At 41.1% G+C, this 60,948-nt stretch overlaps 1 protein-coding gene and 1 long non-coding RNA gene across 6 annotated transcripts; one reads left to right on the forward strand and one right to left on the reverse strand.

Annotated features, from left to right (window-relative positions):
* Positions 1 to 10,137: 10,137 nt before the first annotated feature.
* On the reverse strand, positions 10,138 to 60,216 carry LOC119914928 (LIM homeobox transcription factor 1-beta-like). 4 transcript variants are annotated; one of them, XM_038734474.1, is made up of 8 exons: positions 59,819 to 60,216; positions 58,294 to 58,480; positions 32,569 to 32,801; positions 31,090 to 31,265; positions 29,845 to 29,922; positions 26,921 to 26,987; positions 23,045 to 23,209; positions 10,138 to 11,084 (listed from the first exon to the last, which is right to left on the reverse strand). In XM_038734474.1, exons 1-8 carry the CDS (start codon positions 59,883 to 59,885, stop codon positions 10,927 to 10,929), a joined length of 1,131 nt encoding a protein of 376 aa, XP_038590402.1. In that variant the 5' UTR covers positions 59,886 to 60,216; the 3' UTR covers positions 10,138 to 10,926. The 4 variants fall into 4 exon arrangements, with proteins under 4 accessions (XP_038590402.1, XP_038590401.1, XP_038590400.1 ...); XM_038734473.1 differs by lacking the exon at positions 59,819 to 60,216 and having other exon boundaries at positions 23,066 to 23,209; positions 58,294 to 59,086; XM_038734472.1 differs by lacking the exon at positions 59,819 to 60,216 and having other exon boundaries at positions 58,294 to 59,086.
* Positions 13,539 to 19,585, forward strand: LOC119914929. Of its 2 annotated transcripts, none has more exons than XR_005446876.1 (3): positions 13,539 to 13,792; positions 16,315 to 16,445; positions 16,560 to 19,585. It is a non-coding gene; the product is annotated as an uncharacterized LOC119914929 (long non-coding RNA). The 2 variants fall into 2 exon arrangements; XR_005446877.1 differs by having other exon boundaries at positions 13,539 to 13,785.
* Positions 60,217 to 60,948: the final 732 nt, after the last annotated feature.

Consider the following 60,948-nt stretch of genomic DNA (forward strand, 5'->3'; position numbering starts at 1 on the left):
ATGACCAAAAATCTGGACTTTTTAGGGGGAATGGAGCGATGACTTTGGCATCACTTAATATATCTGATTTAATTATAATTAATAAATTATCAACAAACAGGCAAGCTACGATCTTCCTTTAAATTTTGGATTACCTAACCCTCCTATTTTTTCAAAAAGAGTTTACACCCCAAGTGTTTGCAGGTGAAATTAGACCTGTGTTTGAAGCACTGAGAAAACACTATCATCCAGTAAAATATTTCACCTGCTAGGTACATGATGATTCATCTAGCGCGTGTATTTTTTATATTTTATCTACCATAGACCACATTTACTTACTATGTACAAATTGTTTTTAGTTTAAAATAGGTACAATTTATCTCCTACTTTATTGCTTATGATTAACAAAACAGACAAGTAGGCTAAATTGTGAGGCTAATGATAAAACAATAATAGGTTGTTGGAGCAAATATCATTATCAATATCAATATCATAGCAAACATCTATTGTGTTAGGGGTCAAAATTGACAGCATTTATGATGAAAGGAGAAAAGTACATTCACTTTCCAAAAACAACACTTTATTTTGGTCATTCACACAACAAGGCTTATGAACAAGTGTCAACTCCTGCACCATGTGTGTGTGTGTGTGTGTGTGTGTGCGCGCGTGTGCGTGTGTGTGTGCGTGAAGACTTAGGTAAGATTAGGTTTAGGTTAAGGTTAGATTTTGAAGGTCAACGTTGTCATTTGGTGTGCAGGCCTACTGATCCAGTGTTCTCTACACAACCTCATCCCATTAATGCATGTTATTAACACAACTTCTCCCCTTTCTGGTAGTCTTGTGCTTTCTCGTCTCTCTCCTCTCTCCTCCTATCACTTCCTGCAGGTGTTTCTGGCTCTGGAGCTGTGGAGTCTGGATCTGTGGCTGCAGGTCACCTGCTGCCCCCGTGTTCCTGCTCGACACCCTCTGCTACAATTATTGTTACAAGTCCTATCGTTATTAACATTACAATTATTATCTATATTATCATAAACAGTACTATAAATATCTGTACCATTATTCATTCAGTCTACAGCAACATCACCTTTACTGTCTGTACCTCTGTGTGTATATTGTTTAGGCTTCCTCCCTCCCTCTCTCTCTCTTGTTCTCTCTCTCTCTCTCTCTTACCCCCATCGAGGCAGATGGCCGCCCACCCTGAGCCATGGTTCTGCTCGAGGTTTCTGCCTCTTAAAAGGAAGTTTTTCCTTGCCTCTGTCGCCTAGTGCTTGCTCTTGGTGGGAACTGTTGGGCTTCTGTAAATAACATCACAGGGTACGGCCTAGACCTGCTCTTTTATGAAAAGCGCTGTGAGATAACTGTTATCAGGCCAGAACTGAGGTTGTTGTATAAATAAAACTGAATTGAATTGAATTGTGTTTTATGATCATTTAAAAAAATATATGGGCTATGGTTTACGTTGCAATAAATTCTCTCTCTCTCTCTCTCTCTCTCTCTCTCTCTCTCTCTCTCTCTCTCTCTCTCTATATATATATATATATATATATATATATATATATATATATATATAAAAGCTCCTGGATAGTTGGTTAATGCCACTGGCTTTGGTTCAGGTGATCATGGGTACGATTCCTGGTCAGTGCGGGGGTATCCAGGTGGAACCTTAGGCAAGGTCCTTAATGCTACCAGGCATGAGTGAAACTGCAAATACAAGAGACATACCAGCTCGGACGTCACCCAGGTCAACAAGGTCTGCGTCAGGTGCTAGGGAACCAGGGCAACCTGATGACAAACTGGAACAAGACATTCATGGACTAGAACAGAAAATATGGATCTGATGCAATGCTACTATACAAGCAATCCCAGTGAGGGTTTATATGCAGAGACTATGGGATATATGGATGCTTCGAAACCAAACATCATCAACACTGACAAAGAAACAACTCCTAGCTCAGTGTTCTAACATCCGCAAACTGCAGCTCCTATCACAACTAGAGCTTGATGAGGTACAACAAATATGCTACGGCAAGGGGGAGATGTCATCATCATCCCCACAATCAGAGAATCACTCAACATATGGGCGACTGGCCTACGATTGAAGATCATAACTAAGCTGGACCCCCAAGTACACCTACCAAGATTGCCAAGGCTAAGTGACAAAGTACCCTCTGAAAGTCTGCTAGAAGATGTGAATGCAGCACTACATACTATCCCTACTAAAGCCAAAACCGAGACCAATGAGCTGATGTACGCCACAGCAACAGTGATCCTAGAGATGCTTGGCTATAACACCACAAGCCACAAAGGGCATTACCCCCCATGGAGGATCAAGGCAATACGAAGAGAAGTTAGTCAGCTCTCAGAGCAACAGAAAGGCTACCTAAGAAATACCGGAGACTCTGGAAACTGCCAAACAAAGACTTACCGCTCTGGCCACCCGCCTAAAGAGATATACAGTGAGGGGGAAGCAGAAGCCAGAAGAATAAACCGGATGTTCTCCAGTGAACCATCTAAAGTGTACTCTCAGTGGCAGGGTAATAACACAAGATCAGATCCACCCAGGGCTGAGACTAAACAGTACTGGAAGAACATATGGGAGAAAGAGGCATCCCACAACACCAATGCTCAGTGGCTAGTGGATCTAAGAACAGATCACAGCAATCTGCCAAAACAAGATCCGGTAACCATTACAACGGCAGACATCCAAGAAAGAGTGGCAGGTAAGAGCTGGACAGCACCAGGCCCTGACATGATCCACACCTACTGGCTGAAGAAACTAACTGCACTCCATGAACGCCTGGCAGCACAAATGAACCAACTGCTGATGGATGGGACCCATCCAGAATGGTTAACCCAAGGACAGACAGTCCTGATCATGAAGGACCCCCAGAAGGGAACAATCCCATCTAACTACCGGCCAATAACCTGCCTCTGTACAACATGGAAGCTCCTGTCAGGCATCATAGCGGCTAAGATGAGTAGGCACGTAGGCACGAAACAGTAGAGAGAGAGAGAGAGAGGGAGAGGGAGAGAGAGTTGTGCGGTATATGCATTGTACAGCACCAGAAACAGTAATGAATGTAATGTAACATTTGTCATAAATCAGAGTAATGACTCAGAGAGAAAACTAAGTGAGAGGAAACCAAGAGAGAGTCTCCTGTGAAAAATGTAAGGGTTAGCAAGGATGAGCTAACAGGAGCTTACCTCTGTGGCTCCTTATTTACTTCTGTATGACAGCGTGCTGCGTGTGACGTTGTTTTGTTCTTCTGCATATGCCAGTCACTTGCAGGCTGTGGACAGTTGACACTGGTAGTCTGATATGAGCCACATTTAAACAATAATGTTAGCTGTCAATCAAAAATATCGGATCTGGTAAAAGAAAAATCTGAATTGAGAATTAAGGCCTGCAATGTGAACGTAGCTTTTATGGTGTGACTACAAGGGTAGCAGTGAGGGTAGTCATTTTGGAATACTGCTCGTATGCTCCCAATTCCAAATAACGGGATGGTTCCGTGTTCTGCCATTTTTCGTGAAGGTATATCCTCACAGAGCTGCTCAAGCTGTCAAGTTATATAATACAGGATTGATATAGAAATCTAAAAATGTTTAGAGAAATATTTGAAATATATGTTACTTATTATTATTATTATAATTATTATTATTAGGTATCTGATGAAAGCCCACTGAGTGCTGTGGGTATGTTTTGTCACCTTGGCCTGGGAAATACTTTATAAACTTTATTAATGTATTCCAGTAACATCAAGGCCAAATGTTGTTGGGTGGCAGGTTTCATCGTGCAGAAAGCCATTGACATCTGTTTCACTCTGTATCTTCCACCTGACTGAACCCGAACCATGAGCTGTCTTTGTGTGCTGCCGTGTATGTGCATCACTTTTTTATGATGAATTGTTTGGCAAAGAGGCGGCTGTTTGTCTTTCACCCAGCAGCTTGACAGGCCAGAACAAATGGAGTTATTCCACTTATGTTCACTCACAGCTCATACAAAGAGGAGGAAGGGATTTGTTGCATGGTGGGTAAATATTGTTGCCGTCTGTCAGTCATGAAACCAAGTCAAGAGGTAGGTGAACTACATGTACTGTTAAGTGACCCAGATATAGCATGTGCATCTGGCAGGTATAAGCTCTAAAATGGAAATCACACTGCAGGGAATATTGGATTCAAATCTGAGGTGTGACTGTTTGCAGAACCTGTCTGGGCTGTGTAGCTGATTGATCTTTCTAGTGTGTACCTGTAGGTGTGTGTTCCATTTGTTTAAGGATGAAATATGTGTGGTTGTTCCCACCTTGAAATTATGTTTATTGTCACATACACAGTGCAATGTCAAGTGAAATCCAGGGAAAGGGAAGAAGTCAAGTTAGTAACATGCATTAATGGAATGAGGTTGCATACAGAGAGAGAGAGAAAGAAGAGAGAGGAGCTCAGTGCATCATGGGAAATCCCCCGGCAGTCTAGGCCTATAGCAGCATAACTAAGGGATGGTTCAGGACTCACCTGAGCCAGCCCTAACTAGAAGCTTTATCAAAGAGGAAAGTCTTAAGCCTACTCTTAAATGTGGAGATGGTGTCTGCCTCCTGAACCCAAACTGGAACCTGGTTCCACAGGAGAGGAGCTTGATAGCTGAACGCTCTGGCTCCTAGTCTACTTTTGGAGACTCTAGGAACCACAAGTAACCCTGCATTCTAGGAGCGCAGTGCTCTGGTGGGGTAGTAAGGTACTATGAGCTCTTTAAGATAAGATGGTGCCTGACCTGACGAGATTTGTAGGTGAGAAGAAGTATTTTAAATTCTCTGCATCTAACCTTTAACTAAGGATATTAGAAACAGCGGGCAGCCACTGTGCAGCGCTCCGGGACCAACATAAATTCTAAGCCAGTCAGGGTCTTGGTCAGGGGCACGGACAGGAAAATTAACCTAACATGTTTTTGATGGTGGGGGAAACCGGAGCATATGGAAAAAACCCACACAAACACAGGGAGAATATGCAAACTCCACACAGAATAATAATTATAATAATACATTTTATTTGTAGCACACTTTATATTTGAACAAATCCTAAAATGCTACAGATTAAAAACAGTAAAGTGCTAAAAATAAAACATATAGAGTGTAAGAATAAAAACAATAGGACAAAGAAAAGTGTACAAATCAACCAAAAGCTCTGCTAATAAGGTGGGTCTTAAGGCCGTGTTTAAAAGTATCCACAGTCTGTGTTGTCCTCAGGTGGCATTTTTATATATAGCCATAGCCATTCACATTCTATAATCACCTGTCTATATTGTAGTTTTTATTGCTAGTGGCAGAATAAGCCATTTCCACGCTGGATTCAAACTGCCTACCATAGAGGGGTTGACAGGAAACGATGCAGGATGTGATCTTGTGTTACTGTAATTTAATCTAATTGATATCAGCCTGACTGTTTACTGCTCACTCTCATACAGCTGTATCAGAGCTGGATTTAGTTACTGCTAATGTTAACCCAAACCAAAATGTCCTACTGCTGCTGCTTCTCATTAACAGTGTTGGATTTTTTGTAAAGCAGTCCCCGGAAACACATTGTATGTGTCACTGAGGTTAGCTCTGACCGCGGTCATTCATCAAAAATGTGTCTGGCCACACACCTTCGGCTCCTCAGCTAAATAACCTACTCCTTAACTGTGTTTTGCTGTGGTGTGGAAAACTACTCACAGTATGTGCAGCATAAAATCATATTGAGGTTGCAATTGTTACTGTCTGACTTCTTTATTTAAACAACCTGAGTTTGTTTAGTTTCACTGTAAATAGATACACATTTGCTTTTCAGTTGTATTTCTGAGCCGTTGAATGAATGTTTGCTCTAGTAATAAACCACAATTGCTCCTACCACCAGTAACCACAAGTGTCGCCAAATCGACCGGCACTTTAAATACGTTGTTTTTGTCTTGCCTGAAACATCAATTACATATGGAGAAACATTACACAAACTACCTCCACAGAGGTACTGTTATAAATAGCAAAACATTGTCAAATGAGTTATAAAAGTTATGAAAGGCTTTAAATGTTCACGGATAAGCAGTTTATTTCAACCTGGTGTTTTCACACATAGGTGGCTATTATGATTCAATAGCCGAGTCTCAATTTGCGTTCTTCTGTAATTTGGTTGCATAAGTGCATTCGCACTGACAATTATTGCAAAATGCTGTGCACTGCGAGTACCTGGATGGTACCTTTGAAATGTTCAAAATTTGAGTGTGGAACGCTGGACACTTCACACCTTAAGAATCCAACAACCACCATCTTGGCTGCGAAGCAGAAGGGGAGGGGCAACCAAACTTGTAAAAATAGACAAAGATAGACAAAGAAGCTGCAGTGGTTGTTCTGGCAAACACAGCATGTTTTTGTGTTTTTTCCTCACTAAGTACCACTATACTATATGTGTGTATTTATATATGTCAGATTTTCCCCAGTAGAGAAGACCCAAATACAGATCTAAGTAAAAAGAGATTGAGCGGGGGAAGTCAGGAGTTAGAGGAAGAGGCTCCCTTCCAGATCCAGGATAGGGGGAAATCCGAGGTTGTTGCTGGCGGACTGGGAGCGGGGGAATGACCAGGCTGTGGGCGGAACTGAGAGCTTTCTGGCTGGTGGTTTGCTGAGGCTTGATGGAGGTCTTCTGAGACAGAGAGACAACAGGTTAGACCGATGCAAAAAACAATTCAAAAGACAAAGACAGATTCCGAGGTTGGTTGGGGCTGACACGACATACGCGTGAATACCCAACGATCCAGCGGGGACGGGATGTTTGAGCCTCCTACTTCAGCCGTGGCTGATTATGGAACAAAGGTCAGGTGCGCTGATGAGGATGGGTCAGGTGTGAGCAGAGCCCGCAGCAGACACGCCCCCTGCTCCCAGACTGGAGAGAGAGAGAGCCAAGCAGAGACATACAAACAAAAACACAACAAGCTCACAACACGCACTCCAGACAAACATTCACAGCCGGGGCCTCGTGACAGTACCCCTTCCCCGACGGCCGCCACCTGGCGGCTCACCTGGCCTCCCCGGGTGCCTCTGATGGAACCCCCTCACCAGAGCAGGGTCCAGTATCTGACGCAGAGGAATCCAGCACCTCTCCTCCGGCTACCCCTCCCAATCCACTAGGAACTGGAAACTCCGGCCACGATGTTGAGAGTCCAAAATCCTCCGTACAGTGAAGGCCAGTGCATTGTCGATAATCTGAGGGGGGCGGCAACGGAGAGCTAATGAAGACAGGTTTGATACAGGAAACATGGAAGGATAGATGAATCCTGAGGGAACGTGGAAGCTTAAGGTGAACGGTGACGGGGTTAATGATCTTCTCAACAGGGAAGGGGCCAATGAACCTGGGTGACACTTTCCTTGAATCAGTCTTCAGGGGCAGATGCTTAGTGGAGAGCCATACCTTGTCGCCCATGGAGTATTTCGGGGCTGGAGTGCGCCGACGGTTGGCCTGATCTTGATAGCGGCCTTAACCTCCGAAGCACGGATGCACGGGCTCGGTGCCATGTCCGGTGGCAGCGTCGGATGTGGGCTTGGTTGTTGTGGGTTGAGCGTATTCGACCCAGTGGATTTGGGAGGCTCAGGAGGATGGATTGGAGGAGACCAGGCAGCGAAGAGTCTTTTCCAACCAGGAATTGGAAAAGACTCTTCGCTGCCTGGTCTCCTCCTGGTTGGCACGCCTGGCCGTTGGACTGGGGTGGAAACCGGAGGTCAGGCTCACCGTGGCAAGAGCTGAGGTGAACTGGGGTCCACGATCAGAGACAATATCACAAGGCAAGCCATGGATCTCCTTAGCCAGGACCTCAGCAGTAGCCTTAGCAGAAGGAAGTCCAGGTATGGGCAGAAAACGAGCAAACTTACTGAATCGAGGAACTGGGAGGGGAAGAAGCAGTCCAGTGCTGGGTTGATTAGATCCCTTATTCTGGGCGAACAAATGACTTGGCCTCCATCGTGGGCCACCAGAAACGCCTGCGGAGAAATGCTAGGGTGCGAGTGACTCCGGGATGGCAAGTTAACTTGGAGGAATGTGCCCATGTTGTGTGAGAGTGGAACAAATAAGGTGTCAGGTGGGCTATTACCGGGACCTGGGTCGTTACAGAGAGCCTCTCTCACCTCCTTCTCGATGCTCCAAGTGATAGCTCCGACGATGCAGGAGTTGGGCAGGATAGTGTCCGGAGCTGGGGTCACGTTCTCCTCCTCGAAGGCTCTGGATAGGGCGTCGGGTTTTATGTTTCAAGAGCCGGGTCTGTAAGTCCAAGAGAAGTTGAAATGTCCAAAAAACAGAGCCCACCTGGCCTGATTTGAGTTCAGTCGTCTGGCGGATCTGATGTACTTCAGGTTTTTGTGATCAGTCCAGACGACAAAAGGATGCTCGGCCCAGCATATCCCTTAAGACGTCATTTATGAGAAACTGAAACACGGCCAGGGCATTTGTCAAACCGAAGGGTATCAGTAGGTAATCGAAATGACCCAAGGAAGTGTTAAACGCCGTTTTCCATTCGTCCCCCTGTCCAATTCTGACTAGATGGTAGGCGCTACGAAGGTCAAGTTTAGCGAAAATGGTCGCCCCCTGCAGGGAATCAAATGCTTCAGACAAGGTAAGGGGTACTTATTTTTAATGGTGATATTGTTGAGACCCCGGTAGTCAATGCATGGGCGCAGACTCTTATCCTTCTTTTCTACAAAAAAGAAGCCTGCCCCTTGGGGAGAGGAGGAAGGCCTAATGATTCCAGTGTCCAAAGAGTCTACTGCCTGGTAGGGGGGCGCCTGGCAGCAGATCAATGGCGCAATCATAGGAACGGTGGGGGCGGCAAGGTCAGGGCTTGTTGTTTACTAAACACATCCCAGAGGTCATGGTACACAGGGGGAACATGAGCCAAGTCAGGAGTAGGAGCTGAGGAGCTGGGTACAGGGACCAACTGAGGTGAGGCTGATCTAAGACACTCCGAATGACAGGTGGGGATCCAACTGGTGATTTTGGCCGTGGACCAATCGATACAGGGGTTGTGTTTAACTAACCAGGGGTGTCCAAGAATTAACGGAGTGAGTGGGGAGTCAATGATGAATAGACTAATCTGCTCATGATGGTTACTGGAGAGCTGGAGCTGCAGTGGGGAGGTTCTGGAAGTGACTCGGGCCAGAAGTCTGCCATCTAAAGCATTAACCACTAGAGGGTCTTGCAGGGGAATGGTGGCAACTGTTTGGCTATATTTCTGTCCAAAAAACTCTCATCTGCTCCTGAATCAACAAAGGCTTGCAAAATATTGTAGCTGTTAGCCATGCAGTCTGGTAGCTTTCTTGTATTCTGTGTATTTGTTTCTGTGTCATTTGAGGTTCATGAGGTGTTTTTTTATCCACAATAACAGCATGGCTCTAGGTATGGCAATGTCCGATGGTTGGTCAGTCAATAACTTTGGTCCAGACTGAAAATTCTTGGCAAATAGTGAAGTGTGTGCATAAGTTGTTTCCCTGCCATATATGGTCTCCAAAGGATGAATCCTACTGTCTTTGGTAATCTCCCGACTTGTCATGTAGCAGGGAGTTTTTGGTTTTTAGTAAAAGGTTTCAACAATTATTGGATGGATTGCCATAAAATTTGATACTAATATTCATCATCCCTACATGATTCAATGACTGTGGCGATCCCCTGACTTTCCAATCTAGCACCACCATCGGGACAAAATTTGATACAGACCTTCAAGATGCCCTCAGGACAAACTGTAATAACTTTGGTGATCCTCTTACTTTTCATTTAATATTGTCCTATCAAAAGTTAAATTTATCCAACTGTACTGTAGTTTGATTGATGACCAAAGACCTGCAAAACTGACATCCCCATCCATTAGCCTCAGCATTGTGATTAGTGCTAATTAAAAAAAATGTAAGCATGCTCACATACGCATATATAAGCTTGTTATGTCTAAGCAGGTACATGTTAACATCTTATATATAATGTGCCTTAGCACAGCCTCACAGAGCTGCCAGTGTGACTTATCAGTCTTGTTGTTCACAGCTTGTTGATGTTGTTTTTACCCATATCGGAATTTTCCTGCCAATGTTTGTTGACAGTCATGTTACTCAACAAAAGATGACGAGAATTCCAGGGAATGCATTTTTTTATTTGGAGTAACACTTCTGATAAGTTAGCAAATATAAAATGCACTCTTAATAATGTCCAGATGATCTCACTGGAAAAAAATAAATAGCGATGAGCGATGATAATTTACAAACTCAACAACACAAATACTATGATAAATAGCAGAATACAATAATTAATTATTGTTTTTTAACTTTACAATGGGATCATATTGTCTTTTTTAAATATAAATTTTTGATTTATTGTATACCAGCATGTTGGTAATAAATAAATAAATTGCGGTCCATCCTAACATGCAAAACTGGATTGGTTCTGAAGAACAGTTTTTACATATACATTATATACATTCAGCAACAGTTATCATTTAGTTGGCATTAACCAGAAAAGATTGGTAGTTGGCTCTACTAAACTATATTTGCTTATTGTCCCATTAAAAATAACATAGCCTTATTAATACCTATTAAAAACTATTAAACTAAGTTACATACTAAGCCACATGTTGACTAATGTTTCTGTGACACTGATGTGGACTACATTTTCAAATCTCTGACTCGAACTTCAGTCCAACTTTTCATAGCAATAATAAACACTACCATTGTGATATCTGTACAAATACTGACAGCTACAAATGAACCCAGTTGAAAAGTCAAATGTACTGCGATAGCGGGGGGCATGTGGAGGCATGTGAAGTTTAACCTTTCCTTTGGCTGCTGGAGGTCAGTCAGGTATATTTGGTGGATTCTATCCTGTTTGTATGCTCACTGTTTATGGCCTGGGAGGTGGTCTGGTGGGTGGGGTAATACCAACAATGATGGCGGGGTCTCAGGAGGCAAAGTAGGAGCTCTGCATTGAGTACAGGCGGTCAATGGGGTTCCCCACATGAACTTGCAAGGAGCCTACATCTGGAGTGGCCATGAAGCAGTCATTTAGACTTGTCAGAGAGGTGTCACTGTCAATGTCATAGAAGATGGAGTCAGTACCTGGGAAGAGCAGAGAAGATAGAGAAGTCAAACACAACTACAGTGTTGGATATGAACGCGCTTCACTGCTCTATCATTTTACAACACAGGATTGTAAAACAAGATGAAGTTGTAATTCCATTTTACTCACAAAAACAAACATAAAAAAAATTAATATACAGTTAATGGGTGGATAAATATTTCATAGAAATAAAACCATAGAATAAAACTAATAAAACTAATACATGGTGGAGTAATTTAAAGTGTCTCACAGTCTAGGGGAAGAAGCTGCTCTACAGTCTGGTGGTACAACAGCAGATACTTGTCTATCTCTTCCCAGAAGCAGAGCCCTCCGGTCCTGGGCCGTGCACATCCCATGCCAGTTAGGGATTTTTCCAGTCACGATGAGCAGTAGGTTGTTGTCTTTGCTGCACTCTGCAAGACTGTTGATTTCCTCCCGATATGAAGTCTCATCATTGTTTGAAATCCATCCAATGATAGTGGTGTCGTCAGCAGACTTCACAACAGAGGTTCTCTCCATATCCAGGTGACTAGAGTAGAGGAGGTGTAACCACCACTCCAAACTGTCTGGGGTCTGTGAGAAAGTCAAATATCTAGTTGCAGAAGTATCTGCTGTCGCACCACCAGACTGCAGAGCAACTTCTTCCCTCAGACTGTGAGACTAAATTCATCCCCAGTGTCACGGGTTTGGGTTGGTTGGGTGTGTTTTGTATTTGTTTTCTGTGTTCATTCCCTGCCCTTGTTTTTGCTCTTCTCTGTAGTGTGTATTATTACTTTTGGGATTTGTTTTGTTCGTCATGTTTCCTTGTTGTTTTGAGTTTTACTAGTGTTCTGATCTTCTTTTGCTGTCTGTGTTCTTTGCTTTGGTAGGTTTTGTCTGCACGGCACTGTGTTGTCTTTTATTTTGTGATTTCATGGCTTGTGTATTATGTGAGCTTAAGTTCCTGTTTTAGTTTGTAGTTTTGTCTGCCTCATGTGTCACTGTCTCTCTTTGCTTCCTGCTTCTCTGATTGTCTAGTGAGTTCACCTGTGTGTCATTATGCTCTCACCTCCTGTTGTATTTAAGTAGTTTACCCCTTCATGCTGTGCCAGTTCATTGTTTTCCATGCCAGTGTTTCTCCAGTGTTTCTTGTTCAATTCTCTCTTGAATTGAAATTGAATTTGTGTCTCCTGTGTTTTGTGGATTTATGTTGTGTTTTGGACTGCTCACACCATATCACCTGTAAGTCTCACTGTTTTTTGCAATAAACTCACCTACTCACATGTAAAATAGTTGTATTTCTATGACATGTTATTTATCCACCGATCTACTGTATATCATTTTTGTATATAACGTGTTTTTGTGAGTAGCATAAAGAAACTACGACTTCATCTTTTTTACACCCTGTGTTGCATTATTAACCTTATTACCTAGTGAAAATATGAATCGATTATATGTTGTAAATATCCATTTTACTCTTTAAATCTTTATTACTAAAAAGAGAAATAAAGTGTACAAGGGATAAGAAGTATACAGAACTCTGATTTGTGCAAAATCACTTATTGCCTATACATATTTTGCAATTTGTAGTATTGTTACGGTTAATTTGCTGTCCATGTAGAGTGAACTAGATGTCTGCATGTTGTTTATATGCTCTGTTAATGCTAATTCAACACTTCTTTGCAGTAGCGTCCATGTTGATTCCACATTCCGAGGAGCGTATGAACACACACTGAAGTCGGAAGAAGAACTTCACAACTTGGGAAATGGAACCATCCAAGGAGCACATGAATGCACCGTGAGCCAATGGTTGCATTGCATAATCCTCACCACTAGATGACACTGAACCTTAAGTAAGTAAGAATAGAAGTGAAATTTGGACAAATGGAGGACTACACGTATTATTTGGCACAAGCCAACAGTGTAGCAGATCTTCGTCGACAAAGAAATGAAAACATGATGAAGCCAGGCGAAGTCGGGACAGATGCAAACAGATGATGGCAGAAATAAAGGATATAATGTTGGATTTTCCCAGATAGAAGGCTCTGATGCAGGACAAATGTTTTCAAAGCTGCGCTGAAGTTGCCGGTTTTCTGCTGGACAGGTAATTAAGTTAGTTCACCTTCAGCAACACAAATGAAAACTGTTGTTTGATAGCGTTAGCTAGAAGCTGGCCTTAATCAACAATAGAAGTAAAGTGTTTCCTATGAGGGACCAAAAGATATCTATCTATCTATCTGTCTATCTATATATCTATATATATATTTGTAGTAAAAAAAAGGCTGTTTCTGTATTTATTTATGCATTTCTACATGCATTTCTTTCTGTATTTCCAAATTTATTTATGCCTGTATTTCCACATTTATTTTTCCCTGCGCCTGTATGCTAATAGAGTAGGTGGTGCCAACATCAGTCTGAAACAGGATTGGTTAGCTGGGGGCTGCATCGCAAACCAGACAGAAGCAAGTGATTCATCTACGTGACACAAGCCAGCTACACAGTAGATTCCTTTAGTCAAACATATTCAGGGTCAAAGTACATGGATTCTTTCATGGTTATTACAACAACAGCTAGAGTAAGATTCTTCCACTGTTGGTGTAGTTTTTCGTATTTAAAAGACTTGGTGAAAGAATTACACCGGAAAGCCCCATCCAACTCCTTGTCTGGGATTTCAACCTTCAACCAACAGGAATTTTTACTGCGCCATTTTCCTTGTTGAAAGTATGTGGTATGTGTCTCTAAATTACTTATTAAATCATTGTTTTGCATTTCAATTGAAGCCGCATTGTAGAACAACTTAATAACGATGTCCACCTACACTGCAGCTGGCTGTATGTCTTAAAACCTTAAAACACAGAATTCCCGAAGGGCGAACATGACAGAGTTGATGTCTAACGTTAGCTCCAATGTGCCATTAAATACATGAGCAAAGCCCTTATAGGCATAAGTACTGTGAAGTCCAGTTGGTAAATTCTCATTACTATAAGTGTAATTAAACCTTTACACGTAAAAAGCCTTAACTTAATCCAACATGTTAAACTATCTTTCAATCTTTGAGAGAAAAAAGCATTTAATGCACCACAGCAGTAGGACCTTACCGTAACTTAATGCCTTTAGCTTTGCTAGCTAGGGATGGGGATAGATGTAAATGTAAATGCTCCGTATTTGTATAGCGCCTTTCTAGTCTTTTCGACCACTCAAAGCACTTTTACACTACATCTGCATTCACCATACACATTCATACACTGAGCCTAAGTGCTCAAACGGAAACTAACATTCACACTCACTCATACACTGGCGGAATAGCCGCCAGGGGCAATTCGGGGTTCAGTATCTATCCAAGGACACTTCGACACGCAACCAGGGGGAGCCAGGCCGATTAACGGCCAACCCGCTCTACCTCCTGAGCCACAGCCGCCCACGATAGAGACCCGGTTCTATAAGATCAGGTTCCAAGTTTCTTAAAACCCGAAAATTCCGGCGCATAACATTAAATACAGCTAACATTTTCCAGTCTAGCTCGTGCTTTGATGCAGACCTCCTGTCTGAGACTGTCATTTAAAACTGATATAACTTGAAACGTGATGAATAAGAAAGCTAATGTTATTAGTGCTGGCCCCGAAACTTCTTAAACTGGCCCGGGGCTACAGCGTACTGTTCAGGCTGCAGCCTCTGCTGCTCTGTGTCGGCTTCTGCCCACACACACACAGCGGCCAGCAGAGGGCGAGGCCGCAGTTGAGACCGTGTTGTGAAGGGGGCTCTAAACTACACCAGTTTACCATAGCTACGTTTGTTATTGTATGTGCAATAAATCCTTCGTGACTAAAAAGATATTACTTTATCAATCCACCTGTGTGTAGTGTAAACATGTTGAAAGTGTTATTTTAATCTGCTCTGTCCAGTCGGTCATTGATGTGTTATACAAGCACAGCTAACGTTAGCTTGGCAATTAGCTAAATGTTACAAACAAGCTAAATTGAAATATGTCTGTCTGTAACTTTAGTCTGACTGTTTAGCTTAGTTTGCACTGTAGCTTAAAATGTGGCACACTGCTGTAAACTCAGCTGCTGGCTGAGACGAACCAGCTGCTCCTCTCTACCAGGTAAGGTTACCTGCTGGCAGTAACGTTATGACTGCAGAGGGAGGAGGAGGAGGAGGACAGGAGGAAAGACTGAAACAGACTGATATCTTCATTCTTTGTAAACATCACTCAGTACTGTGGTGTCAGATATCGACTTTATATTGACTTTGCTGTTGTCAACATTAATTTTGCTGCTCTATAAACAACATTTAGTTGTATTTAGAATATTTAATACAAACCCTATATTGACTTTAAAAACAACCAGGCAGCCAATATGCGCACTTCAATATTTTTTTATTTATGGCAAGTGATCATCTACATATATAACAATGTTATCGCAGATTTTCCTCTCATCGTACAGGCCTACCTCACGCCCTCGTTCGCTTCATGTCGTATTTAGTCTGTTGGTTGTTTGCTTGGATGCCTGAACACGCAAAATGGTCAAAGGCTCGGATACATTTAATTTAAAGCCAGAGATAGTGCTAGCAGTTAATATTTACAGACTAATGAAGTGTTGCAGGCTGCGGTTGTTAATGCTGGTTTGAAGTCAGTACATTAGAGAGCAGTAACTGTCTGTCGTGGTAATGCTAATAAGTTAATTATTTTATATAGTAAAATCATGCTTCAAAACAGCTACTCCTACTTTCTGCCATAATGTAAATATTCAAGCTTAGTGTGCAAGCGCTGTGCATTTAATTAGACATTCTCATTGGTGTACTTACAGTATAATATTAATGCACAATTATTCGAAATATGGCCGAATGTAATAAGTGAATTGCAGAAGCTAGTTTTTTCGATAAAGGTAAAATGTGTCACAAAACTGCATCATGATGAATTACTGTAGTTCTGAAAAGGTGCCCTGGCCTACAAATCTTGTTCTCGAGATTTAAGAAGTCATGTTTGTTTTGTTTCAGACCCCAGTTTCTTTCACATAGTGATATACTCTATTTAATAGGTTTATTCAGTGAAGTTTAAATTTGAAGTTCTAATATAATAATTCCGACACTAATTATGATTTATATGGCAATATCATGTTGTTACCACTAATTTATTGTGACCAGTGATTAGTATCATGGTCAAATGGTATCACTGAGTGTGTTTTGGGGTATACCCTTTGGTTATCTTGACCATTTCATGTGGGATGACTCAGTTTGTGTTTTTTCTCTAAGCTTTCATCGAGTCCTCCATCCCAAATGGCAGCAGAGGCATCAGAGTTTCTGATGAGAAGGGGATGCAGACGTCTTTGAAGAAGTAGCACAGCAACCCAATGCTGGTGTATTTACTATCAGATCTGACAATGGTAAACTTGATTCCCATTTCTTTCAGAAAAGACCCAGTTATACTTTGGTTGTGAAAAACCAACAAATGGTGTTTATTTGTTCTCTCCTCCCTCTCTCTCCTGAACTACACTTAGATTCCAAGGGGACAACCTTTTCCAGCTCTTCCCAGGCCACTGCTTGATGTCATAACCAACTCAACACTGTACGTTTCAGCTTGTGGCTCAGATGTTACAGTCCTGGATGAGGAATGAAGCGCTTCCAGAAAACGAGAGAAGGCTGATAATGATGTCAAACATGTAAGTTGATGTGTAAAATGTATTTGTGAGAGCCTCCTTTGCACAGTTTTTTGATTGGTAGCTCTTTCTGTAGATGTATTTACTGTCAGTTGTTCATGATTATTTATTTTTACTGAATATTGTCTTGTCTTCTACTCCTTTCACCACACCTGGTGGAGTCGTATCATCAAGGCGAAGAAAGCTCTGACTGACTCCTCACGACAACAGGTAGTTAAAGGATAATCTCAGGATTTTTAAACCTGGGCCCCATTTTCATGTATTTTGGTGGCCCCGACCACTATCTTTAGCGCCCCTAAAGGCAGCGAGCAGGCCACAGAATTGGCTACAACCCACTCTCCAGTGAAGTCAAGACAGTAGTAGTATATCAGACTTCAGAATGATGTTGGCACCACCTACTCAATTAGCATTACAGTAATAAATGCATTTAGAAATGCATAAATAAATGTGGAAATACAGTAATAAATGCATGTAGAAATGCATAAATAAATATAGAATTAGCCTTATTACAAAAATATATTTAATTTTAATTTATTTCTGCATTTATTTATTTATTCATTTATAGATATGTCATTTTTGATATGTGAGATAATCAGCTGATTAATTGGCAATAAAATGGTAACTTAGAGCATTAAAGCTCAGATCAGCTCACATTTTACTGCCCTGGTAGAAAAATATGTGGTTTGATTGTAATGTAATGTTATTCTCCAGGCTTTGGCTTTGCTACCTGGACATAAATGTATCGGTTACATTCTGTGATCAGCTGGTTAATTGGCAATAAAACTGTAGTCTACAGCATGGAAGTTAAAACCAGTTAAACTTTTACTGCCCCGATAGAAAAAATATTTAGTTGGATTGAGTGAGGAGCTTTGTTGCAATTCTCAACCTTCACTACTAGATGAAACTTGCACACTTAACCTTTAAATAATAAAATATGTAAGTGTGACAATAGCACAAAATGAGCTTTGTTAATGTACATTTGGAACATTTGTTTTTTTCTAAGAGATATCAAATATTGTGGTTGTACAGGCAAAATGTTTTACACATGTTTAATCGCAGGGTTGTGTAGTACTGCTCTCCTGGGTGTCTAGGTTTTATTGGGCTCACAAAATGATGACAACTTGATGGGTCATACATTTTTAATCAGCCGTCATGCCTTATTAGTTAATTCCCATGACTGCCAATAAAATGAGATAGAAGTTAACAGAGATTGATGCCATCATGGTGAGGATGAGAACACAGGGATGGGATGGGTCATTACATCAGAGAGAACCACAAGACTGAACTGTTTACATTTTCTAACACCTGAGTTGGTAGGTTTGTCAAATTGTTATCTCAATCTGGTCCTTGCATAACTAAATATATTCTAGCACCCTGTGTTGCCGCCTAAAATTTGTCTCAACCCACTGTTGATATTCTGAAGCCCAACTGTGAAGTATGTTGACCTTAAACAAATTAAAGAGGTACTCCATTGATTTAGTATTGCACTTCCACAAAGTTGTGGACTCAGAAGAGACAGTTCAGTCAGAATCAAAGCAACAAAGGCAGAGATTTCCTTACGTCTGGTCCCTGGTATGGGTCAAGCTCCAAAAACACTGGATCCTAAATTTCCTAAAATGCAACTTGATAGTATCTTCAGTAGGGATGGGGATCGTTAATTTTTATTGATATTGATACCCTTGTTAAGGCTGCTTGATGATCCGATTTTTTTATCAATACCACTATCAATACTTTACTATTATTAGGTGATTGTTATTTGGTAAGACAAGACCCAAAGGGCATGATGTAGGCCGGCATGAGAATTATTTAATGTGCGATAACATAGATATATATTGAGGTGACATATCACTTGCGATAAATAAACAAATATTGAGGTGTGCATAATAACTGCCTCATTGTTTTTAAATGAATTATAGGATTCAAAATTAATATTTTTAATAAATCTAAATGTTTCTAGAGCAGCAACGTTAATGCTTGCAACAGCAAATAAACTCAATATCTGACATCACAATAGTGAGTGACGTTTAGAAGGAATAAAAACTCAGACATCAGTCTGTATCAGTCTCACCACCTCCTCCTCCTCCTCTCTGCTGTTATTCACTGCTGCAGGTAAGGTTACCTGGTCGAAGGAGGAGCAGATGGTGTGTCTTAGCCAGCAGCTGTTTTTAACAATGTGCTAAATTTCTACAAACAGACAACACAGAGAAAGGACAACACCTGCAAGAGAATGGGGATGAGGGGTGGGGACAACAGGAAATAGCAGAGGGAAACACCAATTGCAGACGTGGACGTTAATGTCACTCAACAAATTTTTTAATTACAACCACTAATCAACATACTATCAATTCAGTTTTATTTATATAGCGGCAATTCACAACAAAAGTAAAAACAAATTCTCGTGTGTGTGTTTGTGTGTGTATGTGTGTGTGTGTGTATAAAAAGTAACTTTGTGTTGAAAAGAACATAGCCTCAGATTAAGGGTGTGACGATACCCTTGACTCACGAGATGTGGTGATGCACAATTCTGTGTACATGAGAACAAGAAGAGCAAAGTTTTAACCCTATTTTGAAGTAATATTCAACGCTGAAATATATGAGTGGGAAGTCTGGGGGTCCTCCCAGATGTTTTTGAGCATTTAACACTTAATTTTCTGACTTCTGGAGAAATATTCTGTACCAGTTTATGGTGGAAATGTCTTTATTTATGTAAAAGGAAACACAAAATGAATCTGGCAGGTGACAATTCAAAATATAAAAATATAATGCAGTAATCAGCAGCTTGTTCTTTTAGCTTGTGTACATGTGTTTCTTTTGTTTACATTGTATTGCATGTTGTGTTATTGTGCTATTAAACCTTTCTTAAAGCATTTTCAGTTATTTAACATTTTTCATTGCAAGCAACATTTTTAACAAATGCTTTTAAAAAGTATATAGGCTACGTATAATAGACCTAGGCAGAGAGGCTGGAGGTCTGTCAATTTTGTGTGAAAATGGTGTACTTGTTTAGTCAATATGGATAATAGATAAGTCAGAGATATGGTGCTCATAGAAAATACTGTATCATATTTGTAACTTGAACCTGGGGCTGTAGTCCTATAGTCTGACAGCCAGTCTGGGTTTTACAAACTGTCAGATGTCTGAAGTAAACATACTTAAAATTGTTAAAAATTAACAAAATAAAATATCAACAAAAACCCTGGCAGGACTTGGACTTAGATATGGAGATAAAAAGAAAAGGCACTGAGGAAATTGACTTGGAAATCCAGCAACTAGAAAGAAAAGTGATCACTGCAAAGCACAGTGTAAGCATGACTGTAGCACAACGTATTAATCATTGTTTTCTCTCCCAAGCTCGCAGCAGATGAGTGATCCCAGGGAGAGAAAAAAAGGTCAAAAAACATTGAGGTGTTCTCTCCCTGTTGTTTCATGAATTAACGGTGCACAATATAATTTTATTACTGTGCCTGTGTTACTTTTTTTTCTCTTTCTTTACATGTTATGTGCTTTTATTCCACGTAAACCTACTCGCTGATGCTCGTGTGCAAATTATGGAGCACACATCTTCTCTAATTATGAAACCTAATAAAAACAAACTGCTATTTTAAAGCAGGCTAAAGAAAAATATGCAAAACACATAAGAACATGGAATAACTGAAAAAAACACATTGGTTTCTGATCAGAGTGAACACTGACTGAACAAATAAGGCACCAGGATTAACTAAGCCTGGCTGTTAGCCTGGTCTGGAGCAGGCTAGCTGCACAGAAGAAATCGCCATGGTAACTTATGTGATACTGCTTTCGTGAAACCAAGTCGAGGCTAAATTCAGCCATAATATCTGAAAAATATCTTGGTTTTGTGAAACAGCCCTCAGCCGAACAGCAGCGATAAACAGCTGACATAAGAAAACAACTGATGGAGAAATGAAAACGAGAAACAGTCAACCAAAATAAATAAACAACACAGCACAGCCATGAGAGATGGAATAATAACAATTAATTTAAATAAGCAACTTAGAAGTAGAAAAGCATCAAGAATAATTCTACCTGTACCCAGGGGAAATCTAAGTGTGTGTGTGTGTGTGTGTGTCTATATGTGAGACTGTGTGTGTGTGGGTGAATGTGTGTGTGTATATGTGTGTGTGTGTGCATAAACCTGTTACAGAATGTAGTTGTTAGTGAGAGTTGGACGCCACAACCGTGCTGCACAGAACCCAGCGTCAGGCAGACAAGAACCCCTGTAGCCAGTAGGGGTGGGAGAAAAAAATTGACTCCCAGGCGCACCGTGATGCAAACGCGGAAGACCCTGACCCACATACGCCAAAAAACTGTCCATCCAAATACCAATCAACAACACAATGCCGATGGAACGCAAAAGGCGGAACCCGCGGAGGAGCAGCGCTTGGACCGACCGAGGCGCGCACACAACAGAGACCAGTGCGCCCCCTGTGCCCGGCACCCCACCGCCATGGAAAGAACAACCAAAACGCCACGCAGTCAATGCACAAGTGACGACCTCAACCCACACACTAGGCTACATGAGCACAGCAACACCTATCACCACAAACCTACCCGCCCGTCCAGGTCCGAGAACACCAGGCACAAGCCCAGAACACACTGCACATCCCGACAACTAACTTTATACTTCAGTCTCCAGAGGAGTCCGACAACTGGCCGACAGAGAGACGAGGGAGCAGGGATCTGAGGCCAACGAAGTAAACCAGGGACGCAAACTATTCCCTCCAAGCCAACCAGGAAATGCCTCCCTGGACTTCAATGCACAAACTAAATGCCCTGCAGCCATCCAGAGACCCTGCACAGAAAAAAAACAACGCATCAAGATGCATCGACAATCTCCCTACAATCCCATCGCACCCCCCGAACCGCAACCGGATCGACCTGCGAGGCTCCAAGAGACGCCGCCCCCAGTAGCAAGGGCACCCTGCGACCCCCCCAAAGCGCAAAGGACCCCAGACCACAGCCGGGGAGCGATAACATGGGAGAACCGGGGCCGACAGGATATACCAGGAGTGACCTTTTCTAGCCTTCTTGCTAGGGTTTTGTAGATGATTTTAAGATCTGCATTAATAAGTGATCTTGGGTGATAACTGGATGGGAGTGTGGCGTCTTTGTCTGGTTTAAGGAGCAGGCTGATATTAGCCGAGTTCATTGTTGGAGGCAACATGCAAGTACTCCTAGTTTGCATTACCATCCTGTAGAATATGGGCGGAAATATTTCCCAGAATTTCTTGTCGAATTCAGCGGGGGCTTTATTATTCGGCATATGTAAGAGGAGTTCATGGAGTTCAGCCATAGAAACAGGTGAATCCAGAGCCCTGATCTGTTCGTCATCTAACCTTGGCAAAGCTATATTGTTCAGAAATGCATTGATTTTGGAGCTAGATGCATCAATTTGTGATGTATATAAGTTTTTATAAAAATCTCTAAATCCATTATTTATTTCTTCTGCGTTATGAGGGAGGAAATTGTTATTTTTTCTTTATTCAATTTTAATTGGTTGGCTAAGAATCTGCTGGCTTTATTGCCATGTTCAAAGTTCTCCAAGTGTAGTCTTTGCTACTGAAATTGGGTAATTTCATTTAATTCAAGTTTTAATTTTCTCAGATCATTCAGCAGTTCCTGTGGGGAGCTAACGTTTAACTTTGTCTCCACCGTGATGGCACGGCGTCTCTCTCTGCTGGGCGGTGTGTGTGTGTCTATCTAGGAGCCGACAGAGAGCAGCAGAGGTTGCAGCCTGATGATAAACTGTCCCGGGCCCGTTTAAATCCATGATTCAGTTGCATCACTGAAAAACATTAGCTTTTTTATCAATTGCGTTTCAAGTTAAACCAGATTTGACGATCCAGACATAACGTTACATTATAGGACCTGCCAGTCTCGATAGCAGTATCAATAAGCTTGGACCTTATTGATTTTCGGGTTTTAAGAAATTTTAGAACCGCAAATCGATCCCCATCCCTAATCTTCAATCAACAAGTTTCACATCTCTGCAATAGACAATGTTATACTGGAGAGAGATTAATGAAGTGTGTGTGTCAGAAATTGGTGCTAATCTATGGCAGCCTGGAAAGAAGAAAACATGTCAAACTACTGCTATAGTCCTCTAATGATGTGGAGGGCTGCAGCCGTTCCCAACATGCACTCGAGGGCAGGTAGGGAAATACTTTGGATAGGCTTCCAGTTGGAGACCACTATGGACTAGTCTCCAGTCCACTATATATGACAGGAGAATACAGAGAACACATAAAATAAAGACGACAGTGCTAAACAGTCACACAGGTTCCATCATTATACAGTGTGATACTCACCGTAGGGGTTCATGTAGTCACCAGGCATCTGTGGTGGGGTGAGGCCCTGCTGGAATGGGTCAGTGTTGCAGCAGTTGTGCTCTATGGACACCAGCTGCTGCTGGTTTGGAGGTAGCGGCCCTGAGTATGAGCTGAGCAGGCCCTCCATACAACCTGATATTACATCTGTAACAGTCAGTGATGACAAGTGAGAGCAGGGTTAAAAAGCTCAGTTGTGATAGTCATATGCAGGGTGTCCGCGGGGTCTTAGAAAGTAATAAATCAATTTTGCGAAAATTAAGGCCATTAAAAAGTATTAACAAGTCTTAATCGCCCTATAATAAGGTATTACATTTTGAAGATATTTTCTACTTTGTGAAAATCCTGTTTGTCCAAAGGTTTGTTTACTAAAAGTGTAGGTGAAAGTATTTATTTATAATGCATAGCCAAAAATACTTGACAGGCAGTGAGTAGCGACTGTGTAATTCGTTTCTGTAACGTTAGGCGCAGGGATCTACCGAGCACCTATTTCACTCTTAAATGCTCCAAACAACAGATCCGAGCGAACCGGAAAGTGATTTACGGATACAACCGACTGTAATCTCCCACCCCGCTGGACCCGCAATGTTAATCGTCCAAAACATAGTCGGAGTGGCGATCAGGAGTAACGGGATTAACCCGGTTGGCCGGTTGAACAGCCCTGAAAAACAAGAGCGAGATGCGCCGCCAGCAGCTGAATCGGTAAGACAGAAGACAACAGGAAAAATTCATGAGCGTGTGGGTTTGGCTAACGTTAGCTGGCTATTTAGCTAAAGCTCTGCTTTTTATTGAAACACGTTCAACTTTTCATAAAGCCGTGTGTTCTCGTCACTGTCACTTTTTGTGAACAAATCAAAAGTTTGATGTGCTGCAACAAACTTTATAAATGTTGAACTCTGTGTTCTGCATAAACATTATTATTGACGAGTCAGTAGCCTGCCCAAAATCAAGGTTGGAGACTATCATGTAGCCTTAATGAATAAAAAACATGTTATTCATCAGTTTATTCTCTTCATCTTTGTTCCCTCCTGGCCTATTTGAATTTTGTTGTATTGATCAAGTGGACGGTGAAAGTTATCACACATATCATTGCAGGCAAGCTCGCATTATCTAGTTTAAACCAACTAAAACACAAAATTACACTGTTTCACATGATTTGCTGTAATGTTGCGTACATAAACGTCATAGCTTATGTAAGACAGTTGCTTTTCGCAGGAAATCTGACCAGTCCTTCACATAGCAAACTGTTGGCCCATATAGGCTGTTATAGGCAACTGAGAAAGTTGGTGAATGCCTCAATTTTTAGGTGGTGTTACAACCTGATGACATATAGGCAATAAATATGTTATAAATATACTTAAATTCCTTTTAAAACCTCAAAAATGTCCCTTTTAAAGGTGCATGGCTGATTTAATCAGTTACAGCTCAAAGTGGTGCGGCAGTCTTAAAATATGTTGAAGAAGTCTTGAAAAGGTGTTAAAAAGGTATTGAATTTTACTTCATGATTCCTGTATATACCCTGCATATACTACATGCACACATTATCATTTTAAATTTGGGAAGGCTTACCTTCACCCACCTTCACTGACTCTGTCATTCTAACCTCTTGTCCGACAGTGTTTGACGCATCACTTAGTAACACTTTAGTACTGTGATTACTTTTAGTGTAAGGGATTGCAATTCGAATTTCAGTAATTGCTAATCCCACTTTGACATTTGGGGGTCAGCTTGTTCACTGTCTTACCGGGAGTTAGGGGGTTAGGCTAAGTTAGCTACTATATGGTCAGAAAATTGTCCACTGCATCTGTTAGGGCCTGTCCATAGGCTCGCCATTCATCTGTGGCAACATCTGAGCCTCTTACATGATGTTGGTCGACAACAGGTCTTCTCTTGAGCGATCTTTCACCACCCTGACAATGAGTGTCCTTGATGTAATTAAGTTGTGTTTTTGTGCTAAACTGCAAAATGTTCAAAATTCATACAGATTGTTCATAAAGTGAAGAAACATAAATAAAAGTTGTTTTCCTGCGCAAAATGTGTGTCACTTTACTTAAAGCAAACAATTACGTGTTATAAGGTAATTGGTTCATGTGGTATTATGTCCAACTGTAATATATTATACAGGGATAGATATTTTAACACTTAAAGCAAACAAAGACATGCTATATAACTTTAAACATTACTGTAAGCTGTTATTCCATTTTATATCAGTAATTGTAAATGGTGACTAAAGTGTATTCGTAACGAGGCAGAGTCGGTGGTTATAATGTGTTATGGAACATGGTCGGAGATTCTTGCCGCACATTGATATAAACTGGTATTACTATTAGTTATAAAACATTAAATCAAAAGGTCATAATACATTATGAACTTTGCTATAGCGCCTAATGCATGTTTAATGTCTTATGGACGCATTATATCGTGTTATAAATATATGCATAAGTCATTATAGCGATGACCTTCATAGAAATTGTTACCAAAAACTTCCTTTTAAGAGGCAGAAACCTCGAGCAGAACCATGGCTCAGGGTGGGCGGCCATCTGCCTCGACCGGTTGGGGTGAGGGAGAGAGAGAGAGAGAGCGAAGCTGTTTGGTAAGTGCCAAAAAAGGAAGAACAATAAAGTACAGTTTAGCTGTTTGGGTAGAACAATAACAGTTAAGCTACCTAACAGTGTCAGTTACTCCAAACACATGATATCTCACATGAAAGGGCTACAAGGGTTCAGCTTCACAGGCTCTCACTCATGCCACTCCCTCACTCACAGATCCTTCAGAAGTTAAACTGATAAGGGATCTGATAAATTCCACAACTGCACATTACATACTCTATGTGATGGTCTGAGTCACATTACGTGCAAAAAAGAAAACTGCTGATTTAATTTTAGTGTCACTTAAGCTGCCATTTTATTGTGGAGGACCTTGTGAATGTCCACTTCCAAAGGTTTCTTACTTATGTGGTTATACTTGGGAGAAGTATTTGTTGTGTTTATTGGAACAGTTGTTTTTTTTTTTTTTTTTTTCTTTCTGTTTTTTTCTTTTGTTGATGGATATTTGCTGACTTGCCTGTATGGCTGTATAGGTAGGACAGGTAAGTAGGACTCTCTTGCTCGCATTGAGCACCAAACATCCCTACAGATGTGAACACAGATAGTACAGCCATGTTTTTTTGTACACCAAATGGTTTCTTTTAAAAGCATATATTGTAAATGCATTGTCTAAACTGACTGGCTGTTTGATCTTGAAGGCGTCTCACCAGTCATCCAGGAGGCTTCATCTCATTGTAACATCAACTTCAAACAACCCCCATTTGCTGGTTTGTTTAGCTCATTTGGTTAACAGCAGCAGCTTCCACTATAATAAACCATGCTGCTATGCCAATATTGACATGCTGGAAGTCCCTGAACAGATAGTGGCAGTGCTTGCCAAAGCACTGAGACACTTATCTAAACTGTCTGCTCATATCCGCTGTGAGACCACAGTGGCAATAAGCCTGCTAGCTACGAGGAGCTGTGCTACAGCAAGAATCCTAGCTGCGGCCCAAACTTTATAGCCATGCCGTCGGAAAATTCAGATCATATTTACCAGAGATGTCACTCTGGCTTCAGAGTATGGAACTCCATTCTAAAAGTGTGTTTGCTGACTGACTCTACTCTGTTTATTGTTCCCATAATACATTTAATATTTCAGGCTGTTTGTCCAAATAATTCATAAATTACCTAGCTCACAGTACTTATTGTCATTACAATTTTAATGGTCAGATTACATATTGCAGATGTTATGCTTTTCCTTTTTTTAATGTCAGACAAAGCAGTTAGCCAGCTAGCCAGTACAGCATGTACACACATGATAAATCCTCACCTTGGCCTAGCCTTTGGCTGTTGTGTTGCTCCTGCTGTTGCTGTTGTCTGCGGGCTAACTTCTTCATCTGTAAATAAATAAACAGAGTAAAAAGCTTAGTCTGTGGATGACAGACATTTCATGAAGAGACACTAGCAAAATAATACACAGATGTGAAAGAGCTTACTTCTCAACCTCCTGTAGATTATACATTTAAAAATATCAAGTTACTAACAAAGGTCTGGGGTGTGTGGAATTTCCTTAGGTGGTCAAAACAAACCTGAGACCACAACATAAACAAATCACTCAGATCTTTGACTGCTTTGAATATTGTGGTGTTTAGGATCAACAACCAGTGATGGAAATATCAGTAATATCATTGACAAAAAATAGGTCAAAAGGTCAAAAGATGTATCTGATATCATTACAATTTGTGATTAGTAGAAAAATATATTTACATGTACATTCTAAACAACAATAAGAAACATAACATGACAGCTATACATCACAATAACATGAAAATATTCAAGGGTGTTTCTTTAAAGAAGACAATCTAAAAGTAAGGGTTACTTGAACCATGAACCTTGCACAAGGAATGGTCGGATAGGCCTGTCTACATTTTATCATATTTAGTTTAACACACCTGCTCCCCATTCACACCTGAGACCTTGTAACACAACAACGAGTCACATGACACCGGGGAGGAAAAAATGGCTAATTGGGCCCAATTTGGATATTTTCACTTAGGGGTGTACTCACTTTTGGTGCCAGCGGTTTTGACATTAATGGCTGTGTGATGTGTTATTTTGAGGGGACAGTAAATTTACACTGTTATACAAGCTGTACACTCACTACTTTACATTGTAGCAAAGGGTAATTTCTTCAGTGTTGTCACATGAAAAGATATAATTGAATATTTACAAAAATGGAAGGGGTGTACTCATTTTGTGAGATACTGTACTCACACAATACTTGTTAGTAGGATACGTGCACTGTTGGTTTGGGTTTGCACATGGGATTTGTGGACAATAATTTATAGTATTACCAGACTCATCTCTTAAGTGAGTCTGTGACACTGTGTAGCATGCTGAGATTTCTTTCCATGCTGTGCCAAAAATAAATTCCACAGACTCTAATTAATTGAGGAGGAATGATAAAAGTGACCAGTACAACATAAATCATCTTTAACAAACATTTCAGCATTGATTGGGATCCATTGTAGAGTATATGACTTGAGTAAACAAGCAAAGTACTAGATGGATAATTGACTGAAATAAAAGGCCTATTGGATATTCACACTTTGACAAAGCTTATTCTCCCAACTGCCACCAAGCCGAGCAAATTGTAGATTATAAATTCTTGATCCACTGAAGCTTGGATAAGCACTGAAATGCTTTAGACGATTGAGCACTTTGGCAAAAAAGAATGACAGTAAGACCCCATTTTTACATGTGATCTGGATAACAATGTCAATTCTGCCTGCATTGTGATCGTTTCTTGTTATGTATTAGGTAGGCCAAGTTGGTGGGCTTGAATACAAACATGGAACATGGTGCTTCTCAGGTTGAGGGAAGTGCTGTGAGAGTTACTACAAAGCTAATGTTATATAATCAGAGCTATTGGACAATCTTGGTAGCACTTGTGCTAGATTAGATCTTTCCTCTTTACATACATATATACAGTGGCGGCTGGCCAATAGAGGGCGCTAGGGCGCCGCCCTCCCTGGTGGTGGAAAGATTTAGTCTAAGTGTTTTTCTTTTTCTTTTTCAAATAAACATTTTTGAATATAATACAGTAATTACCTTTTTAAGTATATGTGTGTTTAAAATGCTATAATAACGTGTAATATATAAAATATAGGCTAAATAATTATGTTTGGGTGTGAAATTAGCTTCCCGCTCATCCACTGATCTCTTCCTGGGCGCTGGAGAGATCGCCCAGGCAGCACAGCAGCGCAGCCAATGCTGACACAAGGTATTCCCATAGCAACAGAGGCTTTCAGCCTTGGCTAGCTGGATGCAATGATTTAAATGCCTTATTGTGCTTCCCATGCTTGCTTTTTAAAACCGCGGGGACGGATACAACATGGACTGTTACAGGAGTAAACGACACGATACATTTATCTGAGAAGATTAAGAAACACGAGTGTACGAGGGCACATATGGATAACACGGTGAAGCTAACCATGCTAAGCAGAGTTAACATCGGTTTTGCGCGGCCACAATGAGTCCGCATCCTCTGACAACCCTGGTGTTTTCAGTAGATCTTGTTGCCTTGCTGGTGTGTTGGAGGAGCACCTTAAGACAACTACTGTTTTCAAAGGCACCTCAAAGACTGTGCAAAACGAACTTTTGGACTGCATGCTGTCAGTTCTTGAAGATTACATTCTGGAGGAAGTAAAAAAATGCTGATTAACTTGCTGTTCAGGCAGATGAGACAACTGACATTTCCACCCACTGCCAAGTTGGTGCTTGTGCTACGGTACATCAACAAGGAGAACAACAGCGGTTGGCTACAGAGGTAAGCGTTATAGTTTATTGGCAGCTCTGAACCTTTAAGATGTGGTTATTTCCAGTGGTAGACTATAATTGAGTAGGCCTACTGTACTGAAGTACAAATTAGAGGTAGCCTTGTACTTTACTTGAGTATTTCCTTATTATGCCACTTTCTATGTTTATGTTCACTGTTTATGTTTTTGTATATTAATATAATAGAATAATATTTAGAAATTATTTAATACCAATATTATATTTCACAAAGCACTGGTATCCTGCAGTTTGTGTTAAATTGTATTGGGACTGAAACTGACTGGATATGGCACAGCCCCATCTAAATAATACTATAAATTATTGTCCACAAATCCCATGTGCAAACATCTATATATATATATACACAATTATGTATACAGCGTTGACAGCTTCTTATAGGTATGCTGCTTTACTGACCTTTGCTCTCTGGTTCTGGAACCAGACCTGGACCACACGTACACTGAGTCCTGTCTCTGCAGCCAGGGTCTCTCTCACCTGCAGGTCATATCATGGTCACACTCATCAGCCATTTTTACACATCATGTGTGTTAATGTAGTTCATAGTTCCCAAATGTCAGACAGGCATCCATTGTTATTAATCTGACAGATATATCTATAATACATGACATAAATATTTTCTTCTATAGCCAAGTTGTGATGTGGTTGGTGAGTCTCTCTCAGCGCAGTCGGATTTTGCTGAATAAACCATAAGGCACTTGGATAATGTGGATGTTATAGGGGTAAATCCAAAGAACTGGGTTCTGAGGTTCCACCTACAGTAACAATAATATAAATGGATTACATTTATATAACGTTTTATCTTGAAAGGGGCCACCACCCATGTGTAGCACCTGGGTGATACATGGCACACATTTTGTGTGTAACACTCACCACTCATCAGCTTAAGGTGGAGAAAGAGGGAAACATAGAGCCAGCTACACTGGGGGATGATTAGATGGCCAGATGGAGAGAGCCAGGCTGGGAATTTTGCCAGGACACCAGGGAACCCCCTAGTCTTTGCGATATTTGCCATTGGCTCTTTAATGACACCAGTGAGTCAGGACGGCATCCCCTACACCACTGTGCTGTGAACTGGAGGCCTGGGAAGAACTTTGCTGTGGCTTTTGAGGAAGTCAACTGTTCTCTAGTTTCTATTTGTATACTGTTCATCTTGTTGTGTGTTATGCAGTTTGTGTGTTGGGCGGCTGTGACTCAGGAGGTAGAGGGGGTTTCCTGTTAATCGGAAGGTCGGCGGATCAATCCCCAGCTCTTCCAGGCTGTATGTTGAAGTGTCCAAGATACTGAACCCTGAATTTCCCCTGCCAGCTGTTCCACCAGTGTGTGAATGTTAGTTTCTGTTTGAGCATTTAGGCTCAGTGTGTGGATGGTGAATGCAGATGAAGTGTAAAAGCGCTTTGAGTGGTCAAAAAGACTAGAAAGGCACCATACAAATACGGAGCATTTACATTTGCCTTCCTAATGTTGACATATTTTTACTCAACAGTACAGTCTGATTTCCTGATTTCACAAAAGCAATGACAGAACAGAATAAAGAGTTTAATAGTTCCATTCTGGTCACCTTGTAAAGCTTTGCTATTCTAAAGTTTGATAGGCGCGTAATGTCTGTAAAATATCTCACTATACTCAATCCTCTCTGCTCACCTTTCTGCAGGGTTTGGAGGAGACCTCGAAGGACGCCTTGAAGGCTCTCCTCTGCTGAGTGGTGAGGATGGTGCGTGGCCGTTTGGGACGGCGAGGGTCTTTGCAGTCATCACTGCCTTTCCCTGCTGCACGGCACTTCTCTGTCTTCACATCCAGATCCTCGTCCTCACTCTTACCTAACACCAGACAGATATTTTATTTTGGTTTTATTTTACACCAGATTTGACTTGACTGCAGTTTTGTGTCTAACTACATGTGAATTGTTTTTTTCTGCATTACAAGCAAGGTGAAATTCAACTGGAATGATGAGTCCCAATCTTCGACTTAGCGATTAGTACATTAAAACTGGGGTAGGCAGTTTTTTTCAGAAGCATTTTTTGTTTTATTTGTCAACATTCTCTTTACCTCCAGACAGCAATCAATAAATGAAATTCTACTCTGACACAAAAATGAAAAACATCTGGTATATGATTGTTGTGGTAAGTGGTTGTTGCAGGACTGTTGCTGGCCAAACTGCCTGTCTACCTGTGTGCACTCTGCCCATGCACTCACTGCATATGAACTTGTGCTTTGGGGGAGTGGCTTTGGAGGGAGGCCTGGAGGGAGTGGGTGGTATTATTTCAGTTGGATATTTTGAAAATCTAGCTGTCTTCTGTTCTTCAACATTGCACATCCCAGCTGTTTATATTATGCTCATTTTCAGGTTCATAATTTTATTTAGGGGTTGTTCCAGAATAGGTTTACATGGTTTCATTTTGTCATACTGTATTGCTCTGTTTTAGCTTCAGAGTGAAGCATCTTACATGTCTATGGTCTTTGTTGGGAGTTGCACATGTGCAGTACAATAGTTAAGGACTGTTGGCCAATCAGAAGCAGGGTAGGGCGGGTCCTGACAAGCCAGTAACACGGCTTCGGTTAAGCTTTACATGTTCCAGAAGCAGCTTTGCAACCTAGACTGGAGCAACAGTTTCAGAGTGGTAAGTTATTCATTTGTAATAAATAGATTTATCATATGTTACATTTTATCTGTGCTGTCTCTATATCACAGTAACAGCTTTCTGTCCATTGACTACCTAACGTGGTATGGAGGGTGGGGGTCAGGGAAGGCAGCAGGCGGATGTCTTGTCACCGTGTGTGCAGCAGCTTGTGTGTTTTTCCACACTAGTTTTGGCAAGCATTATGACGTGTTACATAGTGGCACAAGTTGTTCACGGAGGTAAAGGCTGGACTACAATCCAGCTGTTTTCAGGCAGTTCACAAGTACTGTTTTCTGTGGGAGATGGGAACTCCCTTTGGGGTGGACTTTTCACTTTGCTAACCTATTACATGCAAAAAAAATATATGAAACAAAAAAGGAAAGGGAAAAAGTCAAAAAGCACAATATGACCCCTTTAAGTAATTCATTTTATGTGTTTTCAAATTCACTGGGTTTGTAATAGTCTGCTATTTAATCGTCTGCTAAATAATCCCCAGTGTTACCTGAGTCTGAGTTGTCTGGACTGACTGTGCTGAGAAGGACCCTCTCCCTGTCATAGTCACTCTTGCACAGCAGCTGACCTTCTTTTAGAACAAACTTGTCTCCTTTGCACAGCTGGCGCTCACAGACACAGCAGCAGAAGCAGCTGAGGTGGTAAATACTCTCCAGTGCTCGCATTACAAACTCTGTGGGTACTATCTTCTCCAGACAGCCGCTGCACTTGGTGGCAAACAACCTGAGGACACACAGGAGAGAGGAGTGTTAACAATGCAGAATTTCAGTTCAATTCAATTTTATTTATATAGCGCCAAATCACAACAACAGTTATCTCACAGCGCTTTTCATAAAAGAGCAGGTCTAGACCGTACTCTATGATGCTATTTACAGAAGCCCAACAGTTCCCACCAAGAGCAGCACTAGGCGACAGAGGCAAGGAAAAACTTCCTTTTAAGAGGCAGAAACCTCGAGCAGAACCATGGCTCAGGGTGGGCGGCCATCTGCCTCGACCGGTTGGGGTGAAGGAGAGAGAGAGAGAGAGAGAGAGAGAGAAAAAGAGAGGGATGTAAGGAGAGAGAGAGGGGAGGGAGGCAGTCTACACAATATACACACAGAGGTACAGACAGTGAATGTATGGGGCAATGTGTTTAGTAACTAACCACATTATATAATTTGCCACTGGACATGAGGCCCTCTACCACTGACAGTTTATATTTTGGTTAAGTGTCGAATCCTTCCCTGTCTAAGGTGTTCTGACCCTGTCCTGTATTCTTTGCCAGGATTGCCTGGCAATTGTCATTAAAGCTCAGAGTCCCATCAGATTTGTTCATCATATTTCCTCTTGCTGCTCATTAAAAAAATCGTGTGAAGAAGGTAGAAGCACAAAACAAGAACAATTAAAAACAAGTCATTAACGTGGGGCAGGCTGCACGCTCCGCTGCTGAAACACTTCTAAGAGGCTTCCTGTGGAAGTTGACACCGGGCTGAGGACAGGACTAAACCGCAACGTGGTAACATCATTAGCCATACTTGCTAACTCTCCTGACATTTTCATTTGAATAATGTTGCTAATTTTATATTGTTTCATTGGTTTTGAGGCCACAGTGGCTTCCCTTTACTGACCACTTACAGTTCCACAGTTCCAATCAGCTAAGCCTAACCTGCAGCAACCCCCCTGATCCTGCTGAGCTGCAACAGTCACCTGTCTTTGTGCTTCAGCAGCATCGCGTTTCCCTGACCTCCAGAGGGTTTTGCCCCCTGGCCGCCATCCTCCAGAGAGTTTCTGCCCACTTTGTAGCTGATGCCACTCTCCTCGGTCAAGCTTTATCCTAAGTTTCCTAAAACCTTCCTCAACACTAGAGTTGACCAGCTCACAATGTCCATCACAGTTAGAGCTCCCTAATAAGAACTTCATTCTTGTTGTGTTAATTTCGCTGACAAAAACTAGGACGAAATATTTTCATTAAACAAATGCATGATATTTCCCCCCAATTCCATGTCTAGTCTTTCTGTCAAAATATATATATATAATAATGCTTCCATGTCATTGATTGAGATGTGCAGATTGATGTAACTTTGGGAAAAAAGAATAGATCTATGAACACTTTATTTATATATCAGTATAAAGGAAAAGACAATGCACTGTAGTAGCAGGTGACAGAGAGTCCTGCGATTTATGCCACGCTAGTAGCTAATTGTAAGTCCTAATGATTATTACACATATAAATTAACTGATGTTAATCGGTTGGCAGTGTCAACTTGTGGTAAATTTGCTAGCAAGCCATGTTGGCCTAGCCTAGCTGGAAGACAGGTTTTCTCTCAAACCAAGTTTTCAGTTTGCTGTTGCAAATGAATGACTGAGCCTGAACTGACTGAACTTTGCTGGGTTAATGTGTTAGCCAGTGTCAGTTCACCAGCTTCAATGCTTGTGAGTGCAACATGCAGGGCTTGACAATTAACATCATAACTTGTCCGGGACAAGTAAATGTTTTGGTCAGACAAGTGAAATGCTTTATCAAATATGTCCTATTGTTCAAGTGAAACATAAGGAAAGACTGTTGCTGCTTTTCAGACTTGTAACACTGTACACATACAGTATATGTGTGTTGAAGGTTTTACGCAGTATCTTAGCAGTTCCTATCTGCTGGAGCCAAACTCCCAGTTTGGGGGTCACAGCCCCCAGTGCTCCGATTAATACTGGTACCACTGTTGCTTTTACTCTCCGCATCTTTTCTAGCTCTTCTTTCAGCCCTTGGTATTTTTCGAGCTTCTCGTGTTCCTTCTTCTTGATGTTGCTGTCGCTTGGGATTATCACTGCTGCCTTCATCAACACAATGTCTGGTTGGTTAGCCATCACCAGTTTGTCAGTCTGGATCTTGAAGTCCCACAGGATCTTAGATCGGTCATTCTCAACTACCTTAGGAGGTGTCTGAGAGTACAGTTTGGATGGTTTGGTGGGGAACATCCGATTTATTCTCCAGGCTTCTGCTTCTCCCTTGTATCTCTTTAGGCGGGTAGCCAGAGTGGTAAGTCTTTGATTGGCAGCCTCCAGTGCCTCACGTATAGACAGCTTGTTGTATTTCTTAGGTAACCCCTTCCTTGCACCTTTCTGTAGCTCTGAGAGCTGACTAACTTGTCTCCGCTTTGATCTTGGCCTCTAGCCTTCTCCTCCACAGGGGTCACTCAGCCTTGGTATTCTTGGTTGTTGCACTTGGGAGTCCAGCTTGGTTATGTCATCCTTGTGACATCACAGGGATGAAAGCTAAATGCGCCTCATATAACGCTCGCCAAGCAACTAGTCAGACAAAGAAAAACAGTGAGCTGCAGCACACAGCTCTCCTCTCCCTTCCAAACACTAGCTACCCTCCAAGCAGTCAGTGGACATAAAGTTGTTCCTGTGATGTAGAGACAGAGCTCAGTTAACTTTATGGATGAAAGATACTTTTGTTACAGATTAATAACTCACCACTCTGAAACTCTTGCTCCAGTCCATGTTGCCAAGCTGGTCGGCAACATGTACAGCTGAACTGAAGCCGTGTTTACCGGCTTCTCGCTGACCCGCCCTACTCTGCTTCTGATTGGCTAGTAGTCCTTAATTACAAATGCAACTCCCAACAAAGATCATTTAGAGACAAGATGTATCACTCCATAGCTAAAACAAAGAGGAGCTGCAGCAATGTGCAGTATCAAAAGAAATATGGTGTTTTTTGAAAATTAAATCATGCAAACCTGTTCTGGTACAACCCCTAAATAAGATTTTGAACCTGAAAATGAGCAGAATACCTAATGTATTTCACATGACAAATGACCAACTCATTGTGAACTCCATCATTGGTTCTGAATGCTCTTCTCGACTCTGGTCAGCTGATTGCTTTGTTTTGTGGTGGATTTGTGGTGATGTTATCAACAGGTTATCTGGTTAATAATTGCAACACTCATGACATGATTGAACAATCTGTCTGTCCATTTCTTTTAATAGTGATCGGTCCTGTATAAACTAGATGTGTTCCCAACAAATAATACCCTGTAATTCAAAACCTTGATCGTGCGCATGTATGTGGGTTGGCGGGTGAGGGCCCTATAAAACTTTGTGCCCAGAGGCCTCTGACTTCTTAATCTGGGCCTGAGTAGGGGTGACCCCAAATAGTCGAAGCTTCGATGCTTTGATAGGTTGAGCCAGATTCGACTGCCAATCTCACCATCGAATCATTGCAGTGGGTGTTATGATACGAGTGCATTCATTAGTAGCAATTCACATCGAAGTTGCCAACACACAACAAACTGACTCGTGCATAAACACATTCAGGAGATTTGTTGCTAAGAGAGGTGAAGTGTGTGTCGTGAGATTAGATAACGGAACGAAACCTGGTGGGAGCAGAGAATAAAATATGTGAAGCAATTCAAGGATGGAACCACTCAGAAATGTTCATGCAAAAGGGCATTACCTGGATGTTCAACCCATCAGCAGGTTCACATTTTGCTGGTATCTGGGAGACACAGATACGTTCTGTAAGGAAAGTTCTCAACCATATTCTGAAACAGCAACCTCTTGACCCTTCATGCATTGTTGTGTGAAGTTGAGGCAATTGTTAAAGGCAGGCCAATAACACAAGTGTCAAGTGATCCAGATGATTTGGAAGCATTCTCAACTAACCATTTCCTTCTCCTTAAAGGACAGCCTGTGCTGCCATCAGGACTGTTTGACAGAGAGGACTTGTATGGCAAGAGGAGGTGGAAACAGGTGCAGTACCTGTCTGACATCTTTTGGAAGCAATGGACTAAAGAGTACTTGCCACTGCTGCCAGTAACAAGGAGAAATATGAAACCAGGAGATGTTGTCCTTTTATTTGATGACAGTGCACCAAGAAGTTCCTGGTTGATGGGAAAGGTTGAAAGGATACTTTCTGATTCAAATGGACTTCTGAGACGTGTATTTGTCAAAACTAAATCTAGCATTTTGGAAAGGCCAATACATAAATTATGTGTGTTGTGTTGTGTGATGAATCCTGAATTCTGAGATAAATGACTCTTTAATGTTAAAGATGTAATCATTATGTTGCAGCATTAACAATTAGGGGCCGGAATGTAAGCGTCATTTATTAGTAGCAAGTTTGTTTATTTTATAACATTTGTTACTCTGTTATTCTTGTGTTTATTTTGGTATTTCGGTGCAACTTCTGCATTGGAACTCTTATTTTGAAGTTTTGAAGGAAGCTGTAAAAACACGGTTGTTTTACAGTCGTTGGTACTCTCCGGGCCAACTCAACGCGTAAAACTGTCTTATGTCGTTCACACAATGTGGTTATGATAACAGAAGTGCCAATTTGGCTATCTGTGGGAGCTCAATGTCAATATTATACATTTTTAAACATTAGGATAGTTGAAATAGAACTGCAGGGAAGTGCGACGTGCATGTAATTGTTGGCCGCATGCAAAACTCTGCACAAGAATATGAATGGAAGTTGACAAGAGCAGAGAGAGAAGTTTCAACAATAAGCCACAGCTTAGCTGGAAATGTAATGTTACAGTGTAAGTTCCAGTGACCAATGAACAGAGACTGCAGCTCTGCAGCTTCTCAAGATTAAAGCAGAGCTACCATGTGTAACTCCCCCTCCCCCGACACACACACACAGGATTCGACCATCATTCGACTATAGGCAAGACTTTACAATTCTGATTCGACTATGTAAATCCTTAGTCGGGGACAGCCCTAATATATGCACACACACAGATTTATTTTGTATTTATTGCCTCATTTATTTATTTCAGGATTTATTTCACAGGCTTATTTATTGATTGATTGATTTAAATGAAATTCCATATGCGTCATTACTGAACATGTGTATACTGTAACTTAATGTCTACACAGCAAAACCAGAAACCAGAAAAAATGCCAGATGTGTTCAAGTGAAAATAAATGAGCTATTACTTAGCACTCATTTTAACCCTTTCAAGCTCATTGTGTATGTGAAAGGCTTTTTGATGTTATAATGGACCCACAGGATGCCTGCTCAAAGGGCTGATTCAAATGGAAAGAGTATGGACAATTTTCTAACCACTGCCCACAACCACAGCAGTATGTGATCTTTCAAAAGCAAGTGGGTGCTTTTAGATGAGGAAATATTACTGAACCAATATGGTGTCAATTTGGTATACTTTGAAAAATTCAAGATGTCGTATTTACCCATTAATCTTTTTATCAAATATGCCATCAAAGGAGCTGCAAATCAAAAAGAACTGCAACATTAGACCACAGTTAGGAGAAACAATCTTAAGCAGAGGTAGCATGGGTGCAGTGGGGCAGCCGATCTAGGGCTGGGTGAGGGGCCCCTACGTGGGGCACGAAGTTAATGTCAGTTGACTATAGACAAGAGCGGCTGAGAAAGCTGCTCTTATCAAATGAAACAGTCACTTCACTGCTGTTTTCAATGGTTAACCACCACAAGAATGACATTCACCAACAAATAACTCTATATTCTAAGCAGACACATTAAATTAAAGTAACATTTGTATTTCAAACAAATAGGAAACTTATTAGCAGATTTCACAGGCTGCGTGTGCCCTGCGGTTTAGTCCTGTCCTCAGCCCGGTGTCAACTTCCACAGGAAGCCTCTTAGAAGTGTTTCAGCAGCGGAGCGTGCAGCCTGCCCCACGTTAATGACTTGTTTTTAATTGTTCCTAGTTTTGTGCTTCTACCTTCTTCACAGCTCTCTGTGGCCCGCTTTCGTTCCGTCATCCCACAAGGAGCATTTCATGTTTACATTTTGTTGATTTGGTGAATAGTGCTTGCTTTCTGTGCTTCTACCATGGTTAATTAGGCTGCGTAGTTAAATGGTTTCTTTTTTTGTCTGTGTTTACTGTTAAAATACGACCGGATTCTCTGCCCTTTTGTGTCTTCTCCCTGGTTCATCTAGGGCAAGTTCAATCTCAAAATGTTTTGCAATGTTTTCGAATTGAACAAATTGTGCAACGGGCTTCGAGACATGTTTTCTTCTGTTTGGTGGACGTGTCACAGGTGTTACCCAATCATCTGCAATAAGTTTGTAAACATAACAGTGTTAAAAAGGCAGGAAAATGCAGCGCTTGTGTGCACAACAGGGTGTTCGAGGCACCACCGTTTCCGTTGAAAAGAACGTTTTGCTACGTTGTGTCGGCGCTGAAGTTGCCCCTGCTCTGTGCTGCTTGACAGAAGCTGTGCAAAAATACCCTGGCAGCGTACTCTCTGGAGTGGAGCGGATAGACATGCACTGGGACGCACTGCAGCGCTTCTGGTGTGAGCACAAGCATTGACTAGAATGGCTGCAAGACAGACTTTCAGAGTGAGTCCAGGGTCATGTAAACGTAGTATAAATGGTAACATACTCTTACTATGAGCATGATTCATTTGGAAAGAAGTGGTGAGAAAATAATAGGTTTTTCAAAATCATTGCCATTGGCACCACAAGTTTTAATCTTGGCAGAGAACCATAGATGAGAAAAGGTTATCCAAATTCAATCTACTTCAGCTGACACCAGCAAGCAATCTCCTAAAAACAACCCTATTGCCTGACAAGAATGTGTATATATAGGGATAATTCTGCAAAACCTGCATCACTTTCAGTGACATTTTTGTAACATTTGATGCCATTGTTTAAACTAATTTCTTGAAACCTTGGTTTTATACCATAGTTGCACATGTACTATGGTACAGTTAGGAAAAGACTGTGGTTCTGGTTACACTAACAAATGAACTGATCTCCTGACATCCACCACCCCGACCTCTACACCATTTTCTACAACATAAAGGGCACACCACTTCCTGCAGTGGCACTGCCCACTGTAAAGTCAACACCAAGTGTTTTAATAGCCTAAAGCCCTGGGTATGGTTGAAAGAAACACTAGTTTGTACAAAGTGTCGTCTGACCAGATCTGAAGACTAAAATTGTCGTTCTAAGGAAGACGGTTTTAAATTGAGTTTGAAACAGTCAACAGACTCAGCTCATCTAATGGGATTGTTCCAGAGTCAGGGTGCTAGGACAGCAAAAGAACAGTCGCCTTGTTTTTCATTTTTGGCACGCGGTATAGCCAACAGGTTTTGTTTGGAAGACCTTAGTGGCTAAAAGTGGTCAAAAGGTGACCAAAGCAGTTGTGTCAACACTGACTTTTATGTGCTGAAAAAAAAAAAAAAAACGAGCTTGAGAGAGACTTTCAAATTCTGCTCACACACCTGACAATTCATCGCTAAGAGGTACTATTATCAGATGCAATTCAATTCAGTTCAATTCAACCATTGCATACTTGCAGTAGAAATAATTGCACGGAGCTGGAAATCCTGCATGTGCTGTGTTCTCTCTCTCAGAAACAAGAGGGATTGCCTAAATGCATGAATGTTGTTTTGTTGTTTGGAGTCACAGAGGGTCCTATGTGTGGACCAGCTCTATATTTTTAGAGTGATGACTTCAAGCTGAAGAGCAACCAAGCTGAGGAGCGGAGACTCAGGCGGCTGATATTCAAGACAAAGCAACAGATCTCTATAGACATTCTTCCTCTCAACAGCTCACAGCGTACATTAGAAAACTTACCAAAGAGAGCGGAAATAGAGAGAGAGAGGAGGGATTAGAGAAGCCGAGGAGAGAGAAAAGATGAAATAGAAAGTTGTGTGGAGGATCTTTTTGGAAGGGTTAACTTCTAGTGTGGGGAGTGTTTGTGTGAGTGTGTGTAGGTGCGTGTGTGTTGGGGCAAAGATGGGTTTAGTGAAATAAAGAGATTAGTGCTCTGAGGAGTCAATAGTAGTAGAATAGTTTCTGATATATTTCATATCTTGCCTGAGCAAGCATGGCTAAAAAGCACAAAACAGGACGTGTTGATTTTTTCAATATTTAACCACCATCTTAAGACCTCCATCTTTCCCTAACCTCACCGGTGCCAGTAAGAGTGACAAAATATACATCATTATTTACAGCCAGAAAAACCCTACAAAGGAGCCACCAACCCCTTCAACTACCCATACAGACATAACAGCAAACGCTGATACAGTGAACAGTATTTTAATATTATGTTGTTTTATTTTTGTTGTTTTCAGGAAAGACAGTTAATCTCCCAATTCATTCAGATGAAGATGATAAAAATTTTGTCTGGCAAATATTTTCTTTAGGCGAAATTCCTTTCCACAGTATTATACACATCAACAACAACAGCACACAGTAACAGACAGTGACAGACAACAGTACACTCTTAGACCAGTTTAGCACGGCCTGTTAGTACAGTCTGTGCTGTCGCAGCGTCTTACTGCACCAGAAAGAGATAAGTGGCATGTGACAAATACTTTTAAATCACTTACTGTTTTTATTCCTTTTTTTTATTTTATTTTAGATTGTTTTAATAGCCGCATGACAATGCTGGTGGAATTTGTTTTCAGTACATTATGTTGTTTAAGCTCTGCCTCACGTACGTACAATACAACAAAAAAAAGACAATACACTTCACAACGTGTAACAATATAAACTACATTGGGTACATGGCCATGCTGGTAGTATATGAGGAGGCAACTGAAGACAACTGAAGGGAGGAGTTCAAAGTCCTGATGGCTATGGGGAAAAAGCTGTTTATGAAGCATTTGGTCTTGGTGGAGAGTGATCTGTGATCTGTGAGGCATCAGAGATGAATTTCTTTGTTCACTTAACAGTCGGATGTGTATAAAAGGAATCAACTGAGGGGAGTGGTTTACCTATGATCTAGGACCTAGAACCTTTGTTGACAGTCCACTGTAGTTTTTTCTTTGTTTGGCTCTCCCTGCTACCGTACCATACTGTGATCGATGATGTGATAATGGACTCGATGACAGCTGAGTAGAACAGAACGAGTTGATGCTTGATCTGGTATTTTTTAAGCTGCCTGAGGAAGTAAAGTATTTGTTGAGCTTTTGCAGTGTGTTCAGTGTTAGTTGTCCACTTCAAATTATTGCTAACGTGTGTTCCTAGGAATTTAAAGGAGTCAGTGATGGTCATTGGAATGCCGTTTATTTGTATGGGTGTTTTGGGAAATGGCCTATGTCTACAGTCAATAATGGGTTCCTGGCTTTTGGCTGCTGAGCTGGAGGTCGTTGTTTGAGTACTAGGTGACAGCTTGGTCCACCTCAATGCGGTACTGGGTTTCATCATTGTTTGAGATGAGGCCTACAATGGTTGTGTCGTCAGCATACTTTATTGTTCTCACTGAAGTGTCTGTGGATGTAAAGTGGGCGGTGTAAAAGGAAAAGAGCCAAGGGTGAGAGGGTGTGAGGTTATGTTATTAACCTTCTGTGATCTATTCCACAGGATGCTCCTTATCCAGTGGCATATGCCTGGGTATATTTTATTGTCTTTGCTTCCTCAGCTCATGTTCCTCGTTCTGATTTATCTCCCTTGTCCCTTTTCTTTTTGTAAATTCACTCTGTAATATTATTAAGAAAAGTGCTATATAAACATGAAATGGAAATAACATGAGGCCCAGTGAGAGTCTCTTCACCAAAAAAACTGAATTGTTCACCTAGGATTCTCTGACAAGCGTCCCCTTTCTGTTTTGGACAGGTGAGCTTACACCAAGCACAACTCTCAACACACATAAGATCCAAAATGTAGATTTTCATGAAATCTACTCAGCGTTTTTATGGTCCCAAGAGGATAAACCTTCCCTCAGGACAAACTTTACATTTTTAGCTATACAACTGCTAAGGCTTTATCAAAATCAGGTTTCTGGTGTTCATTCTGTCCAACACATGAGGGGACTACTGAACACTGCAGCTTTAAGGAGCAGCTAGTGAGGCTTTAGACTTAAACAAATAGCTTCTATTGAAGATAGAGACTTTTAGTCTTGTTTATTTTAAATTCTTGTTTGGTGCAGCTTTCAGTGTGAGTGAACGTTTGTTCCAACAGAGGATTCATGAAAAGTCCTTAGCCACTCACTTCAGTGAAGACCTGGACCACCACTGCTAGGGGCGACCTCTTTGAAGGAGCCTCCTTGACCCTCTGGCCCTGTGCCCTATGCTTCCACACTGCTCCAGCAGCTTAACAAGCATAAAGAGGTACAGGATTAAAGGGGATAAGAGGAGTGGAGATGATGAAGTAATGAAAGTAGACTGTGTGTGTTCCTTCACTGTTCTCTTGTTTGCTCTCCCTCCTCAGGGAGCTGGGTGACCTAAAGAAGAAGGCTGGGTGGGTGGGTGGTGGCTTCGGGTGGCAGCTTGTTGGAGTTTTAATTAGCAGGAGTAATCAAAAGATGATTGTTAGGAGGCAGGGGAAAATAAAAGCAGGATTCAGAGAGCGGGAACATGCTGTATTCTCAACCAAATCTCAAGAAGTCAGAGTAAGGCCTCAGGATTCTTTGACGACATACTTCAACATGTTTGTTAGCAGGGAAATACTCTCAGCAATCAGTCAGAAGCACTAATTTCTTCACCTCCTGGAGGTTTACTTTACCCTGATGGAGTCTAACAGAGGTGTTGGTGTTGGAAAAAGAAGGAGGAAGGGGTAGTACTTGGTGAAGTCAAAGTGAGGTAAGTTGATAGAAAAGAAATATTTTTTTTAGGTGAAAAACATACAATATGTCATCACATGGCCAAAAGTATGTGGACACCCACACAAAATATGTCAAATCCTTACTTCCCAGCCATATGTGATTCCACCACCTTGGGCATTAATTTGCTGGTATTTCCTCCACTCTTCTTGGACTCCCAAGAAGCATTAGAGCATTAGTGAGGTCCAGCGTTAATGTTTGGTTTTAGCTATTAAACTCATCAGTCAGATACACAAAGAAATGACCTCTTATGTCAAATGGTTCCACAATTAGATTCGGTTGAGAAGGCTCTGGTCTTTGAGGGTACCTTCTTTTTTTAAAAGATCATTCTTTTAGTTGTTTCAGCCTTTACGCGACAGCGACAGCTGAAGAGAGACAGGAAAGGTGGGAGAGAGAGAGAGAGAGACCTACATGCAAGCACCCCACCAATACCACAAGACGTGGTACTCAAGGGTGGGTAAGCCTACTGTATCCCTGGAATCACTGAATCCCCCTGTGTCGTGTTAAGCAAGTGTTAAACATTCTGCGTCCGCAAGTACACGAGATACCGCTAGGGTCCACGTGAAGAAAAAAACATCATCATGCTACCAGGGCCGAATAATGTCAGCAAAATCAGGCAGAAATGGCAAAGGCAAAATGCTCTGATTCTGAAATGGTCCCTGTGGGATATGCAGCTGTACTGATGATGGAACAAAACGAGGTCACAGAGAGCTGTGAAGAAAGTAGCTGAAGCACAAAAATTAAAAATTAAATTATTAAGTCAATAATGTGGAGCAGGCTACAAGCTCTGCTGCTGAAACGCTTCTGAGACGCTTCCAGTGGACTTTGAACCAGGAAAGGACGCAACAAAACCGTGGCACAGCCGTAACACGATGCACAGCTGTGTGAAATGGTCACACTAAATGAATGTGCTGAAATGTGTTTTGTGCCAGAATGTTGACTTTAAGCCTAAGAGCAACCAGTCTATGAAAATTACTACTGTAAGAATTCGCCCTGATTGATAATCGCAGTACTCAGATCCTTGTCTAAAGACAACATGTACCATGTACAACTCCAGACCATTCCCATCTTGGTGACACGAAAATTTTGTCTATTAGGCCTATTTGTTAAATGTTGGAGTTGCTGATAAACAGCAGGTAGTCCAAATATGCATAAGTCTGGGATCCACTATATCCCAGGACCTAAAGTGGAAGCCCAACACTGACTCCATCATCAGAGAGGCCCAGCTCCTCCCCTCTGGTAAGCGCTACAGAGCACTTTACGCCAAAACCAACAGACCCAGGAACAGTTTCTTCCCACAAGCCATCACTCTGGTGAACAGCTGATTTCTGACTCACAGGAACAATTCCTGTGCAATAACCCAGTAACTCTGCCTCTAATCAGCACCTGTTTACTGGTTTCCACTTATTATTTACTCACCATTCTCTATTTCAGTGCTGTTCATACTGTTCATATTGTTATTTTGTATAATCTGTATACCAAATCCACCAACCTCATGTATATAACACCTGTACATAATACTTATTTATTCCAGCATCTTTTGCACTATGCTCCATCACACTGTGTACATGAGTACATGTATACACGTATGTGTATATGTACCTGTATATCACATCCACCTCCGACATGTACATAATAATAACAATAATAGTAATAATAATTTACTCCTGCATCTTTTGCACTCTGCTCATTGCACTATTGTCTCAAACTGTCTATATTGTTTATATTATATAAGTAAGCATATTGTGAGCAATGTACAATCCTGAGTCAAATTCCTCGATTGTGTACACATACCTGACAAATTAAGCTGATTCTGATTCTGATAAGTCTATACATTGAGATCTGTCAAAGCTGCGGCCTTCGCCTTGGTTGTTCTTCTCAAGAGTGGATTTCCCCCATGGAATCTTAACGGACCAAGGTACTAACTTAATGTCTACAATGGGGGTGACCCTGAATAGTAGAAGATTTGATGAAAAAAAGAGTCAACAATAAGCCTCAGTTTAGCTGTAAATGTACCGTGAAAGTTACACTGACTAATTAATCGAGACTTTATACCGTGTGTAACAGTTCCCCATAGACCAGATTCTGATTTTAAAAAATTGTATCTTGCAAACTGCTGCATCTAAGAAAGGTATTGAAGCTGTGCTCCTACAGGGAAAACCAAAGGAGTGGCATCCTGTTGCCTAAATCAGGCACAAGCTAGTCCCCCCAGGGAGGTGAGAGATTCAACATTTTAAAAAAGCCATTGTATTCAAGTGGGCGCTGGACTACTGGGGAGGGAATTTAACTTGGAGACTGACAAGTGGAGAGGATGACAGACACCAACGGAGGAATCACTTGAAGGTACCTTGCAATGCAGCAGATCATCACATCCCTGGCAGGCCCAATTCCATAAACAAACAAACAAATGAGGACGTGACTTGTGTTTCAAACAGCATACTCAGTTTATTTAGTATTGCTGAAAGTACACTGGTTTCTATTTGTGGCATACACATTTGGTTTGGTTGTAACATCTGTACAGTAACACTTTAGTTTGATCTGAGTTAAATTTTAGTCAGTTTATGCTAAGTAAGCATCGCCTGACTTTAGTTCTGTTTAGTTGACTTATCTTCTTACTTCAGATGATTATTACTACTACCACTACATCTGAAGCAGCAGAGCAATGTGAAACTTACAGAAAGAAACTCCGGCAGTTACTGCCACTGATGCTTGGACTCGTCAGGAGAGAGTGGCTTTGACGTAGCGTTTTGTAACTACTGAATACTGCTCTATATGTGCATAAAAACAGCTGTTTAAAAGTCGGGATTTACTTGCTTTATTTTTTTATTTCTTGTGTTAAGAAATGTTAGGGCTAGGCTATATGCTTTGTGAAAACCATACTCCTTGCTGCTGTTATGAATGTGATGTTGTCTCCTGTTCTCCTCCTGTATTGTATGTCTGTTCTCCTCCTGTGTCGTCTGCCTGTTCTCTCCTCCTGTGTCGTCTGCCTGTTCTCCTCCTGTGTCGTCTGCCTGCTTTTCTCCTCCTGTGTTGTCTGCCTGTTCTCTCCTCCTATGTTGTCTCCTGTTCTCTCCTCCTGTGTCGTCTGCCTGTTCTCCTCCTGTGTCGTCTGCCTGCTTTTCTCCTCCTGTGTCGTCTGCCTGTTCTCTCCTCCTATGTTGTCTCCTGTTCTCTCCTCCTGTGTCGTCTGCCTGCTGTTCTCCTCCTGTGTCGTCTGCCCGTTCTCTCCTCCTATGTTGTCTCCTGTTCTCCTCCTGTGTCGTCTGCCTGCTGTTCTCCTCCTGTGTCGTCTGCCCGTTCTGTACTCCTATGTTGTCTCCTGTTCTCCTCCTGAGTCGTCTGCCTGCTTTCCTCCTGTGTTGTCTGCCTGCTCTCCTCCCGTGCAAGCGGGAAGCTTCCGGTCTACAATATGAAGTGAATGCGGAAGTCCCTGAAACCTGCATTCTATTGAAAATCCAGCAGGGGGCGACTCTTCTGGTTGCAAAAAGAAGTCCGGCTCCATTAGAAATAATGGTAAAATGTTTCTACTTCTCAGCTGAATAATTACCCCAAAAACACTTTTAACTTTTAAACACTTTCCTGGTGAGTTTATGGTCTCAGTCGCTAGTTTCAAGTCTTCTTCAATACAAAATGATGTTCATTTAGTAAATTATGGTCCCATTTATTTTAAAATAGACCAAAAAGCAGAGTATGTTTCAGGGTGGGATTATCTATGATTGACAAGTTGTTGCCATGGCGACCTGTCAGTCAGGCTAGAGTGACTCGTACCCTCGGCGTTGTGTAAATTTAACCAGCGGCGTTGAAAAAGCTTATTAGGAGTTGGCTGTTCACTTTCTCTAGTGAGTACATTTACTTTTAAGACTGCTGTTCGCTAGATAAAGTTCTCAGCCCTGTTAAAATGACAGTTAGCGCTGCCGTATCGTCACTTCTGGGCCCTTCCTGTTTGCAAACACTCAACATGGCGGCGCCCTATCGGCCAAACTCGAGGCTTCAAAACGGCAGTCCACAAACCAACGGGTGACGTCACGATGACTACGTCCATTTCTTATATACAGTCTATGCTCCCGTGTCGTCTGCCTGCTCTCCTCCCGTGTTGTCTCCTCTCCTTAGTTGTGATTGTTAAAGTCCCTTATTTTTACCTATGGGTTTTTTTAGTTTGCTCTAACTATCTCCAGTGGAGATCATTTTCCGTTTTGCTGTCTGATTATAAAAAATTTTGGTTAAAACCTGAACCTGTGTCACCTGCTTTACTTACGTTTGTCCCACATCCCCATGGGGAAAAAAAATAGTTTACAGATGAATCACTGCTGTCCAAGCCATCTGAGGCTCCTTCATGTTTGGCTGTTTGTGTTTATGACCTACCAGGAGGCCTTCAGTAATTTCACTTGAGCTTATTCAAAAACAATATCAGAGAGAGCCCAGGGGCAGACATAATGTATGATGCAGTGAAACGAGATTACAGACATCTGTTTGTCCTCCTGATTAAGAAAAGGGAAAATATTTATGCAAATGATCCACAACAGTGTCATTATGCAAGGAATATCAACAAAGTAATAACTGTTACACTGATGGTGCTGGAGACGCTCTCTGAACACACAAATCTTTTTTCTCATTCTCCAGGGAGAATCAGAGACAGAACACAGGAGAAAGTGAAGAGAAAAGATTATAGGAAAAGAAGCACACAACAGAGAGAGAGACAGAATCAGTCAGAAAAAACAGAGTGAATGAGTGTGTGTTTGTATTGGTGTGTGTGCCTTGTGTGTAAAAGACTAAGGTCTCCTCTGAGAGCAGAAAGCTAATAATGTGGACAGCTTGGAGCAGGCAGGTTTTGGATGAGCCCTTGGGGTCTCGAGACGTCTCAGCCTGCTAAATGCCAGCCAGAGTCCCAAGAGAGGCCTGCAGCACTGATAAAACGGTTAAACTGGAGAAAAGGGTAAAGCAGAGCGAGGACAGACAGGGACGCAGCCAACCACAGACAGGCGTGCATGTATGTGTCAGAGCATAGTGTTGCTGTCCTCTGAGCTGATGCAGTGAGTGAGATTTCAGTGTTACAAGAAAGCAACACCAGCATTTTTGCAGCAACATGTAGGATCTGAACATTATGGATTATCTAGCTATCAATCAGCAAAAGGAATGTTTTCAGGATAAGAAACACAAACAATCAGGCAAACAGACAGGTTGTAAACCTCCATGTTAGTCACACTTATTTGGAAGAGAAAACGAGGGTGAACTGTCAAATTATTCCCCAAGCTGTCAGTAAATATCCATCACAGTTTACGGATCAACTTTGACCTACTGTACTCACTGTAGCTGCGTGTAGACAGTTTTTGTTTATAATGAAGGATTATTAACAATATTTCCAGTGTGCTCACTTTCAGTTTGACCTCCAAATAAAGTGGTTTAGATAATCTGGAAAAAACTGTTGGTTTGTGAGACAACAAAAAGAGTGAAACACAGTGGAAAATATCATTTTACCTTTTTAAAATAATCCCTGTTAAAAAGTTTCTGTACAAGTGCTTGTAGATGATGGATGTAGGATGAAAAATATGGTCAATTTGAAGGATGAACATATCTAGTTTTCTCAGTATACCTCCTGACGTCACTGCCTGCCTTCAACCCAGCTGAAGGTAGGAAATGAATGGTGCAGATATTACAATAAAATATTGTATATACACTACTGTGCAAAAGCGTCGTGGAAAAATGTTGTAAAGTAAGAATGCTTTCGAAAGTACACATATTCATAGATTATATATATCAATTAACTAAATGCTATTTTGAAGGTAAAGGGTCATATCAAATATTGATTTGATTTAGATTTTAGATTTAGATTCACATGTCTATTTTTGGAAGCATTCCTACTTTACAACATTTTTCCATGTTGGTATAAAACCATTGAACTGTAATGTTTATTGAATATATCTCTTCACTTTAAATAGACCAAATCCACATAAACAACTGGCTCTCTGGAACAAATGTACACAACATCCAGTGGTAAGAGTGAGGCTGCATGTCATCTTTACATCCGCGGCCACATTTATGCAGAAATTAAACTGGCACTTGTACGTTGTTAAGCTGTGTTCCTTGTTTTAGCTTTTTTGCAGTTTTGAGTGAGTCAGCAGCAGCTTGGCTTGTTACAGCTTCAGATATCCTCAATCATATTGATCCCTTTGTTTATGCTGTTGTAATATTATTTCCAATGTTTCAGATTTAACAACAGAAAATTTAATCTGTCTGTTACTAAAAAACATGAATAGGCATAGCTAGGTTTAGAATAAACATTGTTTATCCCACACACTGACAGTGCTGAACACTGAAGAAATTAAGTCATATTTGCCACAATCCAACATGAAAAACTGATTAATCTGCACGCCTGACCCGAGTTGGGCCCTTTCATGCTGTCACTGTGAGACCCCAGTCTGCATTGTAGTTCATACACTGATAAACTACAGAATTGTAGAGTTGAGCTCTCCTTTTGTCCACACTCTTTCCTTGATCACCCAAACGTGCACAGTCTCTTCCTTTCTTTCTTTCTTTCTTTTATCGGGGAGTCAGTTAAATGATGTTTAAAGTTGGAGTCTTTGATAGAAAGGCTGGCATGTAACCGTGGCCACTTCTGTCAGATACAACCCAACGTGACTGTGTGGGTCTGAATGGGGTACAGTTAGTCTTTGCAAGGTTAAAGTTCTTGTGCCTTTATAGCAGTATGTGGCTGCATTGTGGATGATGTATGTGTGATTAAGATAGGAAAAATGTTACAACCCCGAAGAGCCTGAGCTGAAATAACACACACACACAGCAGACGGGGTTGGTGCAGCTCACACGGCTGAACAAAGATGTGTTCACGCAAGGACAAATTGTGTTGTCATCTCTCTACGCATTTAGCCAATACTACTCATACAACAGTGTCATAGAGACCATCAGATAGGAGCAAAGGCTTTAGTTAATGTGGGCTATATGTGGGTAAGAAGATATGTGTATTACAGCTGAAGATGATGTTCTTGTCACACAAGAAAACAGCAGTAGCCATTTTAACAAATGCCCTCCATTTAGACAGATAACAGCACGGTCCAGAACTGTCACGCTCAGCTGGGCTCGTTCAAGGTGCATTCCCTAGAGCCAATTGGGTTAGACATCATTGCAAGAGTTCTCAGACCCCAGCAATTATAATGGTGGTACTCACCAGTGTTATCATAAACGCTCAATGATCAAAAGAACAAAATAAGATCCAAATTCTAATTTATCTTTTGTTTATATTAAATTGGTGGAAATGTGCCTGAAAGCAGCCACAGTGTGACAAAGGAAGTGGCACAAAAACAGACTATTTGCTGTTGTGGGAAGGGAACCTAACACAATAAACCAATCGTTAGTCTGGCCAAGCCTTGGGTGAAGACATGACATAGTGGGGAATACATAATGTTGACACTATGACTGTCTGTCCCATATTGTTGTGAGTGAGAGGGAGAATCTGGTTCTTGTTTTCTCTCTGGGTTGTCTCTGGTCATAAAAATAATTAATTTAACAAAGTCCTTGGACATGCCGCCCCACCCCAGGATGCTCTATAAATCTGACTGTTACGCTACATATGACAAAATAGCCAATGCCCCCCTCCCTGCTCCACCTCCACCACCACCCCCTGGTGGCTCGGCATTTTGACTCTGCTGATGTGGCTCAATCTTTGATCCCCCGACCCGTTACGAATCTACCGCATAAACGCCTTTATGTCAGGGACATGTTTAGAACTGCAGCTCTCCAGACTCAGACATGGATGAAGTGCAGAGATGGTGTTGGCGTGGAAAAGTGAATGTTCATAGATAAAACCATGAGTGGTAAAAATGTGGTTTGTCTGCTAGAAAGTAAAAACCACAGACCAGACACCATTTATTGGTTAATGACTTTTACTCAGGCCTGAACAAGACAAAGACCGGGGGAGAACACACAACCCTAAAAACAGCTGCCTGATGTAAGATTGTTCCTGTGGTTGAAATTTCCTCTTATGTCATGTAACATGTTGTTAGTAAGCTAAGAAATCCAACCAATCCAAAATAAAAGCATCCAGTTTTCATTACCTTTAACTAACTAATTAACTCACCTACAAATAAGCCTTTTCTACAGCACACACATTCATGTAGTCATTTTAACAGTCTTTTGCAATATCAGATGAAGAATTTTTGCATGCACATATAAGATTAATTTAAGAATAAGATAAAGAAAGACAACAATTGTATCTGGCACAACATTAAATTTATAAAAACCTAAAAATGAATAACAACTGAAACAGTAATATTGACTTAAAGGTTCAGTTTGTAATATTTCTGAGGACCTAGTGACAGAAATGCAACATACTGTAAGATAATTATGTTTTCAGTGGTGTACCTTACATAATGAACTGTTATGTTTTTTATTACTTGAGAATGAGTCATTTCTATCTACATAACCGCAGGTCCCTCTTACATGGACGTCGCCATGTTGCGCTGCCATGTTTCTACAGTAGCCCAAACGGACAAACAGTGCAACAGAGTAGTTGTTCAGAATCTGTCAATGTAAAAGCTCTCTTCAATTCGAAATAAAGCATTAATGCAGAAAACGTTCTTGCGCTTTTATTTTGCAGGCAAAACCACTGAAAAGGAAGTGATTATGTGAGTAACTGTTGCTGTCACTGCTATGAAAGTTTTTTTACCGCTATCAAAGCACCATAATCTGGCCACGGGCCAGATATTATCACTGGCGGGCAGTTTTGGCGAGGGTCCATAATCACCGAAAGAAGCAAAGTGTTTCCCTTGTTAATGTTTGTATAAATTTCATCTATTATGTTGTTTATATAATGGACTGTGGTGCAGAAACAGTGACAGTGTTTCACACTCTTGGCTTACATTTTCCATGTTATCTGCTATCTGTCAGTGGCCCAGTCGCAATAACATATGGTTTTACTGAATAATTAAGTAAATATAATTTGTTTATATATCTATCTAAAGAAACATCATTTCTTGACTGGATACTCTCACTGTCTCAGAAGAGACACCTTTTCATCCTGTGTAGCCACCGTAGCTATCCTACGCTGTTGCCCCTTAATGGTTTGTAGTTTTCTCAGCTTTAAGGCTCCATCCACACTACTGCATTTTCGAATTAAAACGGAGACATTTTGCTACATTTGCACCTCCCGTCCAGCAAAAACGAAGACCTAAAACAGAAAAGTTTAGAAACGCTGCCGACCCCATTTTGCGTTTCAAAACTCCGGAGGGCGTTTTAGTGAAGACGGGCCAAAACGGAGGACTTTAGAAACAATGACGCAGTTGCTCACGCTCGGCTCTCTGATTGGGTCTTATAAGTCATGCAAAGCAGAAACACGATGCTGCTGACAGTTTTTGAGTTGGTATTTTTATTAAAATAAAAACCGTGCAAATAATACTTGTAGGCTACTGTGCCTTTTACTTTGCAAAGACTCCCAGTCTGTTTTCCACCGCCACAGTCCTGTGTTACATTCATTAACAGTCCCAGCTCATTATTGGTGCATGCAAAAAAAAATTTGGTCTGATTCTTTAGTCTTTCGCCAAATCTTCTGTAACTACGGAATAGACCATCTGCTTCATGTTTACACCGGCACGTGCATGCCCAGTGTACGTGCACGGTTTCCAGTTGTTTTAATGTAGACGGGGATCAGTTCTGATACGCAGCTAAAACGCTGGTGTGGACTGAGATCGTATTTGTTTTAATTCTCCGTTTGTAAACTAAAACGGAGTAGTGTAGTATGTGATGGTTTTTACAGTATCGTGGTTTCTGTTTTATGTGCAGGTGGCTCTTGGTAAAAAATGAATACTGATATTTTTGTGACATAAAAACATACAGATTGTAGCTTTGAGTTACACCCTCCAGTACTTTTATACTTAATAAGTAAATATGTGTTATCTTATCCTACAGGGTTTTTCATTAGTCCAAACATCTATATATCACTGTTCAATTTATTCAACTCATCCATTATTTCAATAGAAACCAAGATGATTATGTGTTTGTTGCACACATTACATACAAAAAGTAATGACTGGCCTAAAATGTATTTGCATCTATCTGAAAATGAGTCCTGAAAAGCAGAGGTTTTCCTCAGACAGTAGCTGTATCCTCACACTCTCCCTCCACAGCTCCCTGTCGGCCATGACCACCGACGTTTCATGTTGCCTCTGTTTGAAGTCAAGGTGGGGTCAGTGGACCAGTGGAATAAATCACTGTAGTTAGCTGATGTTGGAGACTATGGGTGGACGACAACCTGCTGCGGCTGGGACAAGAGTCTGGAGAGGCAATGAAACCCAATCTGCAAAGTTTTCATGAAGGCTTGTTTTTCTAGTGCTGAGCTCGGCCATTGATCAACTGTGGTATCCAAACAGAACAGGGCTTTAAGGACCCCCCTTCCACACACACACCCTGCTGTGTCTAGGTCCAGGATTTACTCCTGGATCCTCAACTGCAGGAGTCTCTGCTTTGATTTATGCTGAACACACTGGGTCCTCTGGTTTCTAATAAAATAAACCTGTTCACTTTTACAATGACATATCCCATATACATCCTTGTTTAAAAATGTGTAATGGAGGGCTTACACAGAGGAGCAAGGAGCCAAGACACCAAAACCTCCCAACAAAAACAGTTTGTGTGGAAGATTGAGACACCTGTTTTAGCATCTCTCTCATTCAACTTCACACATAAACTAACTAACACACTTACAAAGTAAGCTACTGACATCAACTTCACTCGCCAGTTTAAATAGTAGTTATATGCCTTCTACTGCAAAATGAGCTGTTAGGGATGTAGGCCCCTTCACAGAATGTGGTATTTGCATGTAAAAGGTTTGTAAAACAGTTTGATTTCATCAGCTATTCAGTTGAATAAAGGTAAGCAAAATATATATGGAGTACCAAAACTGCCAAAATAAAAATAATAATCAATAAATGATTCAATAAATAAATGAATATACCATGAAATGGATTGGAAATCATTTTTAAAAATAGAAAATATTTTCTGGTTTTCCCTCTGTTGTCCTTCAGCTGCTCTAACTTTTGGTGATTTATGGACTTTCTTGATTAACAAATAGTGTTAGCTCTACTTGTTGCTAAAGCAGGGCTGCCAGCTTTTCAGTTTAGTTTGGAGTGAGATTCGGTATACCTGAGGTTGGTGTATTTTATGAGCAGGCCATCTGTACCCACTGCAGGGGTCAAGGTCATCATTTCTCAGGAATTTTGTTTAAAAAGTTCACATCCAAACTCTAGCCATACTTGGATGAATAAGTATGATTGATCAGTATACTTGCCAACCTCCAGACAACAAAACCTACCCAGGGATCTGTTACCCCCAGACAATGTGTCATCACAGAGACTGTTTTCTTGCATTCTAGTAAAGTAATGGTGTCCTTTTGTTGATGAACGCAAGAGTGTTTGTGTAATGGTATGTAAAGTTGATCCATGCACTCTGTCAATCAACCTATAGGTGAAAAGTAGACCCCACACCCTGAATGACAGCCCTCTCATTTGCATAACGAAACAGCAATAAATGGGTTTGGGGAAAGAAGTAGCGGAAAATGCAAGGGCAAATAATACACACATAAATACATAAAAAAACATGGTGAAAACATGATGAGCCAGTTTTATTGAGACGTCCAATGGAAATTGTTTACATGTAAAATAAACCTTTTAATAATATCCATATGCTTTATAGGGAGAAAATGTAACTGTGTTTGTAAATGTTTTTAGGCAACTGGGGGAATGGGGGGGGGGGGGGTTTGCCCAGGTTGTAAAAACATCTCTACTAGTTTCAAAGTAGTAGTTAACCTCATCTAAGCCTGAGTCTATGGACTGAAAAGCTTTGATTAAATACTTGGTGACTACTTTTTATTACTGTCACATGCACATTTCCCTCCCTGAATGGCTAAGGAAGAGGAGAAGAACAATTTAAGCTACAATATAAAACACAAAGGAAGCAGCCTGTGAGAAATCCTCCAACAATATCTCTGAACGTGCTCCTGAGCGGCACTTGATTAAAACAACATTTAATAAGATGATGCCCCAGCTGTGTCCAGAAAGCAAACAGCACAATCAAACTTTTTTCTTATTATATCTCACAAATGGCTGTTTGTCTCACAGGCCTGTACAGTGAGAGTTATGGAGTTACAGCCACATCAGGATCACAGAAGGATAATTAAGAAATATAAATAATAATAATAATACATATACATTTATTTGTTTTAATCAAATTATTAAGTGTCACTCACGGAATCTTTTCACTTTAGGGGGTAAGAGGGTAAAATAAATACCCAACAAACTGCTGAAACAATGACTTTTAGATGTGGATGTAGCTTAGAAATAGCCCAGAAATGTTCCAAATGCTCTTTTTGGATTCTATGCAATGAATAGTTTTTGTGTTCTACCTTTTTTTTTTCTCTCGGTCTTGACCAAAGCAAAATGCCCCAAATCCTTAAAATGTGAATAATGTAAAATATTCAGTACACCACTGCTATCAACTACTGTATATTAATCTCTAAATATTTATCTCCAGAAAAAAACTGAATATTTCTATACAACAGTGGGACATGTTCCATACTGGACAGTAACTAATGAACCTCCTCATCAGTTATTCCATTTAGGCATTTTAACAATTAATCATATGTGTGTATATATATATTCTGACTATCAAAGTCAATGCAGTCTAGTCAAACTCCAGCTGGTTCAGAGACAACATCATAGGTTGTCTGTTAATTTTGTATGGGAATTGTTCCTGACTTTATTTCTGACCTGCTAACCACATATGAGCCTGTGTGTAGCCTGAGATCCTCTGGTAAGTTTTTCTGAAAGTTTAAGTCTATGCAGTGTCATACTGGGGATGATAAAGGCTCTTTAAGAAAAGCAGAGAGATGACCTGACAGTCAGATGGCCCGCTGTCAGCATGCTGCCCAGACTGACTGGAAAAAACCTCAATACAGTGCTAAAACCAAGACCACCCAGCTGCATGTACACAAGCTCTCTCCGCTTTGTTAGTTTAATAAATGAACAAAATAAACTCACAAAATGTCAAGAAACGAAATATTCTTACACTTTTCCTAATCAAACTGAAAAATACAACCGTACAGCTTCTACTGTCAAGTTTCTCTCTTTCACCAAACTACTCACCTTGTTAATCATCATAAAACACACTTCCTTCAAACTGGACAGAAACTAAATTAAACATTCTGGCTCTACACGCTGTCTGATGGCCACCCTCCGTTTATCGTCACGTGACTTGCATCACATGACTGAAATAACGTCCTTAAGTTCTTGTATGCCTGTTGCTGCACTTATTCTGGTAGCCTACAAATGGTCATATACTGTATGCCTATGTTGTTTTGGGAGTCACTGACATTCAACCTATTTTGTTGTTTAGGTCAACCCCTTCTCAGTCCCAACTCGTCACATATGCACACATGGTCAAGACGCATTGGCGTCAGTTTGAAACGCACTGGGGATCATAATTCAAGGCAGTGGGATGAGCCCTGTACCATCAGTTTTGGATGGTAAAGGTAGTCTAGGTATGTGATATGTAACAGAAAAGAAAGTAAAGAGGTGGTTGGGGTGGATGGAGGGCCAGAAACCGGACTTTCAACCAGGAGACTGATGTTGAAAAAAAGTCAACATTAAATGTTTTTATTAAAATTACTTAGGTTACATAGGTTAGGCAATTAACATAGGTTAAGTGATGTAGGGCCTTCATAACGTAGTTATTTTAGCCCAAACCATGATCGTTTCACAGAAGTTTTGGTGCCTAAACCTAAACAAATTTCAACTTTGACAATGTTAACAACGTGTCTTTTCAAAATAGATACGTTTCTAAATAGCTACACAGTTTTATGTTGAAAGTCTAACCAGACGTTCCATATTTGTTGTTGCAAACTTGAAAGCAGAACCGTAAATGTCGAAAAAAGAGCTAAAGGGTACCCAAGTTGTTAAAAAGCGACGGGTCTTGACCAAGCATCCATGTGTGACGAGTCGGGAGCGAGAATGTGTTGTTCAGGTGTGAGTTCATGTTGGAAGGCCTACAGTTATAACAGTTATAGGCCCTATCATAATAATGCATGTTTTACACCCAATTAATCTACAGCTAAGCCTACAGGCTACATTATGGTCAATGAGTTTTCATGTGATATTAAAGTCATCCAAAAATCATGCAGTCAGCATCAGTGCATGCCTCTCTGGGTTAATATGAATGGAGTCTATTGGTTATCATTATTTCGGTGTTGGGGCTATTTTCTCATATTTCACAATAACAAAATAAACCCACTTTCACAATTTCTCATCAAATTCAATAAATTTACATTTAAATATGTAGTCTAGGGTCAAATGTAAATATCCGCAGAGAAACAGCCATGAATTTCTTTATGTTCTTAGAGTGTCTAAATGAATTAATGAATTGTGAACAATAGCCTGCCGGTAGACAACAAAATACAATAACTAACTTCATCGATTCGTCGATCTAAAGTGGGTTTTAATCCTAAAATCCTATTTTCATCATTTATTAGTGGTTTATTTACAAAGCAAGGCAGTCTCTTTCAACTTTATGACTTTGACTGTTTCATTTTTAAATATAACCTAGCTGAAAATTCCCCTCCTCCACCGCCAACGCCAAACACATGAGGGGGCACAGAGCCGGAACCCTGCTGAACTCTGGGAGGAAAGAAGGAGCTGGCTTACTGCTGGTAGTCCGCCTTGCAGTAGACCTTTGTGTTTCTGAAGTAGCAGGTGGCGGTGAGCGGCCGCTGGCACGCGGCGCACTGCAGACACTCCTCGTGCCAGGACGCGTTGTTGACCCGCATCAAGAAGCGGTCTGAGATGGTCCGCGCGCAGCCCTCACACACTGCCTGCTGGGGAGAGTCACCGCCTGAACGAGAGGATAGGGAAATCACCATGAGACGCAGTGCGGGCCTGTAGTACCACGGACCCTGTACCGTGGAGCAGCAAAAACCTTGACCCTGTATCAAAAGCCTGAGGCTTGATACAGGGTGAAGCACGGAATTGATCATTGGTCCTATGTGCACGTAGCATTAAGACCAATGATCAATTCCATCAGTCATCATCCACCAATGTGTGTGTTAGGATCTGTGATTCGCATGATGGCTGACTAGAACCAGGACATCATTTTCTATTTCTCTACTACCGCATTGTAACAGGTCTGTTATTGCAGTTGCCAGTGGCCATGCGAGTTTCTGATTTATTTTCAAGTCAGGTTTTGAAATCTTTCTGGACTGGGGACTACAGGCTACTGTGAAAACTGTTCACATTGGATTCTCCAGAGTAACATGGGACATTAGGCTACTGATTGCCTCTTATAGAGGTTTATGTATAGCCTATTGACCTAGTCACCAAAGAAAATTCCTTGTAGGCTATTTGTAAAATCTACTTGGCAATTAAGCCGTCTTTGATTCTGAAAATGTTTCTACTCAATTATAAAAAATTCTTAATGCTGTCCATTCCCCTCCATTGTGTTGGGGTTGATGTAGAAATGTCAGCCAGATCTCCAAGCCTTAATAAATATAACCAAAACTGTAGTTTTATACCAAAGCATTTTTTTTATTTCAAATGTAAAATAATAATAAAGTTAATAAATAATAAGTTATTAAATAGCTTTTTAATAGCTTTTTTTTTTTAAATTGTATTTAAGCTATTTATTTTATTTTGGTTAACGAATGACTATAACGCTTGCCATTTTCATATGAGGAAAAGCTTCTATCAAGGTTTTATTTGGTCTTCTCTTGTTAACTGAGCTGTATTTTCCCATGAATGTGTCACATGAAGAACTAGAAATGAAAACACAATGCGAGACCTGGTTACAATATTTACCCAGGCCAGTGTATGTGTTCTCATCTGTTCTTGCTCTCCGTTATAAGGAGCAGAGCCGATATCTCAAATGTGCGACCATTTGGGCCTATTCTTCATGTCTTGTCATCTTATAGCATACCTGCTGGCTGCATCAATACAAACATCCTGTAAGCTGTCACCATGGTGACATCAAACATCACTTATTCATTTTCATTCAGGCCGAAGCTCTCAGAGGACTGAAAACCTGCGTGGAAGTCCTCTCAATGAATCTTATATAATGTGTCATGCAGTAAAACAGCACTAAAAGCAAAATAGTTGGCGTTTTGAAATCAAGTTCGGAAGCGTGAGTTAGTAAGGGACGCACTGCCAGGACAAGAGAAAAGAAACATCCTGAACTCACCGATCAGGGCGTCCAGAGAGCTCGCGTCGGTCCGCAGCCCGTCTTTTATCTGAGTGTCGTTCAGCATCTTTAAGCTCGCAGTGTGAACCCTCTCCGCACGCTCCAGCTGCACTTTCCATAAACCGTGAGATCCCGGTCTATGTGGTCTTTCTCACCTCTGCAACCCCGCAGCCTGGGGCAAAAACCAAATGACGCAAAAGGGGTTTGTAAAATCCGCAGAGTTGAAACCAGAGTTTTCAGTCTCCAGCAAAGTCCGTCAGAGGAGAAACCATCAGCTGATGTAAATCCAGAGTTGTGGCTTGAAAAGGGTCCCGCAGTCCTGAACTCTATGTGCCATCATGATCCTGAGCCTCCCTCTCAAAAAGGATCACAGCGCAAACAGAAACCCTCCCCCTGCCCTGCACCGAGCGCGTTCCTCTCCGGATTCTAGATGGATCCGCCTCCAGAGAGACCACGTACGAAATGCTGCAGGCTACTGTTTGAAATCAAATGAAATATCCACACACACTCCAATATCATGGCAAGACATTTGAAACAGCTAACACAAATCCCAAAACACTCAAAAACCTTCTCCTACCCCGTTACGGCCCCTTCAGACAGTCTCTGTCTGCAGGGCCTCTGGATCACACTGAGATCAGATTTCTGTCATTTGGGGGTTTAGCAACACTTTACAATTAAAAACCTACGCATGGCAGGTCTTTTACAGGCTGATTCATTTTAGACTCAGTAGCCTGTGTTTCAGTTTGACTTTTAGGATATAACAAATAAGAACCAAACTGGACCCCACATGTTACAGTACTAGTGGGGACACGAGTCGAATATGAACAAACCCTGGTTGGGTACCACCTATTTAGATTTATTAAAATTAGAATTTAATAAGCTATAGAATCTTGTTAAAATTATATTGACTAATATATTTAACAGAATACAGAATTACATTTGAATGAACATGTTACTTAACATTTAACCGAGATTTTAAAAATGAAAAATATAAAGAAAACTGGAAAACCGTGGAATCTTTTTTTAGTGACTATCAAAATCTTCTGACGAAGGTAAGGGGCGTGCTGGGGGACTTTGTCCATGTGTGTAGGCCTATAATAATATAAAGGCAGCCTATATTTATGGTTCCA

The sequence above is a fragment of the Micropterus salmoides genome, unplaced genomic scaffold (assembly GCF_014851395.1).
Source record: "Micropterus salmoides isolate LMB-PRFRI ecotype aquatic unplaced genomic scaffold, ASM1485139v1 Ms_hic_scaffold_20, whole genome shotgun sequence".
NCBI classification, from domain to species: domain Eukaryota; kingdom Metazoa; phylum Chordata; class Actinopteri; order Centrarchiformes; family Centrarchidae; genus Micropterus; species Micropterus salmoides.

Excerpts from the sequence above, each read along its gene's own strand:
- LOC119914928 (XM_038734471.1), bottom strand. The coding sequence starts at position 58,622 with ATGATCAATTCCGTGCTTCACCCTGTATCAAGCCTCAGGCTTTTGATA. Across the intron at positions 31,266-32,568 it reads TCCAGACAACTCAGACTCAG|GTAAGAGTGAGGACGAGGAT; the intron begins GTAACACTGGGG and ends GTCTGGTGTTAG. Across the intron at positions 11,085-23,044 it reads TGACTACATGAACCCCTACG|GTACTGACTCCATCTTCTAT; the intron begins GTGAGTATCACA and ends TGCTCTTCCCAG.